The sequence below is a fragment of the Arachis ipaensis genome, chromosome B09, assembly GCF_000816755.2.
Source record: "Arachis ipaensis cultivar K30076 chromosome B09, Araip1.1, whole genome shotgun sequence".
Taxonomy (NCBI): domain Eukaryota; kingdom Viridiplantae; phylum Streptophyta; class Magnoliopsida; order Fabales; family Fabaceae; genus Arachis; species Arachis ipaensis.
Genome location: NC_029793.2, coordinates 104577229 through 104644906, shown reverse-complemented (window position 1 = coordinate 104644906; position 67678 = coordinate 104577229). Strand labels below are relative to the sequence as shown.

Sequence of the window (67678 nt, the reverse complement as noted above, 5' to 3'; positions counted from 1 at the left end):
TAAATAATGGCCTCAATCATATGCAAACATATAAATATAATAAACATTGGACATATAGGATGAAACAAAATATAGATTACAATCATAGAGAAGTAAACACACAAGAATAAAATAATTATGGTTAAATAATGTAACCATTCATAAAGGCTCAAATCTCACAGGTTGTGTGTTCTTTAGCTCAAAAATCATGTTCCAAATACAACTTCAAGCAAATTTAACATACAAGTTTTAATTAAAATTAGTAAAATTTTGTTCCAAAGATAGGGTCTTAGAAGAAACTTATTGTCTTTTCAATCAAGCAGAACATGCATGCAACTAACCTATTACTATGCAATTTATCCTATTCTATAAAAGAAAAATCTAATTAAATATCCTAATTTATTGGTGCTAGGGAAGAGAAATTACCTCCGGAAGTCAGGTACTGACCGACCTCCCCACACTTAAGGCTTTGCACCGTCCTCGGTGCCATCTGTCAAGAACAAAGGTGGGCTGGTAGCAGTATCTCCACAGTCGGGACCATCATGGCTCCCTGTGCTGGTAAAAGAAGTGGAGTCTGGGGTGTCTGAGTCCTTGAATTTTCCCATGATCAGCTCCTTGAGGTATGTGAATCGGCGCTTGTTACGGCGCTCTCTCATCTTAGCTTTGTGTTCTTGCCGATCCAACTTTTTAAGTATCTGCTGGAGCAGTTGGGCTATTGTAGGTGCTTGTGGTGTTGAAGAAGAAATATCTTCAACTGGTTCAGTAGGCTAGCTGGTAGTGGTTACTGGAAGTCTAAAGTACTTCCCGTTGGGGACAAATTGATCATCCCGTGGAAGCATGGCTTTGGTGTCCCCAGCTCTGTAGGAGACTCCGGCTGCTGAGACAAGATCTAAGACCAGGGCTGGAAAAGGTAGGTTGCCAGTGATTTGTACATGTCCCATGGCATTCCGGATATATCTTGGTAGATTCAGAGGTTGGTCTGTAAGAATGCACCATAGTAGAACGGCCATGTCCGCAGTGAAGGAGGATTCGTGAGTGCTCGGAAAGACGTAATGGGACATAATCTGTGCCCATACGTGAGCCTCCAAGGTAAGTGCTGAAGCCGAAATTCCCTTAGGGCGGGTACGATGGTATCCGTAGATGTATCTGCTATCAGGTTGTGCGATAACTCTGAGAATGGCGTCCCAGTCAAATTGGTACATCTGGCGCTTGAGTGCGGCTTCTTGAAAGGCATCCAATCCTTCTGGAATAGGGGGAAGACTTAGAACTTTTTGAATGGCCTCTTCTATAATGGGACTTGCTTCTGACGGACATAGACAGACTGCAGGGTTGGTAGGTGGTAGTTGGAGTAGAACTCGACTACCCAAGAAAGATTGACCTGCCTTGGCTGTCTCTGTAGGAAACCCCATTGTCTTCGGGTAATTTGCGGCTCAACAAAGGTAACAATATTGGGCGGGAGGAGAAGAAGGTATTCGTTGTTGTAACTCATTTCAGCCAGGATGGGGAACATCTGCTCACAGTAGCGATTAGGGAATTGCGCAGTGTCCTTTGCTGGGAAGGCTCTTTCTTTATCATCAACCTTTATGATCCTCTTAATTTTCTTTGTTGAGGGCTTAACCGCAGTTGAAGAAGGCTCTGCCACTAATGCTCTTTTTGTTCCTCTTCTTGCTGGTTGTTTGGGAGTAGCTTTCTCTTTTCCTTTCTTGGTGGCCATCCTGAAAAAGGGAAGAGAAAGTAAATTAAATTTAAAGAGATAGAGCAAGGAAGAGAACGGAAAGGATGGTTATAAATGCACATAAAAAGGTAAATGATATTAACACACGCTCATGAGTACATGTGAAAACTCATTAATGGAAAATAACTAGTGCATATGATGATAAGTGAATGCAAGGTATTTATTGGCATGCCGGCAAAGGGCATGAGTAGCATAGATCAAGCATCACTCGTAACAAACCATCACGTTTGTATTGACAATTAAATTCAATGAATAAAATGGTAAAGGGAATTTGTGAAAAGCAAGCATTGAATATTAGAGTAGAAAAATGTAGAGAAGTTCATAATGCCATATGGGCTTTTTCACAAACACATAGCATGCATGTAGAAGAAGTTTTTGAAAATAAGAATTTGAACATGCAAGTAATCCCTTAAAAAGCAATATATAATTGTCAAACAAATTTACAACAATCCACAAGCATATAATAATAAATAGTGACTCACATAAATTGATAACACCAAGTAAAAAGGAAAAAGAAAGAAAAAGAAAATATGAATAATGAAGGCAAAAAGAAAAGAAAAGAAGATAACATATAAAAATAGTAGAAAAGTAAGGAGGGAAGGAGAACAAGAAGAACCTTGTTGATGGGGGTGAGAGAGAGTAAAAAGTGAGAAAGAAGGAAGAAGGGAAGAAGGGAGGGAGAAGAAATAAGAAGGAAAAAGAGAAAATAGGATTTGGGGACAAAAAGATATGATAATTGGCAAATTAGGAAAACTGTGCAGCGCAAGCGACGCGGTCGCGTGGGGCACGTGGTTGCGCGCCTTGCGCTTAAACTTAATGACGCGATCACATCGGTCACGCGGTCGCGTGACTCGTTTTAGGCTAATGGCGCGAAGGTAGCCTCGCACTCGCACAACTCTCTGTTCAAAATCATATTAGTGCCAAATTTTGGGTGACGCGATCGCATGGGGCATGCGATCGCGTGAGTGGTCAAATATTAGGATGTGACGCGGCCGCGTGAGGCACACGGTCGCGTGAGATGGACTGCGCGTCCAGCGCCAGTCTAGCACCACTCTAGCACAACTTTCGGCTGTGCACCCTTGTTACGTCGAAATCCAGGTCACACGGCCGCATGGGGCACGCGGTCGCGTGGGAGGCCATTATTCCCATATAACGCGGTCGCGTGGGACGGTTTGTGCCATTGGCATGCCTCCAGCCCTGCTCCTGCGTAACTCTCTGTTCATATTATTATTGTCTCCCAGCTCCCTGCGACGCAGACGCGTCAATGAGGCGGTCGCGTCGCGTGATTTTTTTTTAAATATGTGAATGCAGATGCACGAAATGTACTAATGAAGAGAAGAGTTATTGAATAAGAAAATTAAAAATAAGGAAAAGAACGATCATACCATGGTGGGTTGTCTCCCACCTAGCACTTTGCTTTAACGTCCGCAAGTTGGACGCTCCACTAGCTCAATCTTCAGCTATGTGGGGATCTTCCAAGAGGAAGATCTCAAGCTCCTTGTTTTTCTTCAGCTTCTCGCCATGGTACAGCTTTAAACGATGTCCATTAACCTTGATAGGTTCAGAACTTGAAGGATGGCTTAGGTGATAAACTCCGTACGGTTCGGCCTTCTCTACTCTGTATGGACCTTCCCATCTTGATCTCAACTTGCCTGGCATGAGCCTTAGTCGAGATTTATAAAGGAGGACTAAGTTCCTAGGTTGGAACTCTTTCCTCTTGATGTGCTGATCATGTATAGCCTTCATCTTCTCCTTGTATAGTCTTGAGTTCTCATAATCTTCTAGGTGAAGGCTTTCCTGTTCCTGCAGTTGCAACTTTCTTTCAGCTCCAGCTCTCTCAATTCCCATGTTGCATTCCTTTACTGCCCAAAAGGCTTTATGCTCTATTTCAACAGGGAGATGACAATCTTTTCCATAAACTAAGCGGAAAGGACTCATCCCGATGGGTGTTTTGTATGCTGTTCTGTATGCCCAGAGTGCATCTTGTAGCCTAGTGCTCCAGTCTCTTCTATGAGGTTTGACTATCTTCTGCAAGATACGCTTTATCTCTCTATTTGACACCTTGGCTTGCCTATTAGTCTGAGGATGGTAGGCTATTGCAACTTTATGAATTATCCCATGTTTCTTCATTAGTCCTGTTAGTCTCCTGTTACGAAAATGGGTGCCTTGATCGCTCATGATTGCTCATGGTGATCCAAAGCGACAGATAATATGGTTTCTCACAAAGGAAACAACAGTGTTAGCATCATTATTGCGGGTAGGAATTGCTTTTACCCATTTGGAAACATAATCCACAGCTAACAATATATAGAAATAACCATTAGAATTTGGAAATGGACCTATGAAGTCAATGTCCCAAACATAAAAAATTTCACAGAAAAGCATAAATTGTTGAGGCATCTTATCCCTCCTGGATATATTACCAAATTTCTGGCATGGGAAACAAGATCTACAAAATTCAGCAGCGTCTCTAAAAAGAGTAGGCTACCAGAATCCACAGTCTAAGATTTTTCTAGCAGTTCTTTGAGGGTCAAAATGTCCTCCACTCTCAGATGAGTGACAGGCCTCTAAGATGGACTGGAATTCTGATTGAGGCACACACCGTCTAATTATCTGGTCAGCGCCACATCTCCATAAATATGGGTCATCCCATATATAATATTTAGACTCGCTTTTCAGCTTGTCTCTTTGATGCTTAGAAAAGTTTGGAGGAAAGTGCGGCTAACTAGATAATTAGCTACAGGTGCATACCAAGGGACTATCTCAGATACTGCTTGCAGGTTATCAAATGGGAAATTATCAGATATAGGAGTGGAATCATCTGTAATATGTTCAAGGCGACTCAGGTGGTCTGCCACTAAATTTTGGTTACCACTCCTATCCTTAATTTCTAAATCAAATTCTTATAATAGTAGTATCCAACGTATAAGCCTTGGTTTGGACTCCTTTTTAGATAATAAATACTTTAGAGCTGCGTGGTCTGAATACACTACTACTTTAGTACCAAGTAAATAGGCTCGGAATTTATCCAGAGCAAAAACAATAGCAAGAAGCTCTTTCTCAGTAGTAGTGTAATTCAACTGAGCGGCATCTAAGGTTTTAGACGCGTAAGCAATAACAAAAGGATCCTTACCTTCACGTTGAGCCAGTGCTGCTCCTACTGCATGGTTGGAAGCGTCACACATTATTTCAAATGGTTGGCTCCAGTCTGGTCCTCTTACAATTGGAGCTTGAGTCAGTGCGGTCTTCAGCTTATCAAAGGCTTGTTTGCAATTTTCACTGAACTCGAACTCAATATCTTTCTGCAGTAGTCTGGATAAGGGAATTGCTACCTTACTGAAGTCCTTAATGAACCTCTTGTAAAAACCTGCATGGCCAAGGAAAGAACGGACCTCCATCACAGAAGAGGGGTAAGGTAAACTAGAAATAACATCTACCTTTGCTGGATCTACAGAAATGCCAGTATTAGACACAACATGTCCTAGTACAATCCCTTGTTTAACCATAAAGTGGCATTTTTCAAAATTTAATACCAGGTTTGTACTGAGACACCTATCTAAAACTCTAGATAATCCATCTAAGAAAAGGCCAAAGGAATCGCCATAAATACTAAAATCATCCATAAAAACCTCCATACAGTCCTCAATAAGATCAGAGAAAAGACTCATCATGCACCTCTGGAAAGTAGCTGGTTGCATTGCACAAGCCAAAGGGCATTCTCTTGTAAGCGTAAGTCTCAAAAGGACATGTAAAAGTGGTCTTTTCCTGATCCTCAGGAGCTATATGAATCTGGAAATAACCTGTGTAACCGTCTAAAAAACAATAATGCGATTTACCTGACAGGCGATCCAGCATTTGATCAATGAATGGAAGAGGATAGTGATCCTTACGGGTTGCTTGGTTGAGGCGTCTGTAATCAATGCAGACCCTCCAGGCGTTCTGAACTCTGGTTGTCAGGAGCTCTCCATGCTCATTCTTCACTACAGTGACTCCAGACTTCTTTGGCACCACTTGTACTGGGCTTATCCATTCACTGTCTGAGATGGGATAGATGATATCTGCCTCTAGTAGTCTGGTCACTTCCTTTTTGACAACCTCTAGTATAGTGGGGTTCAGTCTTCTCTGGGGTTGACGGACAGGTCTTGCTCCCTCTTCTAAAAATATTATATGCTCACAAACTTGAGGGCTGATGCCTAATATGTCTGCCAAACTTCAACCAATTGCCTTCTTGTGCCTCCTCAGCACACCAAGTAGCTGAGGTAAGCATATTTGAGGTGTGGAGGAAGGGGTTTTAGTGCTAACTTCTGATCATGTTCAGGCTCTGGGTTGTCTGGAGCTGGTAACAGTGGTAAGGCACTGTCATTGTCCTCTGATAATGTCCCCACACTTGGACCTTGTCCTATGTGCTTCTCTTCAAATTCCTCCTGGTGAACTTCAGCCACGGTTTCATCTATAATGTCACACTTGAGGATAGAGTGATCCTCTGGAGGATGCTTCATGACTCCATTCAGATTGAAGATCACTACTCGGCCATCTATTTCAAAAGAGTATGTTCCTGAGAAAGAATCTAATTTAAACTTTGAGGTCTTCAAGAATGGCCTTCCGAGTAGGATTGATGATGGCTTGTTTGAGTCATTTTGGGGCATTTCCAGGATATAAAAATCAGTGGGGAACGTGAGTCCCTTAATGCCTACTAGTAAATCTTCAGCAACTCCAACTACTGTAATAATGCTTTTATCTGCTAACACAAAATGAGCTGCCGACCTTTTTAAGGGAGGGAGCCTCAAAACATCATATATAGACAAAGGCATTATACTCACACATGCTCCTAAATCACACATGCATTCAGAAATTATCACACCACCAATAGTACAATTAACTATACAAGGACCTGGGTCACTACACTTTTCAGGTAAACCTCCCATTAAAGCAGATATGGAACTTCCTAAAGGAATAGTTTCTAATTCATTAATTGTGTCTTTATGTATACATAAATCTTTTAGAAACTTTGCATATTTAGGTACCTGTTGAATAACATCAAAAAGGGGAACAGTTACCTCGACCTTTTTGAATATCTTTACCATTTTTGGATCAGGTTCCAGCTGCTTCCTGGGCTTCCTTGCAAGTTGTGGAAACAGAATAGGAGTGGTGTCTTTTGCAGTGTCTGCGCCTTTTAGTGCTTCCTTCTGTGGTTGCACTTTTTCTTCTTCAGCCACGTCCTGTATGTCCTCTTCCTCTTCAACATCTTCTATTTCCACTACCTCTTCAGCTGAGGCGTGTTCTGGTGGGTTTGGCTCCTCCTGGTTCCTCTCTTGCAGTGTGGTTCCGGATCTCAGGGTGATGGCATTAATACCACCCTTGGGATTGGGTAATGGTTGAGAGGGAATTCCACTGGAGCTCAAAGGTTGGTTATTGGAGTTATTCATTGACCCTATCTGAGAGACAAGAGCCTGCAAAGTAGCAGTCAGACCATTTAGAGTGGCATTAATGTTGTTTTCCATGGTCTGCTGTCTCCGATCAATAGATTGTAGTAAGTCATCATTGGCAGATGCAGAAGGATGGGTAAACTGAGAGGTCTGCTGTTGGGTATTCTGTGGTCCTTGGGATTGCCTTAGGTGAGGTGCTCTGTAAGGCTGATTCTGATTCTGCTGCCTGTTGTTCTTGTTATTCCACCTCTGATTTCCCTGATTATCTCTGCCTCCTCTGTTGTTGTTGTTGTCCCTCCAATTCTGGTTAGAATTGTCTTGCCATCCGTGGTTGTAATTGCCACCTTGATTGTACCCTTGGTTGGGGCGATCATAGAATTTATGTGTGACTGCCACGGTGTTGTCTTCCTGCTGGAGCTGCGGACATTCGTCAGTATAATGACTATAATCAGTGCAAATTCCGCAAACTCTCTGTGGGACTAACTGTTGGTTTTGCTGTGGTGGAGAAGGTTGAGCTTGCTGAACTTATTGTTGATTCAATTGCATCTGCTTCAGCAAGTTGGTCATTTCACAGATACTCTGAGTTAAAGCAGTAGTCTCTCTGCTAGAGGATACTTCTGCAACGGCTTTTGAGTGGCCTTGTTTCTGCCTGTGATTCCTAGTAGATTCAGCTAAGTCACTGATCAATTGCCATGCCTCATCAGTGGTCTTGTACTTTTTCATAGAACCATTGCTAGCACTTTCCAATGTGGTCTTATCTTGGGGCCTCATGCCCTATGTGACATAACCGAGTAACACTATCTTGTCAATCATATGCTGGGGGCAAGCTTCCAGAAGATTATTGAAGCGCTCCCAATATTCATAAAGCGTCTCAGAGTCATCCTGAACAATCATGAAAATATATTTCCTCAGTTTATCAGTAACTTCAGCTGGAAAGAACTTTTCCAAGAATTCTCTTCTTAGTGTATACCAGTTTGATACAATTGCTGCTGGTTGAGTGTAGTACCACTCTCTTGCCTTTCCCTCAAGAGAAAATGGGAAAGCTTTCAGCAAAATTGAAGTTTCATCTGCACCATCACGCTTGACAGTAGAACAGGCTGCCTGAAAATCTCTCAGGTGCTTGATAGGCTCTTGAGAAGGTAAGCCATGAAACTTGGGCATCAAATTGAGCAGTGCGGTCTTTATCTCAAAGTCTGTAGCTACCGCTGGGTGATGCGCTTGAAATGGTTACATTGTAAAATCAGGGGCTCCAGCCTCCTGGATAGTAACTCTCCTGGCTGCTGCCATGTTACCTGCACGTGAAACAACCAAATCAGTAGAACGGGGGCTGGTTTCTTTCTCAAATGACGTTTCAGATCCGCCCTCAGAGAGGACTAACCGACGCCGAGCTTGCCTTATTCGTGAAATAGTTCTTTCAATCTCAGGATCGAATATTAGCAAGCTTGGATCAGGAAGCGAACGTGTCATCTAACGAAAGAAACAAGCAGCTCATAGAAGCAAAATAAAATAAAATGCAAATAAATAAATTCCAATTAATAACTTTAGCACTCTATTGCAACTCCCCGGTAACGGTGCTAAAAATTGATGGGAGCGGAAATCGGCGAGTTAAGAATGATTATAAAATATGCGTTGCAAGTATAGTTCTCAACCAACCAGAAATCCGCTCATCAATTTAGAAGGGTGTCATAGAAATTAAAATCAAAATAATGGGAGTATGAATCCCAGGTCGTCTCCCAACGAGTTGCAGAAAAGTGTGCTATTTTATTAATCAGATGTTTTCAAAAAGGTTTGAGTTGAATGGCAGAAAATTAAATTAGAGAATTTATATAAATTTAAATAAAAGCCTTGACTGGGAGTTGATTAGCTGGAAGCCCTATTCTTGTTGCAGTACTCTCAAGATTAATTGATAATTGGGGGTTATTCTGTTTAGTTGTCCCTTACTAAGTAAGGGGAAAGTCAAACAAGTTGGAATGCTGTTCTATCCACAAGTTCCAATCCGCTCTTGGGAGGATTGGTGTTAGTGACTAGAGAGCAATCCAACAATAAACCCAATTACAATCTTTCTCTTGAACATCCCAACTCAAGGGTTTCTTTCAATCAACTCCCCATCAAGTTAGGGAACTACTCGCTCATTGTAAATGAAGAGTTCATAACATAAGAAAGGGAATTAAAGAAAGACATGATAAATAATGATCAAAGGATTAATTGAAAATAAAAAGTAATTCTTGTATTTAATAAATGCTAAAATAATCCAATAGTAAAATTAAGTAAATTAAAGAACATGGAAGAGTAAGAGACAAGTAAAGAAAATGAACTAGAATGTCGAAGTCTTGATGAGGCAATAACTCTTCTCAATATGCCAATGCAAAACAATGAACATAACAAATCCTAAAAACTATGAATGTGTAGAGAGAAAACCTAGAGGAGTGGAAAACTAGATCTAAAAACTAAAACTATGCGGAATGAATGTTGTTGTTGGTTTCTACATGTTCTCTGGCTCTAGTCTGCTTTTCTGGACCAAAAACTGGGTCAAAATAAGGCCCGAAATCGCCCCCAGCGATTCTGCAGATTATGCAGATCGCACATGTCACGCGGTCGCGTCATCCATGCGGCCGCGTCATTCGGCTTTCTGCTTTGCCACGCGGTTGCGTCATCCATGCAGCCGCGTCGCTTGTGCTATTCCATGCCGCGCGGTCGCGTCATCCATGCAGCCGCGTCGCTTGTGCTATTCCATGCCGCGTGGTCGCGTCATCCATGCGGCCGCTTCGCTGCGATTTCCTTTCTTTCGCGCGGTCGCGTGATCCATGCGGCCGCGTCGCTTCTCGCTGGTCATCTCCTCAATTTCTTGTGTTCCTTCTATTTTTGCAAGCTTCTTCTCAAATCTCCAACTCATTCATGCCCTATAAAGCCTGAAACACTTAACACACAGATCACGGCATCGAATGGAATAAAGGAGAAATAAAATACATAATTAAAAGTCTCTAGGAAGCAAGTTTTCAATCATGCAATAACTTTAGGAAGGAATTATAAATGCATGCTTATTTAATGAATAAGTGGGTAGAGATCATGAGAAAACCACATAAATAAACACAATATAAACCATAAAATAGTGGTTTATCAATCTCCTCTGCTTCAGATCAAACACTGGGTCAGCAGTCATCCAATCTGAACGGGGGTGAAGCTCCTGTAGTCCATTCCCTTGGTGATCCTACTCAAAGTGCCACAGACAAGGTCGAATCTTCTGGATTAGAGAATACTGCGTCTTGGTTCTAGCCTATACCACAAAGGCCCTAATCACGCCGTACCTTGTAACACCCTAATATTCAAATCCTTATGCTTGATTCATAAGTCAATGATATTACGGTGGTACGACTCTCAGGTGGATTTTTATTACATAATTATAAGTATAATTAAAAGGAGTATTAATCGAGAAGCCTGAAAGGAGTAAAAATAAAATCGCGAAGTTGTATCACTCACGCATCGACAACTAAAAGATAAAGCGTGAAGTCGAAAATGATATACAGATAAAGGCATGAAGGAGAGTAAGAGAAGGACATTATATAGATATATGACATAAGTAAATAGCCACTAGTTGCGACCCACGAAGTTTAGGCCGGCTAGGGTACAGTATGAAAGTAGTTGACAATAGAATCTCCTAATCTCTCCCAAAAGAAACATGAAAGCCTCTATAGGCAAGTCCAAAAGAGTTCAATACATAATATAAGCTTTTCAAAATAAAGGTGGAGAGATCCTAGGAAAAATATAAATTAGATAATATAAAGATCTTTGCCATCTCTCAGATGAACCATGATGTGTGGAAAACGATCCAACACAAAACCCACCGGCAAGTGTACCGGGTCGCATTAAGTAATAATAACTCACGTGAGTGAGGTCGATCCCACAGGGATTGAAGGATTGAGCAATTTTAGTTAGGTGGTTGATTTAGTTAAGCAAACAAGTGTTGATTTGAGTGATTTATATTCAACAGAAGCTAAATTGCATGAAATTCAAAGGGAGAGGGGTAATTGACAACAAATTAAAGAGCAAAAGAAGTAAAAGAGTTGAATCTTAAAGTGCAAGTAATGTAAATTGCAGAACTTAGATTGCAAGAAATGTAAATAACTGAAGCTTAAAGTACAAGAAATATAAATTGCTTGAATTATAAAAGGATTTGGGAGCTGGGATCACAGAAATTAAACAGAAAAAAAAAAGTAAATGACAATCAGCAGAGAAGTAGAAGATAAATTGAGATGTAGCAGATCTAAACAAGAGAAGAAGAATTACTTGAGAAACCAAACAGAAAGTAAAATGTAGCTTAATTGCAATAGCTAAAGGAAAGTTGAAGATCTCAGGGGTGGAGGAGACTAGAAAACAAGTCTAGATCTCAAGTCCTTCTTTGATCCAACAAGAGAATAATTGCAGAGAAGTAAAAGACAGATTATTGCAGAAGAAGTAAAGATGAAAACCAGTAGAGGAAAATTTAGATTCAATTCTCAATTCTTTGAAATTTTGCAGAAAGTAACAAGAGAGATCTTAGATCAAGAATGAAATAGAATTCTTTAAATTCTTAATCCAAGATTCAAAACAAAGATAAAGAGAGTAGAGGCAAGAACAGAGAAGAAGAGAGATCAATTCTCCTTCCCAATTCCCAAAAGAAAAATAAGCTCAGAGATCCAAAGTAAAAATTCACAAGAAAGTAAAAATGAACAATTCTAAAAGAAGGTCAAAAGTTCTTCTCTAAATCAAACTAGCTTCTATTTATACACTTCCTATTTTTGGATTTTAGAATTTGGAGTGGGCTTTTTAATTTGGTGAAGGATTGAATTAAATTGGAATTTTAGTTGAATTTTGGGCTATGGGTCACACTCCCAGGATCAAGCTTGGTTCATGGGGAGAGCGCAGCACTCGTGACTTGTGTCCTTGGCCCTTTGTAGCGTGCCAAGCTTGTGTGCAGCATCAGGGTAGCGCTAAGCTCTCCTTGAGAGTGCAGCATCCCTTGCTTGTGTTGCCTTGTGTGCGCACCAAGGTTTCCTGGACCGTGTCGAATTGCTCCCCACTTTGTCAATGTTGTGCTCGGCTCTCCTTGAGAGCGCAGCATCCATGCTTCAAGGGTGAGGCTCCAGGTTCGAATCCTTGGGGAAGCATTGCTGACCTTTTTTCTTTGTGAAGCCTTGTTGTAGCGCTTCCTTCCTTTCCTTAGGTGCTTGGTTCAATCCTTGGGGAGTGCATTTCAGCCAATTTTGGCTCATTTTCTTGCAAGGGTAGCGCTCCATTCTTCCCTAGGCACATGGGTTCGAACCTTGTGGAAAGCATTGGCAAGCTTTTCTCTTTGAATTTATTTTGGAGTGCTCCCGATAAAGCTCTTGGCAAGAGCTGAGCATTGTGCTTCTTCCCTTGCTTCCTTGGTTCATTATAGTGCTCAGCTCACAAGGAGAGCGTAGCTTTCCCTTTGCTTGGCCTTGGCCCCTTGAGTAGCGCTCCTTGTGAGAGCGCTGAGCTCTTGGTAAGAGCTCTATGGCTCTTGCTCCATGATGTTGCGCTACACTTCTCTCTTCCGTGGGCCACACTTCTCTTCCTTTGGCTATGCTTCCTAAGCCACGCTTTCTTATTTTCTTTTTTCTTCACCTACAAGTAATCAAAACAACCAATCAAAGTATCACCAAATTCACAAGGTTTATAAATCATTCAAAAACCAATTAAATTTAGCTTAAACCTCATGATTTAGTATCAATTAAAGGGTGGTTAATTAATTCAATGAAACCATGTAATTCCACTCCAAACCACTTACTTACAATGCAAGAAAGTGCATAAACCCTAATGAAACAAGTGAAAAAATGCTTGCAAAGTTAGCATAAGATGACTTGTCATCAAACCATATCTCACTTCTGAGCACCTGGACTTGTAGCTGAAAAACAAGAGATATATATGGAATGAGAACCCCTGACCCATGGGTTCCCAGTACGGTAAAAGTGCCAAATAAATACAATGCATTGCAATAAAAACTCACTAAGCATCCTAAACTTCCTTTCACCAAATATTCACCCTATGTTCTCACTAGTCCATAAATAGGCAACTGTCATAAGAGAATGCTAGATCTAATTCATATCTTTCATTCTTCCTGGCTTTCTAACTCTCCAACAAATCAGAATCAGGATCATAAGCCAAACTATCACCAATTATTTTATCTCAGCAATTCTATAGCATTACCTCTTATCCTCACCTGGAACAAGTGAAATCACATCACTGCGTCTACCCAAGGAGCTCAAATTATCTCATTATCAACCTGGAGTAGTGAAATCACTTCACTGCGTCTACCCAGGGAGCTCAATTTCCTCATTCAATAATCATCATTATTATTCAATTATATCATCACTTCATCTCATCAAGAACAGCCCTCAGCATCCACTGACACCAGCATGAGGGACCTCTAAATTGTACAAACACAAGCAATACAGGCAAGTAATACATAATTAAAGTACAAGTAGAACAAGTAGCACATAATCAGGTAACATAGCATATATGATATAGCAATCCAAAACAAATAGGCAAACCCAAACAATTCAAACATATGCATATGATGTATGAATTCCCTATGGTTGATGAGTCTCATCTGTCAGTTATAAAGCCAACCCGACAAGTCCTGGTAGCTAACTGATGAGCGGATAATTTATACGCTTTTTGGCATTGTTTTTAGGTAGTTTTTAGTATGTTTTAGTTACTTTTTATTATATCTTTATTAGTTTTTATGCAAAAATCACATTTCTGGACTTTACTATAAGTTTGTGTGTTTTTTTGTAACTTCAAGTATTTTCTGGCTGAAATTGAGGGACCTGAGCAAAAATCTGATTCAGAGGCTGAGAAAGGACTGCAGATGCTGTTGGATTCTGACCTCCCTGCACTCAAACACAATTTTCTGGAGCTACAGAAGTCCAATTGCCGCGTTCTCAATTGGGATGGAAAGCTAACATCTTGGGCTTTCCAGCAATATATAATAGTCTATACTTTGCCTGAGATTTGATGGCTCAAACTGGCGTTAAACGCCAACCAGAGATCCTTTTCTAGCGTAAAACGCCGGAACTGGCACCAGAACTGGAGTTAAACGCCCAAACTCGCATCCAAGCTGGCGTTTAACTCTAGAAAAGGCCTACACACGTGTAAAACTCAATGCTCAGCCCAAGCACACACCAAGTGGGTCCCAGAAGTGGATTTCTGCACTCTCTGCACTTAGTTACTCAATTTCTGTAATCCTTAGTAACTAGTTTAGTATAAATACTAGTCTTTCCTATTGTTTTAGAGAACTTTGGTAAAGAATCTTATGCCATTTTTCACATTTGGGAGGTGTAACAACCCCGATTTTTGATTACGCGAGATCTTTTCTGAAAATACTGATATCTCCGAAAGATCGGTAAAGGGAGAACCTCTACTATATCATCAAGCATCTCAATCTTCATTATCATTATGTTATCTTTAACTCAGGACCTTAGTTGAGACAAGCCCGCCAATGTAATCACGAAAAACCTAGTTTTGAACCGTATCGGTTAGGAGTTTTGATTCTAATTTTCGTAAATAGACTCTGTTTGACAAACTAGACTCGATTAATGAGAGAAGAGAGATAATAGTATAATATTATCATTACATTAGTATTAGAAGATGCTTGAATGATATTATAAGGTTACCTGGTCTGTTTTAGTTAAAAACAGGAAATCGGTTTAACTGGGTTCACAGTTTACTGGTGCAGCTTTGCACCAGCACTCTCTGATGACTTTAGCAATGCTAAGGCCTCATAATACATGTTCTATTCTCATATTAAATATGTTACTAGTGTCATTTATGCTAGTATCTCAGAAAATAATTTTTAGAGATGTTTTTACAAGTGTTTCGATACATCTAGTTTTAGTAGTTATACACCTGAGATATTTTAATATTATTTTAACCCACCTCCAAGCCAACCAATCACAACTCACCCTACATCCCCAAGACCTCCAAGGCTGTCTCATTTCATCAATTTGGCCGAAAATAACAGGAGAGAAAAGAGAGAAACTTTCATGAACACTTCATCTTCAAAGCTTGATTTCTTCTGAACTAGAACTCAAATCAAAACTCCGATTTCACCAAAATGATCCTCTCTTCTTCCTCTACATAACCATATTATATATAAAGGCTAGAAATAAGGTGAGATGGCTGTCTCGCTCCCTCTTCAATTCGGTTTTCAAGGAAATATGCTTAAACATGTGTTTTCTTGATGTTCTTCCTTAGATCTCTTGCTTAGCTTGACTTGTGGGCCAAAGATCTTTGATTTCCTACAAATTTAAGGTGAGGATAACCTTCCTAAGATGCTGCTTCAGTTCTTTTAGTTGATGGTTTAGAGTTTTAAAGTTGTTCTTGATGTGTTTTAGGAGGAAAAAGTGCTTTAAGAACACTTCAAAGAGTAACCAAATTTGGAGCAGCAAATCAAGGTAGGGTTTGACGAATTTAATCTTGATTGATTGTGTTTGAGTTGTGTGATTATGATATGGTTTGGCTGTAGTTGAAATTGATGATTTATATGAGTGATTCTTGTTGAAAATTTGATGAAAATTTGATGAAATTTAATGAAATTCAAGCTATGAATTTATGTTCTTGAGTGCAGCTGGAAACTGAAACCCTAGAGCTTAAATTCGGGTTCAATTTGTGTTAAAATCATGTGGAAAAGATGGGGTTTTAATGGCTGGGAATTTATTATGAATTATGGTAAAAATCGGTTGCTGAAAAGATTGAAAAACGGGTAAAAACAGAGAAAGAATCTGAAGAATTTATGAAGAACATGAAGAACACTTTGAGTGTGATGAAGAACATTGAAGAACACCTTTTAGATCTTAAAAAGGGCAAGGTTGTAATTATTTTGGTGTTTGAGGAGTTATTTGATAATTTCTGAAAGGTAGGGTAGCTAAAGTAGAAATATTAAAAGTTACGGGTGGTAAAAAGTAAATTTTAAAGGTTAAAAGTTAAAGTGGGGTAATTTTCTAAAATTTAATGATAAAATAATAAATAATAATAAAATATTAAATAATAATATTTAATTAAAAATAATATTTTAATAAAAATAATAAAATAATACGGAAAATGCAGTTTTCTGTAAAAGGTTTAGAAAGACAACTTTAAGCGTAGAATCTCATAATTATCTTCATAAAACACTTAGGGAGTGGTAATAACATGTTAGTGAGGCAAAGATAAAGGAAACATATAAAGTTTAAAGAAAAGATAAAAACTAAAGAAAATTCTGTAAAGTTTTAATAACAGAAAATCAGACAGAGATTAGTGAACGAACTAGGGCAACATAGTTAGTCCTTGAATTGCGACTAGGGTTAGGTATAATATGAAAAGTTAAACTATTTCAGTATAGACTTAATGAACCTATACTTGAGACAGGCTAACTATTCATACCGAAATTTACATAAGCTTTAAATACATATGTTAAGCAGAGAAATCAGAGCAGAGTAGAGAAACACAGAAAACAGAATAACCAGAGCAGAGTAAAGAGGTAAAGAGAAAAGAGTAATATAGATATAGGGAAAAGAGTAATCAGAGCAGAGTAAAGAGACAGAGAGAGAAGAGTAGTAGTACCCACGAACTGAATGATCATTGGTCTCGGGGAAACCCACGAACTGAGGATCTTTGTTTTGTTTGTGTGTTGATCTCGGGGATGCCCACGAACTGAGGATCACTATTTCCCCTTGTGCATATATTATGGGGTCGAGCTTTGTGCCGACTACTGGTAGTCACGAAGGAGTGGTATTCTTACCAGCGACATATATGCACTAAGGACACAATAGGAAGCCATATCTGGGACTTGTTCCTAGGTAATGTCGGGCTGCAGGGTGTAAACCGACACGTGAGCTCATGGCCTGCATAGGACAGACATGCATCATATTTGGTTGTGCATTTCCTCTGTTATGATTTTTGAATGAATGTATGCTTTGTTTGTTTGTATTCTATTCTTTGTATATGTGTTTTATTTTCTTGTATTCTTTTGTTTGTGTTCTGCTTTCAGTTTTCTATATTTTCTCTATTTATTTGTATCTTCTGTTCACTACTTCTCGGTATTTTGCTATTCGTCTGCTAAACAACATGGAATTAATGAACTTAACTAATAACCCCGGCCCTACTAAGAACTCCCCAGTTCTTACCCCTTCTCTCTCCCTTCCCCCTTCAGATGGAAGTAAGAGTACCTTACCGTAGTTCGTTGATGATGGTTCTGCAAAGAGGATTCCGCTCTAGATAGTCTTCTGAGTCTAGGGTGAATCTCATTCTCTGTTTATATGTATATACTGTGAGACTAGCCATCATCTGCACCCCGTTTGTATGCGAACTCTAACCTAAATCCCGTGTACGAGACTTCTGTTATGTGGCTACTTGATGAGGTACCAGAGAGTCATCATGTGGCAATGCCTGACCGTGCAGAGGAGTAGTAGAAGATGTCCCACCTTTTGATGACGTTCCACATGACTTGATTTTTGAAGACTTAGAACGTACTTTCCCTCGCTTTAGTAGTTTAGAGGGACTAGGTGAGTATAGAGTCTAGGCTAGCCTAGGTGCCAGCTTAGGGACTTCTTGAATAGGTCAGGGCCTGGGATGTTGCATGTATATATATGTATATAGATATTATCTAGCTATATCTAGGGGTGTTCTAACTAAAAGTCTATACTCTAACAAAGGCTAAATCACCGAATGTTGTCAACAACTTGTGATGTATGTATGTGTGGTTATTTATAACTGTTTTATCTGTTATTATTTGTGGATTGATTATAAATGATTCTGTTTATTAATCCAAACCTTTTCAAAGAAAAAAATATCTCGCAAAATAACTACGTTTTTAACAACAAATCAGGCTCATATAATAAATAATAGATAATAATTAGGATGACAAATTGGTAGCACTCAGTTTCTGGTATGTCCTAGGTGTATTGAAAATTGGGTCGTTACAGGAGGCTGGCCATTCGGCCATACCTAGACCTTTTTCTCTTATGTATTTTCCAACGGTGGAGTTTCTACACCTCATAGATTAAGGTGCGGAGCTCTGCTGTTCTTCATGAATTAATGCAAGTACTATTGTTTCTCTTTCAATTCACACTTACTTCTTCTCCAAGATATAATCTCGTACTTAATTCAGTTAAGTCAGAATGAAGGGGTGACCCATGACGATCTCCCACTATCTTCGTTACTCGCTTAGCCAAGATCCGCGTGCCTGACAACCACAAGCGGTCTACATGATGTTCAACGTAGTCATTGGACGACAGCCAGAGTATAGTCTCTTGGGTCTCTGATCCATGGATTTGACCTGCCTCTCCTGACAACAGAGAATTCAAATCCATGAGATTAGAACCTTCGTGGTAGAGGCTAGAACCAATTGGCAGCATTCTTGAGATCTGAAAAGTCTAAACCTTATCTGTGGTATTCCGAGTAGGATCTGGGATAGGATGACTATGACGAGCTTCAAACTCACGAATGTTGGGTGCAGTGACAGTGTGCAAAAGGATAGAGAGATCCTATTCCGACACAAGTAACAACCGACAGATGATTAGCCTTGCGGTAGCTATGCCTAGTATTTTTCATCCGAGACGAGAGATCCGACAGTTGATTAGCCGTACAGAAACCGTACCTGGACCATTTTCACTGAGAAGACGGATGGTAGCCATTGACAACGGTGATCCACCAACATACAGCTTGCCATGGAAGGGAGCACGCATGATTGGATGAAGACAATAGGAAAGCAGAGGTTCAGAAACAACAAAGCATCTCCAAACACTTATCTGAAATTCCCACCAATAAATTACATAAGTATCTTTATTTTAATTTACGTTTTATTTATCTTTCAATTATTAAAACTCGTAACCAATTGAAACCGCCTGACTAAGATTTACAGGATGACCATAGCTTGCTTCAAGCCGGCAATCTCTATGGGATCGATCCTTTCTCGCGTAAGGTTTTATTACTTGGACGACCCAGTGCACTTGCTGGTTAGTTGTACCGGAGTTGTGAAAAGTGTGATCATAATTCCGTGCACCAAGTTTTTGGCGCCGTTGCCAAGAATTGTTCGAGTTTGGACAACTGACGGTTCATCTTGTTGCTTAGATTAGGTAACCTTCTTTCTTGTTTCAACCTTTGTTTTCTTTTAAAAAAGTTTTTAAAAATATTTCAAAAAAAAAAAAACGTTTTCGAAAAAAATGTTCTTCAAAATTTTTAAGAATGAATTCCACCTTAGAGCTCCATGATGATATGTTGAAGCTTGGCTGGCTATTAGGCCATGTCTAATCTTTTGGACTAAAACTTCCAGTTATCATTGCAGCTATTGGAGGAGCCTTTGGATTCTCATTTATAATTCTGTGCTAAAGCTTGGCTGGCCATTTGGCCATGTCTAATTCTTTTGGACCGAAGCTTTAGACTAACATTGCATGAATCCTGGAATTCTTATTAAAAATTTTGAATTTCTTTATTTTCTTTTTCCAAAATAATTTCAAAAAAGATACAAAAAGTTTAATAAAATCATAAAAACCAAAAAATTTTGTGTTTCTTGTTTAAGTCTTGTGTCAAATTTTAAGTTTGGTGTCAAGTGCATTTTTTTTAATTTAAATTTTTTAAAAAAATTTTCGAAAATTCATGCATTATTTACTTCATGATCTTCAAGTTGTTCTTGATGATTTTCTTGTTTTGTGTCTTTTCTTGTTTTTCATATGCATTTTCAAATTGTTAGTGTCCCTAGTACAAAAGTTCTTAAGTTTGGTGGCTTGCATGTCTTTCTTTTCTTAAAAATTTTCAAAAATATGTTCTTGATGTTCATCATGATCTTCAAAGTGTTTTTGGTGTTCATTTTGACATTCAAAGTGTTCTTGCATGTATTATTTGTTTTGATCTTAAATTTTTATGTTTTGTTTCATTTTGTTGTTTTTCTCTCTCCTTATTAAAAATTCAAAAGTAAAAAAAATATCTTTTCCTTATTCTTCCCATAATTTTTGAAATTTTGAGTTGACTTGGTCAAAAATTTTTAAAATTTAGTTGTTTCTTGTTAGTCAAGTCAAAATTTCAATTTAAAAACTTTATCTTTTCAAATCTTTTTCAAAATCAATTCTTTTTCACTTTTTTTATGATTTTCGAATTTCATTCTTAAAACTTTTCAAAATCTTTTTCATTTTTCTTTTAAATTTTTCAAAAATTTTAAAACTAATTTTTCAAAATCTTTTTCTTAATTTTATTTCATATTTTCGAAAACTTTACTAACAATTAATGTTTTGATTCAAAAATTTTAAGTTTGTTACTTTCTTGTTAAGAAAGGTTCAATCTTTAAGTTCTAGAATCATACCTTTTAGTTTCTTGTTAGTCAATTCATCAACTTTAATTTAAAAAAAAATCAAATCTTTTTAATTTCTTTTTCAAAATAAATTTCAATCATATCTTTTTAAAATATTAATTTCAAAATCTTTTTCTAACTTCGTATCTTTTCAAAATTTATTTTCAAATCTTTTTCAACTAACTACTTGACTTGTTTGTTTTAATTTTAAAAACTTTACTATTTCTTATCTTTTTCAAAACCACCTAACTACTTTTCCACTTCTAATTTTCGAAAAGCACTAACCACTTCTTCAAAATTCTTTTTAATTAACTAATTGTTTTAAATTCTAATTTTATTTTATTTCTTTTAATATTTTTGAAACTAACTTAATTAATTAAATAAAAATAAAAATATTTTTCTTTTCCCTCTTCTTAAAATTCGAATACTCTCTCTCTCATCACTTTCTATTTATTTATTTAATTACTAACACTTTCCTTCTACTCATAATTCGAACCCTTCTCTTTTCTCTCTGTTCGAATTACTCATCTCCACTCTCTTCTCATTCTTCTATTCTTCTATTCTTATACTCACATAAAAGAATCTCTATACTTGACATAGAGGATTCCACTATTCTCTTTGTTCTCTTCTTTTTCAGATAAGCAGGAACAAGGATAAGGACATTCTTGTTGAAGCTGATCCTGAACCTGAAAGGACTCTGAAAAGGAAGCTAAGAGAAGCTATAGCACAACACTCCAGAGAGGACCTTATAGAAAATTTCAAAAAAGAAGCAGATATGGCAGCCAAAACCAACAACAATGGTGGAGATGCAAGGAAGATGCTTGGTGACTTTACTGCACCAACTTCCAACTTCTATGGAAGAAGCATCTCAATTCCTGCAATTGGAGGAAACAACTTTGAGCTTAAGCCTCAATTAGTTTCTCTAATGCAGCAGAATTGCAAGTTTCATGGACTTCCATTGGAAGATCCTCATCAGTTCTTAGCTGAATTCTTACAAATCTGTGACACTGTTAAGACCAATGGGGTTAATCCCGAGGTCTACAGACTTCTGCTTTTCCCTTTTGCTGTAAGAGACAGAGCTAGGATATGGTTGGACTCACAACCTAAAGAAAGCCTGAACTCTTGGAAAAAGTTGGTCAATACTTTCTTGGCCAAATTCTTTCCACCTCAAAAGATGAGCAAGCTTAGAGTGGAAGTCCAAACCTTCAGACAGAAGGAAGGTGAATCCCTCTACGAAGCTTGGGAAAGATACAAGCAATTGATCAGAAGGTGTCCTTCTGACATGCTTTCAGAATGGAGCATCTTATGTATATTCTATGATGGTCTGTCTGAATTGTCCAAGATGTCATTAGACCATTCTGCTGGTGGATCTCTTCATCTGAAAAAAACACTTGCAGAAGCCCATGAACTCATTAAAATGGTTGCAAATAACCAGTTCATGTATACTTCTGAAAGAAATTCTGTGAATAATGGGATGACTCAGAAGAAAGGAGTTCTTGAGATTGATACTCTAAATGCCATATTGGCTCAGAATAAAATATTGACTCAGCAAGTCAATATGATTTCTCAGAATCTGACTGGAATGCAAGCTGCATCCGGCAGTACTAAAGAAGCTTCCTCTGAAGGAGAAGCTTATGACCCTGAAAATCCTGCAATGGAAGAGGTGAATTACATGGGAGAATCCTATGGAAACACCTATAATCCTTCATGGAGAAATCATCCAAATTTCTCATGGAAGGATCAACAGAAGCCTCAACAAGGCTTCAATAATAACAATAATGATGGGAGAAATAGGTTTGGCAGTAGCAAGCCTTTTCCATCATCTTCTCAGCAATAGACAGAGAATTTTAAGCAGAGCCACTCTGACTTAGCAACCATAGTCTCTGATCTATCTAAGACCACTCTCAATTTCATGACTGAAACAAGGTGCTCCATCAGAAATTTGGAGGCACAAGTGGGTCAGCTGAGTAAAAGAGTTACTGAAACTCCTACTAGTACTCTCGCAAGCAGTACAGAAGAGAATTCCAAAAGAGAGTGCAAGGCCATAACTATATCTAAAGTGGCAGAACCTCACAACTAGAAAATAGATTAATACAGACAGATTTAGTCTTTATTACAGACTGATTTTTGGTTATCGGCGAAATTACCGACGGATTTTGTCCCTCTATAAAAGCCTCGTCAGAAATTATTTACCGACGGATTTTTCCTCTGTAAATTCTCCATCCATTTCCCGAAGACGATGAACTTTCCGACGGATTTTCCGTCGGTAATTACAGACAGATTTTCCGTCTATAATTACAGACGAATTTTTCGACGAATTTTCCGTCTATAATTACAGACAGATTTTTCGACGAATTTTCTGTTTGTAAATACAGACAAATTTTCCGACGGATTTTCTATCCGTAATTTGAACCTTGAAAAATCATTTCACTCTGATTACAGACAGAAAATCCGTCTGTAAATTCGTCAGTAAGGTAAAATAATTTTTTTTAGATTTTTCTATTGCAAAATAAACTTGTTTTCATACAAAATAAATATAAGTTTAATACAAATTTTTATCTAATTTGTATTCGAATATTTATAATATTTCAAAAAATAAACAATCGTATTATCAAACTAAGAGAAAAGTACTATAAATAAGAAGTTAATATAATTCAAAACATAAACAAAGTGTATTGATACATTAACTATAATAATAAGTAACAACCATACATCAAAGTGTGTTGATACATCAATTATAATTCAAAACATAAACTCAAAGTGTCTTGTTCAACTATACCACTGATTGACCCACATGAATATCAAGAGACTCATATGTGTCCTGTAATGTGTGAGCACCTTCAACTTCAATCAGTTTCAATGAGTGGCCTTGAATCCTGAAGTTGATTGATGTTGTTAACCCAACATTGGACACTCTGAATTTGTAAGTCTTCCCTGCAAATAAATATAGTTGATTTAATTTTTATTTAGTTTCAAATAGTGAATATTAATGGAGATGGAGAGATGGTTAATTAATAATTAGTTATTACCTGCTTGTCCGGTAAAGACAGCAGAATCTCTTTGCCAATTGATGAGAAGAGCATCAGGAGAAGGAAGTTTCTTGCCAAAGTCCAATAGTCTCCTTAGTACCTGCAAATCAAAATTCTTTAGCCCATCTATGTTTTGATCATCAATAGTTCTTTGATTTCTATGTTACTCATTCAGCATCAGGAGCAGGTTAGGGAATAAAAATAACAGATCTTTGGGCAATGTTAAGTGCTCCAAAACCAATAATAAGTACAAAAAGCTTAAATAATAAAGGTAATAATAATAACAATCAATAGTGTAAATCATAAAGAATATTCAATAGCTTAGAAACCTACCAGGTGGAGAATTGGCCCAGTGGTGGAGAATTGGCATGAAAACAAGCACAATTGGATCCCAACAAGAAGTAAAACCAAGGGTATGTGAACCTGTCAAGTCCACTTGTAGGTTCATCAAGGAAGAGCAATCTAGGCCTCATCAAGATCTCCAAGGCAATGCTAACCCTTCTCTTTTCTCCACCACTTATCCCTCTCAAGTGTCGGTTCCTAATCACAGTGTCTGCACAATCTTGAAGCCCCATTAAATAAAGTATTTGTATCATTAAATAATACGATTTCTTAAAACTTGAGGCCAAAAAGAAAATGCAAAAAATTTCTCAGCAAGAAATGTTGGTAGCAGCAGAAAAGCTATATTCAAAAATTCATTTTATCTTTTACCAATTTGGAGGGTTTGGGGTTCGGGAATGGTATGGTCCAAGGTGATAGATATCAAAGTTTAAGAAATTGAACTTGTTTTTCTTTTTTTCATGGTGCATGCCTCCTTCTATGAATAGTTGCTCTTCCTCTCTTCATCAATACCTGAAAAAGGAAAAACCCACTCACACACTCACATTCACCAGAAAAAATACATATAAGAAATTAAAATTGTATCAAAATTATAATGAGAAAGAGAGAGATAGGGATAGAAATTAAATGATAAGATGAAACTCTTGTATTATTATTTGAACCATTCTCGAATGTGATACCGTTAGCTTGTGTTAAAGTTGTAATTAATTAGTCCAAGGGGTTTCTACCTTTTTCATTGCATGACACTATTCATCTTTTGCTTTTCCTTTTTTTTAATCTTATCTAAAAGTCTAAAACATTATTTTCTTCAATCAATAATGTGTAATAATCACTAACCACATTAATAACCAACCACCCCAAAATTCAAAATCCCTGAAAAAGTATTCTGGCCTGTAGATCAGAGTAAAGGCTATAGCATATTATATATAGAAAATAACTATCGTGTGTTGCTTTCAAAAACTCCTTTTATATGAAATGGGGAATTATTTATTTTCATAGATTAGGTTGTTAGCCCTTGAAGAAAGGATCGGATAATGTTTACAATACAAGAAGAATCATAGAGATCAGAGGGAAGGTCCCTAAAAAGTTTATGAACCTATAAATATAAGAGTAAAATAATAAAAGGATAGGTCAACCTTTGTGTTTTTCTTCTACGACTGGAATGCACTATAATAATATATATAGATATGTAAAATATTTTATGACAGAGTTAATAATAAATAAATAAATATGTTCTAGTTGTATGTACAAAAAGAATATCTATGAATCTATCTATCTATCTTTTCCTTTCCCATTAAATAAATAGCAAATCATGTTTCAATTCAAGCTGAGATTATTTTTTAATTACTTGTTCAACTTAACGATAACTATAAATGATGAAGCCTTGTCAATTTGTGTCTTGTGCTTTTGAAATTGCTTCCTCTAGATAAGCCTATTTAGCGTGGAAACAAGATTTGGACATATTAAAGTCTTTGTCATGCCTTATCTACCAAATTCAAAAATCTAGCGAACAACCAGGTCCAAGGGAGTACCAACATGGAAAAGACAAAGAAGACTTATATGTATTTACTTATATATATAAGAACAACTGAATTGTTAAAGAAAAGAAAAGAGACATTGGAAAGCTTATTACCTGATTGAAGTCCTTGTTTATAGCTTTTAGCATATGATCTGAGGGATTTTGAAGAGCAGGATAAGGAAACCATTGGAAGCAAAAAACTACATACAAGATGATGTTCTTATGATAGTATTATAGAAATGATGGGCATTGAAAATATGAACTAGTTAGTTAGTTGGTTCTTAGTTGTATATTAACCTGAATTGCAGCAGAAGCAGGTCCAAAGTAATCTGTTTTGCCAGTAAAGAGCAAACAGAGATTATCAAAGAATTGAAAAACTTCAGCACTAGGCTGATGGATTGATGCAATAACTGTCCTTTGAATGGCATCTTTATGATCAAAGGATTTAATTCTTTTCATGACATAGTAAGAGGCAGCACTGTCAAGTCCACTTGTTGGTTCATCAAGAAATAAGAGTGTTGAGGAGTCTTTTAAATACAAAGCAATTGTGATATCAAAAATGCTTTGCAAATCAGAATTTAACACATGCAAGCAATGAAAACAAATCTAATAAGCATTGACATTAATGAAAGACAAGAACTGATGGGAAGAGGAATTAGAAAGAACGTAGCGGTAAAACCTACCTTTAACTTTGTAAGAAAGCTCTTCGGAAATGAGGGCGCCAAGTAGTGGAAACAGAGTATATCTTCTTCTTAGCCTCTTCCTCACTACATAGTTAGCAGAAAAATCAAAAATCAAAATAGGAGGAAAGAAAAAAGAAGCAAATTAGGCATTGAGATTGAGAAAGAAGGACCTTCCAAGAACTTGAGCTAGTTGTTTCATATGTTATTTATATAAGCTTTCTCTTGATCCGATCTTGAATAATTCCATTAACCATATGAAATGAATAGTTTGATGAGGAAATAATTTTGCTACACTTGACCACCATTTTCCCACACACCAGGCCTGAAAAACAGCACATTACTGCATATGAAAATCATGTAAATATTTTAAAGCTCATACCTTCCAAGAAGAACCTCTGAATTTACAGCACCTAGAGCAAACTGAAACAAAGAACACAGTTTATTAACATCAACTGATATTTGCCAGAGTAATCAGATTTATGAGATTGTTTACGATATTGATAGGGCACAAAATTATTGATGTTAATCTCATTTTAATCAGTCATAGAGTAATTTCAATCTATGTACTTAGCAGATTACATTTCATGAACTGGTATTTATAGTTCCTTCAAATGTAAAATTCAAACAACAAATCTTCCAATTCCTTTTTCTAATCTAAGACTATGGTAATTTCTCCATCTTATCTCAGAAGCAGAACTGCAGAAGGCATAATACATTATCTTCAACGCAAAACATTTAGCCATAACAATTAATGGAGCTACTTTCAAAACCAAATTCGAACCTTGAAGAAGATTCAAGAACAAAAATCTAAACCATAAAACAAAAGTGGAACAGATCGAGTTTTAGATGCAACAATAACATATGAACATTTGAATTCAACAAAAAATATAGATTAATAGCAATTCCAGAATCTAAAATAGATAAAGACGTACATGTAGGTTTCAGATCTGGTGACACGATGACTCGACGAGGCTGTGATCGGCGAGGATGGATGGCGCGAGACAAAGAGAGACATAAGCTGAGAGGCGGCAGAGGGAGCTCGTGCAACGCGAGCAGCAGAGGAGGGAGCTCATGCGAACGAGCAGCGGTGGAGGGAGCTCGTGCAAGCGAGCAGTGACAGAGGGAGCTCGTGCGACGCGTGTGGCGACAAAGCTGAAGCGACGGAGAAGTCACACTTGCCCTATTTTCAACTCGAATCAAAGAGAGAGGAGAAGAGAGCAAGCTTAAAGGAAGGATCGGAGAAGATGAATGGTGATTTGTGTTGAATGAAGTTTCATCATGGTGTGTTTCATCAGGGTTTAACATATTTTAAATTTGCGAGGGATTTATTAGATGTTACAGAGGGATTTTGTTATCGGTAATAGTTTCAAATTTCAATTTCAACTTTATCGACAAAGTTACCGAGGGATATTAAAATCTGTCGGTAAATTTTGTGAAAATTTTTTTATTTTTTACCGACAGAAAATCTGTCTAAAATCTGTCAGTATTTTTGACAGTAAAATTCTGTCGAAAAAATCTATCTGTAATCTGCTGTTTTCTAGTAGTGCCTGGAGAGAGTAAAAAGACAGTGATTTCCAGTGAGGAAGACCTTGCTGGACGTCCACTAACCAATAAGGAGTTCCCTAATGAGGAACCAAAGGAATCTGAGACTCATACAGAGACCATAGAGATTCCACTGAACTTACTGTTGCCATTCATGAGCTCTGATGAGTATTCTTCCTCTGAAAAGGATGAAGATATTGTTGAAGAGCAAGTTGCTCGATATCTAGGAGCAATCATGAAGCTGAATGCCAAGCTATTTGGTAATGAGACTTGGAAGGATGAACCTCCATTGCTCATCAATGAACTGAATGCCTTGGTTCAGCAACCATAGGCACCATGACCTTTGAGAAGGCTTTGTGTGACCTGGGGTCAGGTATATATAAACCTCATGCCACTCTCTGTAATGGAGAAACTAGGGATCTTTGAGGTACAAGCTGCAAGAATCTCACTAGAGATGGCAGACAAATCAATGAAACAGGCTTATGGACTTGTAGAGGATGTCTTAGTGAAGGTTGAAGGCTTTACATCCCTGCTGACTTCATAATCCTGGACACTGGGAAGGATGAGGATGAATCCATCATCCTTGGAAGGCCCTTCCTAGCCATAGCAAGAGCTGTGATTGATGTGGACAGAAGAGAGTTAGTCCTACAACTGAATGAGGACTACCTTGTGTTTAAGGCTCAAGGATCTTCCTCTGTAACCATGGAGAGGAAGCATGAAAAGATTCTCTCAATACAGAGTCAAGCAGAGCCCCCACATTCAAACTCTAAGTTTGGTGTTGGGAGGCTACCATCATGCTCTGAGTGTCTGTGAAGCTCTATAAGAGCTCACTGTCAAGCTATTGACATTAAAGAAGCGCTTATTGGGAGGCAACCCAATCTTATTTATCTATGTTAATTAATTTTTTATTTCATTTTCCATTGTTAGTTTAGTTTTTCTTTAGGTTGATGATCATGTGGAGTCACAAAAACAGCTGCAAAATTAAAGCGAAATAAAAAACAGCATAAAAAATAGCATACCCTGGAGGACAAGCTTACTGGCGTTTAAACGCCAGTAAGGATAGTAGAATGGGCGTTTAACGCCCAGTCTGGTAGCATTCTGGGCATTAAACACCAGAATTGGTAGACAGACTGGCGTTTAACGCCAGAAAAGGGTGTCTGGCTGATGTTAAACCCCAGAAAGGGTATCAGCCTGGCGTTTAACGCCAGGAAAGGAAGCAGACTGGTGTTTAAACGCCAGAAAGGGCTGTCCAGGGGCGTTTAAACGCCAGAAAGGTGCAGGGAGCAGAATTCCTTGAAACCTCAGGATCTGTGGATCCCCACCTATCCCAACTCTTTTTCTCTCCTTTTCACACCTTTCCATAACACTCTTCCCCAAAATAACCTCCACCAATCACCTCCATTTCTCCTCCAAAACCATCATACAACCCACCTACCCCCACCCCTTCAAATTCAAACCATCTCCCTCCCAAACCCAACCCCTATTACAAGAATTCCCTCTCCACTCCACTCCTATATAAGCCCTTCATCACTCCTTCATTTTCACACATCATAACCACCTAAAACCCCCCTTGGCCGAACCATTCACACACCTCCATCTCCTCCATCTCTTCTTCCTCTAATCCTTTCTTTCTTCTTTTTCTCGAGGACAAGCAAACCTTTTAAGTTTGGTGTGGAAAAAAGATCTGCTTTTTGTTTTTCCATAACCAGTAATGGCACCTAAGGCCGGAGAAACCTCTAGGAAGAGGAAAGGGAAGGCAGTTGCTTCCAACTCCGAGCCATGAGAGATGGAGAGATTCATCTCAAAAGCCCATCACTAGAAAGAGGATGGAGCAAACAAGAGAGCCCACTCATGGACCTCAACAAGAGCATGAGGAAGTCCCTCATCAAGAAATCCCTGAGATGCCTCAAGGGATGCATTTCCCTCCACACAACTATTGGGAGCAACTCAACACCTCTTTAGGAGAATTGAGTTCCAACATGGAGCAACTAAGAGTGGAGCACCAAGAGCACTCCATCATCCTCCATGAAATCAGAGAGGACCAAAAGGCCATGAGAGAGGAGCAACAAAGGCAAGGAAGAGACATAGAGGAGCTCAAGAACTCCATTGGTTCTTCAAGAGGAAGAAGAAGCCACCATCACTAAGGTGGACCCGTTCTTTAATCTCCTTGTTTATTTTCTTTTCTGTTTTCAGTTTTTATGCTTTATATTTTGACTATGTTTGTGTCTTCATTACATGATCATTAGTGTTTAGTGTCTATGTCTTAAAGCTATGAATGTTCCATGAATCTTTCACATTTCTTAAATGAAAAATGTTTTCTGAAAAAGAAAAAGAAGTACATGAATTTCGAATTCTATCTTGAAAATAGTTTAATTATTTTGATGTGGTGGCAATACTTTTTATTTTCTGAATGAATGCTTGAACAGTGCATATTTTTTATAGTGAAGTTTATGAATGTTAAAATTGTTGGCCCTTGAAAGAATAATGAAAAAAAAGAGAAATATTATTGATAATCTAAAAAATCATAAAATTGATTCTTGAAGCAAGAAAAAGCAGTGAAAAACACAAAGCTTGCGAAAAAAAATAATGGCAAAAAATAAAGAAAAAGAAAAAAAAAAGAAAAAGCAAGCAGAAAAAGCCAATAGCTCTTTAAACCAAAAGGCAAGGGTAAAAAAGGATCCAAGGCTTTGAGCATTAATGGATAGGAGGGCCCAAAGGAATAAAATTCTGGCCTAAGCGGCTAAATCAAGCTGTCCCTAACCATGTGCTTGTGTCATGAAGGTCCAAGTGAAAAGCTTGAGACTGAGTGGTTAAAGTCGTGATCCAAAGCAAAAAGAGTGTGCTTAAGAACTCTGGGCACCTCTAACTGGGGACTCTAGCAAAGCTGAGTCACAATCTGAAAAGGTTCACCTAGTTATGTGTCTGTGGCATTTATGTATCCGGTGGTAATACTGGAAAACAAAATGCTTAGGGTCACGGCCAAGACTCATAAAGTAGCTGTGTTCAAGAAATAACATACTAAACTAGGAGAATCAATAACACTATCTGAATTTTGAGTTCTTATGGATGCCAATCATTCTGAACTTCAAATGATAAAGTGAGATGCCAAAACTGTTCAGAAGCAAAAAGCTACTAGTCCCGCTCATCTAATTGGAACTAAGATTTATTGATATTTTGAAATTTATTGTATTTTCTCTTCTTTTTATCCTATTTTGTTTTAAGTTTCTTGGGGACAAGCAACAATTTAAGTTTGGTGTTGTAATGAGCGGATAATTTATACGCTTTTTGGCATTGTTTTTAGGTAGTTTTTAGTATGTTTTAGTTACTTTTTATTATATTTTTATTAGTTTTTATGCAAAAATCACATTTATGGACTTTACTATAAGTTTGTGTATTTTTCTATAATTTCAGGTATTTTCTGGCTGAAATTGAGGGACCTGAGCAAAAATCTGATTCAGAGGCTAAAAAAGGATTGCAGATGTTGTTGGATTCTGACCTCTCTGCACTCAAACGCAATTTTCTGGAGCTACAGAATTTCAATAGGCGCGTTCTCAACTGAGATGGAAAGCTAACATCTTGGACTTTCCAGAAATATATAATAGTTCATACTTTGCCCGAGATTTGATGGCCCAAACTGGCATTAAACGCCAGCCAGAGACCCTTTTTTTGGCGTAAAACACCGGAACTAGCACCAGAACTGGAGTAAAACGCCCAAACTAGCATCCAAGCTGACATTTAACTCTAGAAAAGGCCCATGCACGTGTAAATCTCAATGCTCAGCCCACGCACATACCAAGTGGGCCCCGGAAGTGGATTTCTGCACTCTCTGCACTTAGTTACTCAATTTTTGTAATCCTTAGTAACTAGTTTAGTATAAATACTAGTCTTTCCTATTGTTTTAGAGAACTTTGGTGAAGAATATTATGCCATTTTTCACATTTTGGAGGCTGGCCATTCGGCCATGCCTAGACCATTTTCTCTTATGTATTTTCTAACGGTGGAGTTTCTACACCTCATAGATTAAGGTGCGGAGCTCTGCTGTTCTTCATGAATTAATGCAAGTACTATTGTTTCTCTTTCAATTCACGCTTACTTCTTCTCCAAGATATAATCTCATACTTAATTCAGTTAAGTCATAATGAAGGGGTGACTCGTGACAATCACCCACTATCTTCGTTACTCGCTTAGCCAAGATCCGCGTGCCTAACAACCACAAGCGGTCTACATAATGTTCAACGTAGTCATTGGACGACAGCCGGAGTATAGTCTCTTGGGTCTCTGATCCACGAATTTGACCTGCCTCTCCTGACAATAGAGCATTCGAATCTGTAAGATTAGAACCTTCGTGGTAGAGGCTAAAACCAATTGGTAGCATTCCTGAGATCCGGAAAGTCTAAACCTTGTCCGTGGTATTCTGAGTAGGATCTGGGACAGGATGACTGTGACGAGCTTCAAACTCACGAATGTTGGGCGCAGTGATAGTATGCAAAAGGATAGAGAGGTCCTATTCTGACACAAGTGAGAACCTGATGATTAGCCGTGCGGTAGCTGTGCCTGGTATTTTTCATCCGAGATGAGAGATCCGACAGTTGATTAGCCGTACAAAAACCGTACCTAGACCATTTTCACTGAGAGGACGGATGGTAGCCATTGACAATGGTGATCCACCAACATACAGCTTGCCATGGAAGGGAGCATGCATGATTGGATGAAGACAATAGGAAAGCAGAGGTTCAGAAGCAACAAAACATCTCCAAACGCTTATCTGAAATTCCCACCAATAAATTACATAAGTATTTTTATTTTAATTTACATTTTATTTATCTTTCAATTATCAAAACTCATAACCAATTGAATCCTCCTGACTAAGATTTACAAAATGACCATAGCTTGCTTCAAGCCGGCAATCTCCATGGGATCGACCCTTACTCACGTAAGGTTTTATTACTTGGATGACCCAGTGCACTTGCTGGTTAGTTGTACCGGAGTTGTCAAAAGTGTGATCACAATTTCGTGCACCACTAACCATTGGACTGTCCTTCTGTCATGCATCCCCAACTCGAGTTATTCACAATCATAATCATAATCACACAACACCCACACTGGTGTTTATTCACGGGGGCGAGCTCATCCGAAACTTTCACAGTGTCCGGCCACACTGACGACATAAGGTCAACAGAATCTCGGATCTCAACCTGGAGCAAGTGGAGCCGACCCACTGCATCTACCCAAGGAAATCTGAAACTCAGATAATTTCACAAATCTCAAACCATACTCGACTGGGAGCAAGTGGGGGCTAACCATTGCATCTACCCCAGGAGTCTCAAAACCAAACCCAGAGCAAGTGGAATCACTCCACTACATCTACCCAGGCAAGTATGTCTCACCACGTCCCGGAGCAAGTGGATCAATGCCACTGCATCTACCCAGGCAGGTGTCTAAAAGTTTATCCTGGAGCGAGTGGAGTCACCTCTACTACCGCTACTACCCAGGCATCACAATCTCTGACCCGAAGCAAGTGGGATGAACCACAACCCTTGTGTCCACCCGGGGAGCCTCTATACTAACCAACCTGGAGCAAGTGGGGCGCAATCACAACCCTTGCATCTACCCAGGAGGTACGTTCTCATATGCCCAGGAGGAACCAAGGAGGGGATCCTAACCTCCCACCATCTCGCTGGGGGCGATTTTACAATACCAGGAGGAACAAGGAAGGGGATCCTCACCTTCCTTCATCTCTCTGGGGTCGCACTTTCGAGAAAAAGAGCTCAAGATAAAACAATCATTCAAAGCCATATTTTTATTTCCAGCCAAAATCAATATTTATCATAGCCATCCGGCTCATAACATAACCCATAACCAACCAATAATCATTATTAAATACAGCCCTTTGGCTCATGGCATATGCCGCACTTCCATCATCACCCTCAACAACTCATACAATCATCATTACTCATCATTCGTCATTGATTCTCACTTTACTTCCTCCATAAGTTACCACATGTCCTAGCTTCTTTTCATTACTAGGCATACTATAAGGCCTTAAGACTTAAAGGGTGATAATGGGGGTTTAAAAGTCTGAAATTCAGCTTTAAAAACTCAAAATCAACTTTTCCTGAAAACAGGATCACGCATGTGCGTCGCCCACGCGCACGCGTGGAAGGCTGAAAAGTAGAGTGACACGTGAGCGTCGCCCATGCATACGCGTGGAAAGTAGGGAGATCAAGTGACGCGTACGCGTCAGTCACGCGTACACGTGGGTGCGTTTTGTGCTCCTCGCATAAAACCAACACAACACCCGCACAACTCTCTAAATTTTCTACGAGGCATTCGCATCCGTGCAGCGACGCGTACGCGTCAGCCAGGCACACGTGTGGGTGAGTAAAAATCGAGATTGACGCATCCGCGTCGGCCACGCGTGCGCGTGGAAACACGATTTTCCAAAATTTTTACTAAGTTAAAAAGCTACAGAAATACACTTTTAAACCCCCAAACTCCCAACACACATAACTTCTTCTACAAAATTCCTTTTTCAACCATTTCTAAACCGTTGGAAAGATCGTTGAATAAACTTTTATAAAAGTTCAATTTTGAAGAATTTCAAACTCCGTGGAACAAGTTACGGACCGCTAAAGTTGGTCAAAAATCAGTTTTTACCCAAAAATAGAAATCACCAATTTTTTCAATGTTCATAAGCCAAATTCATTCCACTCATCCAAATGACCACAACCCAACCACATTCACATAATTACACTCAACCAAACCAAACCTACCTCATCTACACAATTTTACCCAAAACTATCAAATTCTACACATCAATTCCTCAAACCTTATTATTCAATAACCAAACCAATTATTCACACATTCAATATCTAAAATCCATCCAATCTTTTATATCATCACACAATACACACATGAACTTACCTTCCTTATCTCTTTCTAGCCGGCACAATTTAATTGCATATTCCACAAACCAATATTCATTATCCAATTCATCAAATTCTCAACACACCAAACATACAAATCCACACAATTCTCAACTCAATCATTAATTCACATGACATATCAACTATGCATATTAGTACCAACCATATACACAATCCAAACTTAATCCTAGGGGCATCTAGCCTAGGAATTCTCATCACACCACACGGTACTTAAATAAAACTTAAACCGTACCTCTTGTAGCCAAATTAATTGAGCTTTTCCTTGAGAGTCTCCACCAAACCTTAGCTCCAAGCCTCACCAAAGCTCCACAAGCAACACCAACCTCCCAATTGTGCACCAAATCACCAAATACACTAACATAACCAATTTCACATATACACATTAACCTAGCGTTCATAAAAATGATAAATCACAAGGGTTAGAGGGTTCCTTACCTTAACCCACAAAATTAGTTGATGGAACTCACCAACGACTCATACTAGAGCACTCCTAAATAACCAAAATCACAAGATTTCCTCAAAACCCAAATCAAATTTGAAATACAAGGGAAAAAACAAAACTGGGCAGAGGAGAGTTAAATACTCACCACAAAACTTAGATAGACTCAAAGAGGAGGAAAAGAGCGACGCGTGGCTGCAAACGGCTCGTCAATCGGAGTTCCAGAGAGAAAGTTATGGTGATTTGAAGATTGAAATTAAAGTTGGAACCCTCACCTCTCACCTCTCTCCCATTTCAGCGCCCCAAGTTCCTTTCTTTAGGGTAAATGAGCTAAAATGCTCATAACTAATGTTTATATATGGTGGGTCTTGGGTCCACTTGGGCCCGGTTCACTTGGTTTAGTCCGTTGGCCCAATTTTGGGCCAAAACCTTTAAGATTAGAGTTTTAAATCACATTTTAAATATTTCTACCTTCTCTAATTATAAACCTTAATTTCTTAGCATTATTTACTTATAATCAATTTTCTCAGCTGCAGTACCAGACAGATCTCAGCTGGTACTGCCAGTCAAAATTTCAATACGCATTTTTATTATGTTTTCTGACTCAGAAAAATCCACTAAGTCCAAATATCATATTTCAATTATCAAATTTCAATTGCTAAATTTTCTAACCATATTCGCTCCTATTTAATTTATTATTTAATTAAATTACGGTTTGACCAGGTTTTACATACCTCAGCTGTACTGATGTCTCCAAGTACCTAACGAAGTCGTGGAATAGCCATCTAAGAGATGTATAATCAAGCTTGTGGTTCAGTACTATCCCGTCAAGGACTCACAGAACCCATGTAAAAGAGGGATGATGGTCAAGTTACACTCCCAATTCATTAAGATGAAGAATGAAGATACATCTTAGAATGGAATCAAGCATAGATTAAAATAGAATAGTGATATTATTAATACATAAGAATCAGCAGAGCTCCTAACCTTAACCTAGGAGGTTGGTGACTCATACTGTACAGAAAGTAGTGAAAGGTTCGAAAATAGTGTGTAAGATTCCGGTTAAAAGTCCTGAACAAGGGTGATCCTTGTTCTATATATACTAATCAGATAACTAAGAATTACAAGAAATAAGATAAAGTAGTCTTGTAGTGCGAAAATCCACTTTCTGGGCCCACTTGGTGAGTGTTTGGGCTGAGCTTGAGTAAAGCCACGAGTTGGTACTCCCTCTAGGGCGTTGGACACCAGCTTTGGACTCCTGAATGGGAGTTGGACGCCAGCTGCTCCCTTTTGGGTGTTGGACACCAGGAATGGGGTTGGTGGCTGGCGTTGAATGCAAGTTTTGGGTCTTTATTTCCAAAGCAAGGTATAAACTATTATATATTTTCTGGAAAGCCCTGGATGTTAACTTTTCATAGCCGTTGAGAGCACACCATTTGGACTTCTTTAGCTCCAAAAATGCTCCTTTGAGTGCATGGAGGTTAGAATCTGACAGCATCTGCAATCTTTTCTCTGTCTCTGAATCAGACTTTGCCAAAACTCCTCAATTTCAGCCAGAAAATACCTAAAATCATCATAAAACACACAAACTCAAAGTAGAATCCAAAAATATGAATTTTTCACTAAAACCTATGAAAATATAATAAAACTTAAACAAAGCATAATAAAAACTATGTGAAAATGATGCCAAAAAGCATATAAAATATCCGCTCATCACTCCACATCCTCATTCTTTCCATAACATACATCACATCATTTCAACCACTCTAATCCAAAAATCCATATCCAAAGTAATGTTAAACATCAATGAAACAACAATAATAAATCATGTTCATAAACTCTTACCACAACATTATCAACTACAAGCAATAGCCATCAATCCATTCTCATACTCATTCAACATCCTTCACAAATTTTACTAAGCATTAAGCACAATCAAGCATTCCAACCTATCCTATGGTCATCTAGCCTAAGTTTTCACAGAACATTATATATTAAATACGTGAAACCTAAACCATACCTTGGCCAATTTCCACGTATTTTCCAAGGCAACCCACGTATTTCCCATGGACCAAACGAACCAAGCCCAACAATTCTCGCTATCTAAATCGAACCTAAAGTACCAAAATGAATAAAATCTCAACATAGATACTCACAATTTTGAAAATTCAAGGGGGTAGAGAAACTGGAGTGAGAGTGTGGCTTACCTATGAAATTGTTCCGATAGATTCGTAGAGTTCGACGCCACAAACGGTGCGGCAATCGTAGCTCGGAATGGAGAGATATGGTGGTTTAAATTTGGAACAAGGGTTTGGGAATCTATCTTCTTTCCCCTTGTATGCTTCAGTGTTCTTGGATGAATGGGGAAGAAGAGGGGCTTCTCTTTAAGTTATTTGGGCTGAAGGGTTGGGCCTTGGGCCCTTTTTGGGCTCGATTCAACCGGTTCGACCTGTTTGTCCCAATCTTGGGCCAAATTCTTTAAAATTAGTGTCAAAATTCTTGTTTTAATTGGCTCTATCCTATTTTACTATAACATTTGGATTTCTAATTTCTTTTATTAAAAATTAATTTATTGGTTAATTATTCGCTAATTTTACGGGGTTTACAGTATAACCGACAAATGATATCATCAGCTGTAAGACAGGCATGCATCATATGAATTTGCATATTTTGTTTGAGTTTGAAGTTATTTTGGTTTGCCTAATTCCTTATCTGTTATTAACTGATAATTGTAATACTTGCTGTAACTGCTCATTAAATGTGTTTGTCTTGTATTATTTGTGTCTGTGTTTGGTTCTGTTTTGAGATTGAGTATTGGTAAATGAATTGATGCCTTAGATGATAGTGTCGTTAATTATGTTTGGGCCGGAGGCCAATGTTGATTATGTTTGGGCCGAAGGCTGTGACTTGATTCTGTTTTGGGTTAGGGGGCTATATTTGATTATATTATGCGTATTATTGAATTTTAGAATTTTTTTTATAATTTAAAGAAAAGAACTTTGAATTTGGATAAGTAAACGTCAGATTTTTTTTAAAATATTCATAAAATAACGATAATCACTGAACTTGAAAATAATTTCTTATTAAATATCTTCTTATAACAAATTCTGAAAATGCATGGTGAGACCACGTGGGTAGGTTCTCACCCCCCTACAGACTTCTCTTTTCAGGAAACGGACGAAGAAGCTTATGAAGAGTTGTTGAGTTTAGCTTATGCGATGTAGATGTATTAGTTTAGTTATTATTATTCTTCCCTCACCATTAACATTATAATTTTGAGAGAGATAGGAGTTGTATGATTTATATGTATATAATATATATAAGTTACTTGAGTAATAAGTTATGTATATTGGTATATGCTTGTTTGTTTCATGATAAAGTAATTTTTTCAATTTTTCAAAGGAAACAGCAGTACAGTTTGGAGTTAAACGCTCCTATTATATTATTAAGTATGTGAAGTCGTCATAATACTTCTTGCTATTAGAGTGGCGCAGCCAGAAGCGTGACATTTTGATAGTGAGGGTGTTACATTATGGTATCAAAGTAGTTTGTTCCTATTAGAGCCTGGGAATGGACTGACTATGCTTCACTGCATACTCTGAGTGTCTGTCATGCAGTAAGACTTGTCCTAATGACAAGAGTTTGAGTTTCAGATGCATGATTGTCTATGGATTAATGCTGTTAGTCGATTGTTGCATCTCTCACGGTATTAGGTTTGACCAACTTAATACTGATGATTTGTGTATACGAGAACACTAATAGATTATCATAGACGAAATAGAAATAATAGGTTATGCGAATCACGAGGTTTGGGAACATTAGGAGTTATTTTTCAAAGGTCCGTTCAGTTTTGACTTACGATTCTTGTTGTAGGAGTTGGCACATCGTTTCTTGTTTTACAATCTTCATTGGAGTTCTTTGTTTTGGATACCTTTCCTAAACCATGCTTTGATACCTTTTTTTATCATATTCCATCATTTGCATATATCTTTGCTTGACCATGTTCCTAACTATCGACTTGAACCTTTTGGAACATCCATCTTTGTCATAGATTGCTGTCAGTATGACTTTGATTTTCCTCATATTTGAAAATTGAACATGTCGAATCTTTTAGTTTTTCTTTGACATGTTTGAAAAGGGAGGTTACTATGAATCTTTTTCATCTTATATCAATTTTCGAGGGCGAAAATTTTTTAAGGTGGGTAGATTGTAACACCCCATATTTTTTAAATTTTAATTATTATCAATTTATTTTAAGTTATGATTTATTTATTAAATTAAACTCATTATTTTTAGATATTATTTTATTAAAAATAATTAAATTAATTTTATAATTATTTGAGTTCAATTAAATTCAGATTCTTATGTATATTTTTTCTGTTATGATGAAATATTTTATATAACTGAAACTATAATTTTGGAAATTTATAAATAATGAAATATATATATAAAGACAGAGTTTAATTAATGATATTATTATCGAACTCGATATCCACCGATATGAGTTAATATTAGTACTCTTCAGTGAATTTAGCTTTGCTAATGCTTCATCATATATCTTTTATCATTATGTTACTGATGTCATTTATATTAGTAACTCATATATATTATTACCTGTGTTTTAATATATCCAACTTTCATAATTATCTGTTTAAGATATTTATAACTTGAACCGCTGACTAAGTAGCTCAGAACCTTGACACGTGGCCACTTAGTGACACCTGCCCCTTTTAATCAAATGCATAATCTTGATCACCGAAAATCACAAGAAAAAGAAAGAGAAATGTCGTGAGAGAGAGAGAATGAGAAACCATGGAACCTCCAACCTTCGGCGTTCGATTTCTTGAGCTTCGTAACTCCAATAAAAATCTAATCTGATTAAAGTGTTCGTATCTTCCTCCTCTTCACGTTGACACCATTTTGTTCGGGAGAAGTCACCGGAGGGAGGCGCTGAACCTTCCATCAGAGCCGCTATCATTTTATTCCTCTGTTACTTTCTAAATGCAAGTTGTCGTTGTCGCTGCGAAGGTGTAATGGAGCGGCGATTGTGGCTGCCGTTGTTGGGGGCCGAAAAAATGGATTTTGTAAGACCCAGAACCTTTGAAAAGTCTTATTATGATCAAGTCTCAATCCTATGGTTATTTATAGCCTTAATTTCAGAAACTGTTTTATTAAAGATAATTAAGGCAAGTTTTGATTTATCGAATTTGAGACGAGTTATGATTATTATCCAATTTTATAATTATTGGATTATTTTCTATATTTAAAGTATAAGGTTGATAGTTATGAAATAATAAGGATTTTATATGATTTGGATTAGATAAGTAATATTTTAAATATTAATATTGTTATTTTGGAAAATAAAGAAATTAAGTATATTATTTCTAATTATTTGGTTGGGACATTTTATTGAAAATAATTTGTAAAAATGAGGAGCAAATAGTATTTTCTATATACAATTAGTGTTGGATTTAATTGGGGTTTCAATTACTATATTATCCCTATTTTTAAGTGAAATTACTAAAATGTCCCTAACCCTAATTTTACTCAAAAACCCTAACCCAGTTACCCGGTTCCCCTGAGCCCAGCAGCAGCAACACTTCCCCTTTCCCAAATCAAAGCGCAGCCACACCTCCACCCCTGCTTTATCCCCTTCGGTGTAACGCACCCTCAGTCCCTATTTTAGCGCCGCAACCCTCCTTACAGCCGCCACCCTTTCTTCTTCCTTTTAGCAAACCTGCAACACGACAACTTCAGAGAAGAAATGGAAATAAAAAAGGGGGAAACTGAGCCAGAATGAGGGAAGGAGAGGAAAGAATGGCGTCGCCGGCGTGTCGGGCTTCACCACCGCCGTCGCATCGCTGTCGTCAGCCCTGCGAGTTGTCACCCGCACCGCTGCCGTCGAATCTCCGCAATGCTGTCGCCACTGTTCGCGCAGAAGAGGGTTGAGGAAATAGCTGCCGTATGCGAGCTAGAGGAGCTCTTCCTCGCCGATCTGCTGCCGTTGGGATCACGTACAGGGAACACGCGAGATGGGTGGTGCGCCATTGGAGCCACATCGTCGTGTCCCTCACTGTCGCCGCCGCGATGGAGAGCGAGAGGCAGAGAGCTCGCGGTGGGGGAAGGGTCAAGCGCCGTCGTGCCGTGCAAAGGTATCCCCGCCGTTCCTGCCACCGTCAATGCCACCGAGGCTCCGACCGTTATCGTTGTTGAGGGAGCTCGCCGGAGTTGCTGGAGGCTGCCACTGCTCTATCTGGTCCTGTGTTGAGTTGCGCCGGTAAGCCTCTGCCGCCAGAAAACGTCCCTGCTGTTGCGATGCCGGAGTTCTGACAGCCGGAAAACCTCGCTGCCGCTGTGGTTGTAGTACACTGTATAGCCGCCGGAGAAAACCGCCTTGGCTGCTGAAACCACCGCCGGTAAGGGTCCTTGCAGTCGGTTCTCATTCTTTCTGTTCTTAGGTTTTTATGGTTATGACGTTGTCGTGCAGTCGCGGTTGTCATGGTCGGAATTCGTCTCCACTGCTGCTTGAGGTGGCTGCCGGGCTGCCGCTGAACCGGTTTGAAGACCGCCATTGTTCCGGTTCAGCCGTTCCTCCTTCGATTCGGTAAGCGTTTCGATTTGAAAGCTTTTTCGTTATTATTCTGTTATCTCACGCTGAGGTTTGTGGGGTGCTGTTATATTATGAGCCGGAATGGCTATGTATGATTATGAATATTGACTGGTTCTGGATTGAACCGTGAGCCGGAATGGCTGTGTGTGATTATCAATATTGGCTGGTTCTAGACTGTACCGTAAGCCGGATGGCTGAGATGGATGTTGATCCATGGATGAGAATGAATGCATGTATATGCTGAATTATTGATAATTGTGATTTTTGCACTTTCACTATTGGAGATGAGGGTTTCCCTAGGTAGTAGCAATGGCTAGCCACCATGTGCTCCAGGTTGAGACTCGAAGCTCTGTTAACCCAATGTCGTAAGTGTGGCCGGGCAGTGTGAAAGGCCCGGATGAGCTCGCCCCCATAAATATTCACCAGTGATGGTGATGGATAAATATTCAGCAGTGAGGGTGATGGATATGGATCATGATTATGATCAAGTTTATGATGAGTATAACTCGAGTTGGGGATGCACGACAGAGGGACAGTCCAATGGTTAGCTACCAGGACTTGTCGGGTTGGCTCTATAACCGACAGATGATATCATCAGCCACTAGGAACAGGCATGCATCATATGCATTTGTGTGACAATGCGAGTTTTGTCTTGGGTTTGAAATATTCTCTTCTGTAAACCTCATGCTTTCTCGACTCAGCTTGAGTTTGTTTCAAACTGATGCGCTGGTTTTCTTCTTATTGATCCTATTGAGCTTCTTTGATCTAAGGGTTATCTTTGAAGTTGTCAATTGAATTGTGTCTAGCAAACTTTATTGCTTGAACATCCTTGTTATTCTGGAACTGGATACATTCTCTCAACTCTTTGAGTATTATCCTTGACATTTGACTCTCCTCTTTAAATCTTGTATCCTTCTGAGTAGACTCGAGAATTGTTTTGATATCACGTGCGACTTGTAGACGTAGTAACGCGATACGTTAGTTCTTTAAAACGTGATGTGTATACGGAAGTTTACTATATTATCCCTATTTTTATGTGAAATTACTAAAATGTCCCTAACCCTAATTTTACTCAAAAACCCTAACCCAGTTACCCGGTTCCCCTGAGCCCAGCAGCAGCAACACTTCCCCTTTCCCAAATCAAAGCGCAGCCACACCTCCACCCCTGCTTCATCCCCTTCGGTGTAACGCACCCTCAGTCCCTATTTTAGCGCCGTAACCCTCCTTACAGCCGCCACCCTTTCTTCTTCCTTTTAGCAAACCTGCAACACGACAACTTCAGAGAAGAAACGGAAATCAAAAAGGGGGAAACTGAGCCAGAATGAGGGAAGGAGAGGAAAGAATGGCATCGCCAGCGTGTCGGGCTTCACCACCGCCGTCGCATCGCTGTCGTCAGCCCTGCGAGTTGTCACCCGCACCGCTGCCGTCGAATCTCCACAATGCTGTCGCCACTATTCGCGCAGAAGAGGGTTGAGGAAATAGCTGCCGTATGCGAGCTAGAGGAGCTCGTCCTCGCCGATCTGCTGCCGTTGGGATCACGTACAGGGAACACGCGAGATGGGTGGTGCGCCGTTGGAGCCACATCGTCGTGTCCCTCACTGTCGCTGCCGCGATGGAGAGCGAGAGGTAGAGAGCTCGCGGTGGGGGAAGGGTCAAGCGCCGTCGTGCCGTGCGAAGCTATCCCCACCGTTCCTGCCACCGTCAATGCCACCGAGGCTCCGACCGTTATCGTTGTTGAGGGAGCTCGCCGGAGTTGCTGGAGGCTACCACCGCTCTATCTGGTCCTGTGTTGAGTTGCGCCGGTAAGCCTCTGCCGCCAGAAAACGTCCCTGCTGTTGCGTTGCCGGAGTTCTGACAGCCGGAAAACCTCGCTGCCGCTGTGGTTGTAGTCCACTGTATGGCCGCTGGAGAAAACCGCCTTGGCCGCTGAAACCACCGCCGGTAAGGGTCCTTGCAGTCGGTTCTCATTCTTTCTGTTCCTAGGTTTTTATGGTTATGACGTTGTCATGCAGTCGCGGTTGTCATGGTCGGAATTCGTCTCCACTGCTGCTTGAGGTGGCTGCCGGGCTACCGCTGAACCGGTTTGAAGACCGCCATTATTCCGGTTCAGCCGTTCCTCCTTCGATTCGGTAAGCGTTTCGATTTGAAAGCTTTTTCGTTATTATTCTGTTATCTCACGCTGAGGTTTGTGGCGTTAATCGCTATAAGATTGAGTTCGGTTGTTGTATGTTGCGATTAGAGTTGTTGAGACTGTTGCGAAAGTGGCTTGGAGCTGAGGTTTTGGTTGCCATCAGTTCGATTTGAGGCGGAAAGGACTCCATGAGGCGTTTGGGTTATGGAGTTGTGTTTTGAGGTAGGGGCGCTTTCCAAAAACTACAGTTTATTATTGGAATTATTACATATGGGTACTGATGTGAGATATTGTGTATTTGGTGATTGTATCTGCCTTATGTATTATTTGATTGACTCGAATGACTATGGATGTTGATTTGGCTGAATTATTGTGCGACTTGTGAAATGTAATGTTTGAAGTTGACTCTTTAAAGATTTGAAATGAGTTTAATCCGTTGAGGATCGGTTTGAATTGAGTCAATTATTTCGATGATGTGAAAGATAGAATACTTTTAAAATTCAGCCTGGGTTGCTTTAATTGATTTGGTTTTGATAAATGACTTATCGCTGAACTGATTCTTTAAAGCTTTGGAAATGAGTTAATTCGGTTGATATTGGTGTGATTTTGAAACGGTTTCTTTGAGATATGCCAATGAGGCGACTGTTGGATTTAGTTTAATTTTGAATTGATTTTGGATTAATTTATGGCTTAAATGCCGATTTCATAAATCTGATGATTTTGAATGGTGGAAGTGCTGTTTTATTATGAGCCGGAATGGCTATGTATGATTATGAATATTGACTGGTTCTGGATTGAACCGTGAGCCGGAATGGCTGTGTGTGATTATCAATATTGGCTGGTTCTAGACTGTACCGTAAGCCGGATGGCTGAGATGGATGTTGATCCATGGATGAGAATGAATGCATGTATATGCTGAATTATTGATAATTGTGATTTTTGCACTTCCACTATTGGAGATGAGGGTTTCCCTAGGTAGTAGCAATGGCTAGCCACCATGTGCTCCAGGTTGAGACTCGAAGCTCTGTTAACCCAATGTCGTAAGTGTGGCCGAGCAGTGTGAAAGGCCCGGATGAGCTCGCCCCCATAAATATTCACCAGTGATGGTGATGGATAAATATTCACCAGTGAGGGTGATGGATATGGATCATGATTATGATCAAGTTTATGATGAGTATAACTCGAGTTGGGGATGCACGACAGAGCGACAGTCCAATGGTTAGCTACCAGGACTTGTCGGATTGGCTCTATAATCGACAGATGATATCATCAGCCACTAGGGACAGGCATGCATCATATGCATTTGTGTGACATTGGTTGGGTGTGCATATTATACTTGGTTTGCCTATGTGATTAATTGCTAACTGTTCTACATGTAATAACTGTTTGTTTGTGCTTGAACTTCCTATTTGTGTTTGCATTTGGGACTCTGTTGGATTGTGGTGATTGGTTGTTGGTTGGATTGTTTGGGCCTAGGGCCGTGGTTGGAAAGAGATAAACTGATGGTTGATTTCGATTTGTGTTTCTGGTTTGGAATAAAATTATGAAAGGCTATTTTGGTTCCGCATAGAGAAACTGGTTTGTTCTAATGCACCACTTATTTCCTTTACCAAATTGTAAGCAAATTTTTATTTCGAAATTTCTTTTCTAAAAAGAGTTTGACTTCCTCTTTCACCCTTGCTATGAATGTTATACACGCTTGTTTGAATATGAACTTTGGGAATTTTTGAACAAGCATTTGATTTCTCTTCCGAGTTTTATGATTACTTTTGGTTAGGTTGTGCACCTAACTATCCTTTTAAAATGTTTGAGGAAATATTTTAGCTATTAGTCAAACTTGTGTGCATTTTGTTTTAGAACTCTACAAAGTCTACTTCAACGTGAATTTGCATTAAAGCAAAAACACGATTATGCTTTTGTTACTCTCTTGAAGGATATTGTTACTTAACCTTCTATTTCAGACTGCGAAGTGGTTTTTTTTTCGCAAGTTTTCAATTCTTTTATGAACAATGTATTTGGAAGTATTTTATAATCATGCTCTTAAGTTCTGCGAGTTTTGTCTTGGGTTTGAAATATTCTCTTCTGTAAACCTCATGCTTTCTCGACTCAGCTTGAGTTTGTTTCAAACTGATGCGCTGGTTTTCTTCTTATTGATCCTATTGAGCTTCTTTGATCTAAGGGTTATCTTTGAAGTTGTCAATTGAATTGTGTCTAGCAAACTTCATTGCTTGAACATCCTTGTTATTCCGGAACTGGATACATTCTCTCAACTCTTTGAGTATTATCCTTGACATTTGACTATCCTCTTTAAATCTTGTATCCTTCTGAGTAGACTCGAGAATTGTTTTGATATCACGTGCGACTTGTAGACGTAGTAACGCGATACGTTAGTTCTTTAAAACGTGATGTGTATACGAAAGTTGAAGCGGTAGGTGTGCAACGTACGAGTTGTGCGCGTTTTGTTCCTTGCGAACGGGTTTGTGGTTGTCAGGCTTGTGATCAAATTTGGGGTTTGTAAAGCGCTTGATGGAGTTGGAAAGTTGAAACTTTGAGGTTGATATGAGATTAGTGTTGTCCCTATTTTAGCGTCGTAACCCTCCTTACAGCCGCCACCCTTTCTTCTTCCTTTTAGCAAACCTGCAACACGACAACTTCAGAGAAGAAACGGAAATCAAAAAGGGGGAAACTGAGCCAGAATGAGGGAAGGAGAGGAAAGAATGGCATCGCCAGCGTGTCGGGCTTCACCACCGCCGTCGCATCGCTGTCGTCAGCCCTGCGAGTTGTCACCCGCACCGCTGCCGTCGAATCTCCGCAATGCTGTCGACACTATTCGCGCAGAAGAGGGTTGAGGAAATAGCTGCCGTATGCGAGCTAGAGGAGCTCGTCCTCGCCGATCTACTGCCGTTGGGATCACGTACAGGGAACACGCGAGATGGGTGGTGCGTCGTTGGAGCCACATCGTCGTGTCCCTCACTGTCGCCGCCGCGATGGAGAGCGAGAGGCAGAGAGCTCGCGGTGGGGGAAGGGTCAAGCGCCGTCGTGCCGTGCGAAGCTATCCCCACCGTTCCTGCCACCGTCAATGCCACCGAGGCTCCGACCGTTATCGTTGTTGAGGGAGCTCGCCGGAGTTGCTGGAGGCTGCCCGAGGATGATGTTCTCACCCCCCTACATTTTTCCCCTTTCAGGATATGGGCGCAGAAGTTACGAAGAGCTTATTTAGTTGTTGTTGTGATGCTCAGTATTGTTTTAGTTATGGTTTATTGTACCCTCGCCTTTATCTTTATATATTCTGTAAGAGGGATAGGAATTGTATTGGATTATGCTTGTAATAATATTTATATATATGTATGTATATATATATGTATGTACTCTTTATGAGTTTCTGTAAGTTGTATGATATGTATGGATGTACGTTGTATAGCAAAAGTATTTTTGGGAGCGGTATTGCGGTTTAAAGTTTCAAACAGGCTCATATTTTAGTATTAAATAGTATAAATGTCGTCGTAATATCCGAGCTGTCAGAGTTGCGCAGCCGGAAGCGTTGCCTTTGGTAGTCAGGGTGTTACAGATTTTGACGCGTTTAGTTTTGTGAGTTTCGACGAGTTGAGGTAGGACCATTTTCTTAAATTCATTTTACTTTCAAGAGTTGTTATAAGTCGATAATAATATGAAAAATATATTTTTATAATTACATAAGTCTTATGAATTGAATTAAACTTTTTAAATGGCTGTGATTATTTATTTGATTGATTTATTGAATTATTGAGGAAGCTGGTTATTTTGATTTGCTATTTTGGTTTGTTAAGTTGGTCATTGTTGAATTGATTTTCCTTGAATTACTGGAAGAGGTTTAATGTTAGAATTTAGTTTAATTTTGGAAATTTTTTATTTTAGAAAATATGCAAAACTGGAATTTGGCTTGATTTTGGAAAGGATTTGATATTTGAAGCTAGTTGAGAACGAGTTGGAAAATGTGGTTTTGATGGGACCCGTAAGGGTGGCGTAGTCCGAATTTTAGAGGAGATGCTACCCAAATTTTTATAAAAATTGGAGACTTCATTTAAAATGGTTATTTAGAAAGATTTAGATTTTTAAGGATTTTATAATTTAATTTTTGGAGTTATTAAGAAAAGGGTTACATTTTAGAGTTTGATTTATTTAGAAAAGAATGAATTATGATTTGAATCTGAATTATCGAAAAAAGTAATAAGAGGTATGATAAGAATGAGAGAGAATGAAGATTGATTTTTGAGTATGATTTTTTGAATAATTGAATGATAATAAGAATGGATGTAAAAATGAAATTGAATTTGATTGAGATACTTGGGTAGTAGCAAGGATTGTAGTTCGTCCCGCTTGCTCCAGGTCAGTGAATGTGACGCCTGGGTAGTAGCAGTAGTAATAGATTATTCCACTTGCTCCAGGTTGAGTCTTTAAACACCCGCTTGGGTAGTAGCAGCAATAGCGGTTTATTGCACTTTCTCTGGATTAAGCAGGTAGTAGCAAAAGGATTGTGGCTCAGGCCCACTTGCTTCGTAATGGGTGTTTCTGTCCATGGTTAGCTACCAAGACATGTCGAGTTGGCTGTATAATCGACAGATGATATCATCAGCCATAGGACATGCATGCATCATATGTATTTGCATATTTTGTTTGAGTTTGAATTTGTTTTGGTTTGCCTAATTGCTTATCTGTTATTAACTGGTAATTGTAATACTTGTTGTAACTGCTCCTTAAATGTGTTTGTCTTGTATTATTTGTGTCTGTGTTTAGTTCTGTTTTGAGATTGAGTATTGGTAAATGAATTGATGCCTTAGATAATAGTGTGGTTAATTATGTTCGGGCCAGAGGCCGAGGTTGATTATGTTTGGGTCAGAGGCCGTGACTTGATTCTGTTCTGGGTCAGGGGGCTGTATTTGATTATATTATGGCGTATTATTGAATTTTGGAATTTTTTTATAATTTAAAGGAAATAACTTTGAATTTGGATAAGTAAACATCAGTTTTTTTTTTTAAATATTCATAAGATAACGATAATCACTGAACTTGAAAATAGTTTCTTACTAAATATTTTCTTATAACAAATTCTGAAAATACGTGGTGAGACCATGTGGTTAGCTTCTCACCCCCTACAGACTTCTCTTTTCAGGAAATGGACGAAGAAGATTATGAAGAGTTGTTGAGTTTAGCTTATGCTATGTGGATGTATTAGTTTAGTTATTATTATTCTTCCCTCGCCATTAACATTATAATTTTGTAAGAGGGATAGGAGTTGTATGATTTGTATGTATATAATATGTATAACTTACTTGAGACCGGAAAGTATTGAATCTGAAATGAGACCATTACCCACACCTCTTTTCAGGTAACTAAATCTGAATTTTGAGGGCAAAATTCTTAATTAGGTAGGTAGGATGTAAACCCCGTAAATTTAGCAAATAATTTATCAATAAATTAATTTTTAATAAAAAATTAGAAATATGAATTTTATAGTTTTATGTGATAGAACAAATTAAAATAAGAATTTTGACACTAATTTTAAAGAATTTGGCTCAAGATTGGGCCGAACGGGTCAAACTGGGCAAACCGGGCCCGTATTAGGCCCAAGGCGCAACCCGCACTCCATAACTCAATGAGCTTTAGCTTGTTTCATCCCATAAGCAAAGGAAACACGTTCCTGGGAGGGAGATTAAGGGAAGAGAGCTCAAACCTTTGTTCCACTTCAAATCACCATATCTTGCTACTCCAAGCTCCGATCGCCGCACCGTTTGCAGCCATGTGTCAGCAACGTCGAGCTCTACAAAGCCCGGTGACTAATTTTGGTAAGGAACCTCAATTTCATCTCATATTTCCTTTTCCCCCTAATTTTCGAAAACCTTAAAGTTGGATTCTTGAAACTTGATATCTTGGTGTTTAGGCTCAAATTAAACTCGATGGATTAGCGTGTTTTTCTCATTTGAGGCACGGGTACGGTAAGGGCTCTCTAAACCTTGTGGATTCTTCGATTATTGTGTGGTAGACATTGAAAATTGGTATATGGATGTGGTAATATGTATAGGTAGTGTGTAATTGTGTTTTAGAGCACCATTGAGGAGATGGAAACTTGATTTGGGTCATTGGATTGCTGAATTCGGTGGTGAAGCTTGATACTTTGCCTAATTATGTTGCCTTGGGTCATACGAGGAAATTAGCCAAGGTATGGTTTTGGTTTCTCGTATTTAATATATAATGTCTTTTAAAAACTTAGGCTAGATGACCTAGGATAAGTTGGATTGAGAATGTTGAACTTGATTGATAGTTAGTTGACAATGTATGTGTATGATTTGATGAGGCATGATAAATTCATTATTTTGGTTGTATGAATATAGTTGATATGGTAAGAAGGTTAATGAATGATGACTTTGATTATGGTAAATGAGAATGTTGATGGTGGATATGTTAAGGTTAATGATTTTGATGTTATTATTGGAAATGTTGAAAGAATTTCTATGCAAGATTGAGGTATGATTGATTTTGGTAGAATGTGGAGTTGCGATGCTAAATTGGTATGTTGTGGTGTTGTTTATGTGTATAGAAAGTTGATATTGAGTTTGATTTTGGTGAAAATAGAGGTTTATGAACTTTTGTGAAAATATGATTTTTGGCCAAACTTCGGCGAGCCATAACTTGGCTTCCGGACTCCCAAATTATTTCAAACTTGTTTCATATAAAAATTGGGTCCGTGAAGTTTACACTGTTCGAAGAACGGATGAAAAATATTTTAAAATGAGAAACTTATGCGCGTCGAAAGTACGGTATGTAAAATTGAAATTTTGCAGACTTAACCATTTTTGACTAATCTGCATTGCATGTGTACGCAAATCCCTCCATATGCGGATGGGTGATGGTATTTTTGTGGAAAAACGAATTTCCAAAACACCTAAAACTCACCGGCAAGTATACCGGGTTGCATCAAGTAGTAAAACTCACGTGAGTGAGGTCGATCCCACAGGGATTGATGGATCAAGCAACTTTAGTGGGTGATTAGTTTAGTCAAGCTAACATTGAAGTGAATTGTGTGAAATTGTAACAGAAAGTAAATGACAATGAATTTAAAATTGCAGAAAGTAAATTGGACAGAAACTTAAAGAGCAAGCAATGTAAATTGCAGAAACTTAAATGACAAGAAATGTAACTTGCATGAAAAGTAAAGGGGGGCTGGGTGCTGGAAATTAAAGAAAGCAATGGATCCAAGGCAAGAAAAGTAAATTCAGATTTGCAGCAAGCTCAAAGTTAAAGTGTAGAATGTAAATGTGTAGGAAATGTAAATTGGAAGCAATGCAGTAGAAAGTAAAAATTGCAGAGAAGGAAATTGTAGCAGAGAAGTAAATCAGCAAGAAAACTCAAATCAATTGTGAAATCTAGAAAGACAAGTGAAGATCTCAGGGGCTCAATGAGACTAGAAAACAAGTCTAGATCTCAAGTCCTTCTTTGATCCAATAAAGAACAATTTGCAAAAGAAACGAAGAAGAAAGCAGTAAACAGAGTGTTGATTCAGATCCTTAATTCACTGAAATTTTGTAGAAGAAGAACAAGAGAAATCTCAAAGTGAGAATGAAACAGAATTCCTTCAATTCTCAACCTAAGATTCAAAACAAAGAGAAAAACTAAAGAGAGAGAGTTCTCTATTCCTAATGCTCCCTTGTGGAGCCAGCCTCCAATGCTCTCTATCAGAGCCAACCTCCCCTAGTGAAATGAAACTAATGCCTTTATATAGGCTTTTACAAAATGAAAATGAAAAATAAAAATAATATTTACAAAATGAAATTCCTAATCTAACTTCTCTGTGTGCCTTTGAGTCATGTGGGCTTTGCTTGCTTTGGAGTGGAATTGGGTTGAAGATGGATCCGGATGGTTGCTCTTGGACTTGGGAAGAAATCCACTTGTGAACCGGGCCATGAACCATTAAAGCTTGAGTAAAAGTTTGAGGCAAACTTTTACTCAAGCTTTTCATATAAGCTAGCCTTCCTTGCTGTCATCCACGTTTGAGCTAAAGTTTGAGGTCAAACTTTGAGCCAAACGTGGATCCCTCTTGTATACCTCTTGGGGTGCTACTTTTTCCTCTTGTCAACATTGCCAATTTTATGCCCACTATAGACTATTATATATGGTTGGAAAGCTCTGAATGTCAGCTTTCTAACCCAATTGGAATCACCTCAATTGGACATCTACAACTCAAGTTATTCTTGTTGGAAGTATACCCCTTCAGGCTGTTGTAGTGCCAACGTTTGCCTAAAAGCTTGAGGTCAAACGTTGGCGCAAGCTTTTGCTCCCTCCAAGATGTGTTTGTTGTGGCGCCAACGTTTGCCTAAAAACTTGAGGTCAAACGTTGGCGCAAGCTTTTGCTCCCTGGGTGTGTTTGTTGTGGCATCCAACTTCAATCCTGGCTTAATGTACCGCTGATGCCAATTGCATGCTTTAATAATGCCAATACATTCATTCATTCTTTTACTTGGCCTTGGCATTAATTAAATGATTCATGCATGCAAGCGTTATTAATTAATAATGCCGTGTTCAATCATAATTGGCATTTGATTAATTAACGTTCCATGCATCATTTCATGCATGCTTTCATTGCTTTATTAATTACTAATGCCAATGCTTTCATTTAATGAATATGGCATAATACTAACGTGAATAAGCCCAGGTAGCATGCATTCATTTTCATTGGCATTAGTAATTAAGTTTCATGCATGTATAAGCATTAATAATCATATGCATGCATGCTTTAGCTATTGATTCATGATAATGCATGCATGAACATTAATGCATGATAATAAGGCCCAGGCTTCATGGTCATGGGCCACGCTTTTAAAAGCGTGGCCTAAGGCTCCAAAGTGTGCTCCAACTTCAAAGTGTGCCTCAAAATTTCTCTTTTCTTCTTTTAAGCTTATTTTGTGCTATTTTGCTTCTTTTTCAACTTATTTTCTGCAAAAGAATATACCATTTAAGCACAAAAGAATGCAATATTTAAGCACTAATTATCAATTACTTGTATGAAAAAGCATAGAAAAATATGACATGGTGACATGTCATCAATGGGCGTTTCTGTTTAGAATGCATGCACACGTGAGCATGTGCTGCGTATGCATCATGGTCAAAAAGAGACCCTTGCGTACGCGAGCATGGGGCTTCATACGCGGACGAGGTAATGCATACGCATGATGGGTAAATTGCACTCCCACGCGTGGCCCCTGTTTCAGCAAACATGGATTTTGTGTTTTAAGCTTAATTTCAAACCTCTAAACCTCTATTTTCATTCTTTTAGCCCTAGATCTTAATAGTATGCCTAGTAATGAGATGAAGCTACGAATAGGTGATAACTTGGGGGTGAAGTAAGACTTTAAATGATGAATTATGTACAAAAATACAAAGATATGAGGTATATGTGTGATGCCATGGCTATATTGAATGAATGTAAAGGAATGATGATGATGAATTTTGAGAATAAATGGAAATATATGATGATATTGAGGTGTTGGATGCGAGGAAGATCCCTCGATCTTTTTCTCCCGCATTCCTTGTGATTGTGTTTTGTGAGATGTGGGGAAGGCAGTAAGGTGCTAATCCTTCGATTCATTCCCCCACATTTATTGTGATTGTGTTTGTGGGATGTGAGGAAGGTGGTAGGAAACTAATCCCCGACGTATTCCCTCACATTCTTTCTCTCTCTATCTGTAAGGTGGTAGGGCACTAATCCCTCGACCATTATGGCACAGCCTCACTAGGGAAAGGTGGTAGGGCACTAATCTCCCGATTTATTCCCCCTGGTGTATGTCTCTAGGAGAAGGTGGTAGGGCACTAATCCTCTGATTTTTATGCCTCCTGGAGATGCGCAGTCGAGAGACATTATCCGAGTTAGCTACCAAATGTGTCAGGTTCTGGCAGTTAACCGACACTTAAGCTCACGGCTAGTAGGAAAGGCATGTATCATGTGCATTTGTATGTTTTGTTTGAGTGTGCATTGTCTTGGATTGCTTAATTGTTTATTCATGTTAATTGTTAATTTCCTACTTGTAATATATGCTTTTTGTATGTGCTTGACCTGTCTGTTTTACTTGTCTGTGCACCGGAGTTGGAGGATTGGAGGAAAGGCGGAGGATTTGAGGGTTAAAGTACAATTTAGGTTAAGTTTAGAACCTTAGAGGACCATCCTATTTATGGTTTCAATTTTAAATCTTTAAGTTTTATAATTTGGATGTCGGAGTTCTAGGATTGCCTCTGGCTTTTCCAGGACCTTATATCTTATGTATGTGGCACCTCTACCATGCTGAGAACCTCCGGTTCTCATTCCATGCGGATATTTGGGGTTTTCAGATGCAGGTCGAGAGGCACCTCGCTAGGCGTCTGGAGTTTTCTGCAGTGAAGTGGGCATTTAGGAGTTTACATTTTCTTATCTATATATGTACAGACTCTCCTTATGTATATAGACCTTACTATTACACCTCATAGAGGTGTATGGAGAACTAGGGCTACTTTTATATATTTTAGGTTATGGATATCTATATGTATGTACATAAATATTCTCCGGCCGGCCCTAGCTTCGCAGACTGAGTTAGGAGCTTGCTTAAGTTGTACCCTTGACCTTCTACTCTCTTTTTATATACATATGTATGTGTGCTTTAGTTTTCTTTACACGCAAGTAAACGTTATTTCTGAGCGTTGCGCTTTTAATTTTACGTTTTTGCTTTAACTATCCTTCAAGGCTCCTCGTATATTACATTCTTTCTATTATTTTAGAGGTCGTAATACCTCGCCACCTCTGTTTTACAGCTCAAGTGTAAGGTTGTGTGGTAGGGTTTTATATGCTGAGGTGTTAGTGCGCAACAGAGAGATAATGCTCGGGTCAGCTATCGGATATGTCGGGTTTGGCTGTATAATTAACAGATGATGTCATCAGTCATAGGGTAGGCATACATCATTTGCATTTGATTGAATTGTTTGGGCTTGCTATTCTTGTCTTGGCTTGTTTTATTGTGCATAATTAAATGTCTATGTGCTAAATGCCTTACTTGAATCTACTTGTGTTTTATTTGTTTGCATTGCTTGTACTTTGCATATCTGAGAGGTCCCTCGTACTGGTATTGGTTGACGCTGAGGGCTGTTCTATTTGGAGTTTTAAGGATAGTGAAAAACTTTGAGAGAAATGATTGTGGAAACTTTAATAATAGTGACTTAGACTAGCATTCCCTAGGAGAGTTACCTGACTACGGATTACTGAGAACCTAGGATGAAAATGTTAATGTATGAATTTTAAGATTGCTTAGTGAGTTTTCTGTTACTTTATATTGTATCTATTTGGCACTTTTACCGTACTGGAAACCCATGGGTTGGGGACTTCTCATTTCGTATATATTCTTTGTTTTTTCAGATGTAAGTCCTGGTGCTTCGCAGTGAGCTGGAGCTCGTCTGGAAGTCATCGAAGCTTATTTTGAATTCTATTTAGTACTTTGTTTAGAATTTCTCTCCCTCATATTTTGAAAGACTTAAGGATGTGTGTGTGTGTGTGTGCGCACTACAAGAAAAAGCAATATTTGTAACAAAAAAAATTGTTACAAAAAATCAAAATTTTGAAACAAAAAAAGGGCCGTTGCAGTATGTCCCGTTACAAAAAGTTTTTGTTCAAAAAATAGAATTGTTACAATTCAAGGTAATATTTTGTAACAAATTTTTCTGATACAAAAAACCAAAAGTCATTACAAAAGTGATAACAAATTTTGATCTTTAAAATATTTTTTGTGACAATATATTTTTTTCTATCAAACAATTTTGTTACAAAATATAACTTAATTTTGTAACATTTTTTTTCTTTAGTTACAAAACACTATTTATTTTGTAATATTTTTTTTAGTACAAATTACACGCATAATTTGCCAAATTATATTTTTTTAATTAATTAATATATTAACTAATTTACTTAACAAGTCAACATTTATATAATATATAATAACATAAATAGTTCAAATATCTTTTATTTAACTAAGATTGCTTTATAAATCTTCAACATATAAACTTTAAAGTACAAACTAACAAGACATATTGAAGAACCCTAATGAACTAGATAGATGCATAGGACAAGAAAAATAAGGAATTATAAATCTCCAAAATATAAACTACAAATTACAAACTCCATCATGTTCATACATCTCTTTTCTTGTGGAGAAGCTTCTAATAAATGACACACACCTAAAAAGACGACCAACCAAAAAACACTAGCTTAAGAAACAAGATTTGTTTTTCCTTTAAAAATGCACAGGAAAAACAAAAAACTATAACCTTGGTGATTGTAGAGCAAGCCTCTCAACATCTCTAATGTATAAAATGATGGGAACAGTTTCTGAGATAGAAACCAAGTCCTGCACAAAGAAAATGTTCTTAAAAATTCTTTTTCCAAAATCTATGTAACAGAGTAGGTTGTTATCAAATATGAGATAATAGAAGTTTAAGAAAATTAAATCACCTTGTAAAGTGACAGAACAAATAGCTTTTAACTGAAACAGAAGCTACTCATGCGCTTTAAAGGAGCTACAAACAAAATCTGAAATAGTAAGCATAATATTGCAACATAATAAGAAGTAACACTACTTATATTAGATGCAGCAGAGCCATTCTTCCTAAGCTTTAAAACAGTTTTCAAACCTTCAGCACCAACACTTTGTTGATATAAAGTACCTATAAGATCAAAAGATAGTTATAAAATGAAATTAGCAATTAATATCTAGGATAAGATCAATAACAATATGATGTCAATTAATGCAATTCTAAAAAATTGTCTAGAAAATTTGAGCTTTACTTTCTCTAGTACCTATAGTTTCAAATTGTTTAGTTGGCAAAGGAACAAAAAAATTTACAGCAATAAAAGATTTAGCTAAGTGATTTTTTAAGCAACACAACAATAAATTCAACTATTCAAGCATTAAACTCAACCCAGTGATGTATCCAGCAACAAAATTCAACCCAGTGATGTTATCCAGCAACAAAATTCAACTCAATAATGTTTAACAGCAACAAAAAAATTTGCTCGGGTTCAGCAATAAATCTAAAATACCAAATACTACAACAATAATAAAATTCTAATTTCAAACCCTAAGATACACCAAAATTGACAGTGAAAGTCTGAAAGAACTGGGTCGAAGGGAGCTCACCTAGGAAGCTAACCAACTGAACTAATGGCCGAAACAAGAAGACCACCACCACCACTCAAGGGAGCATATGCTGGTTCCGTCTGCTTCTGCAATTCATAATAATGGTATAAAAATAGCAATAAATCAACCCTAAACACTAATAATCAGAAAAACAAAAGCATTAATCAACCACTAAACCTACATATATTACAATGTATCAACAAAATTTGAATGATCAGCCAATAAAATTTAGGAGGATGGTGTTTCTGATGGTATATTTGATGAAGCCATCTAGAACAACAATAATATAAAACAACAATATATTACACTATTGAATAATTTGCCTGAATCAACAAAATTACAATCAACCAAATATAATTAACAACAATATAGAATCTGTTAGTACACGGCAGAATTGCTTGACTCCAAAACAAGAAAAGTAAGGTTGATAAGTAGAAATTAGTTAGAACTTGATTTGATAAGTTACAGGTCTGGTTAGTTCTCATCTCAACGTTTCTTATTATACATTGTAAAACCCTTACAGAATCGACAGATTAATCAGTTCATCAGTTAATCAAATTATAACCCAATGAGGCAATAAGTCAATAACTGAATAAATTAAAAAAATTAAAAAAATACCTGAGAAGAGGGAGACCAAGCACAACAAAGCAGAGTCTGGCAAGGGGAAGGCAGCAGCGACGGTGAGCCACCCCGGATGAGGGCGCGACGACAACGACGATGACGCGAGACGCTGTCACGCAGAGGAGGCGATGAGCCAGGAAAGAGATGCACAGGGGCCGACGCGAGAGTCACGAGACGAAGCAGAGTAACCCAACAACAACGTATCAATGGTGATGGAACAGTAATCTCCAATAGCGAGCTTGGTAGCGACCAGGCGCGACGGAGCTGGCAGCGTCCTCTCCTCCATCGCGTTTCTCGCAACAGCAGCTCTCTGTCTCAACGTCTCACTCTCTCCTCTCTTCGTCAACATCGACGGCGACGCGTGGGACAGCGGCTCCACGGCGGTGAGGCGTGACGCCAGCGCGGTCTTCTTCTTCTCCTTCTCTTCTTCTCTGTTTCGTGTGTCTGTGTGTAAGGGTATGTTGTGTGTGTGTTTCTTATGTTGAAGGAGGGTGAGGCTGCGGCTGTTAGGGTTAGAACTTGGGGAAATTAGGGTTTTGAATTAATTTAGGAATTAGGGTTAGAAATTAGGATTTTATAAAAGAATAAGGATAGATATGAATAGATATTTTGATAAAATTAGAGGGTAGAGTAATTTTAACACCAAATATACTCCATTCAAAATATTTAAGAATATTATTTATCAACATATTGCTAAATTCAATTAATTATTTTTAATTTAAAATATAAAATGAACCTATTAATCACATTCTTATAAAATATTGTTATAATTTTTTTAGTTACAAAAATTCTTGTATTTTGTGACAAATAAATAACTTGTTACAAACAATATTAAATTTTGTGACAAATTAATTTTTGGTTACAAAATAATTAGAATTTTTGAAATAAATGGATATTTTGTTACAAAATATTTTAAACTTTTGCAACAAGTTCTTCTTTTGTTACAAAATATTTTAAAATTTTCCAACAAAACACTGGTTCGTTACAAAAGCCAATATAATTTGTAACAAAAAAATCAAGTCATTACAAAATATCAAAACGTTTTGTAACAAATTGTATTGTTGTTACAAAACATTATTATTATGTAACAATTACTAATTTTTGTTCTAAAAAAATAATTTTTTGTAACAATTTTAAATTTGTTACAAAGTTTTTGTTACAAATGTTTCATTTTGGAAACTTTGCCTAACAGGCTTCTATCGCGATTTTCTTTTACTCTTTTCAAGCTTCTCGTTTAATAATAATTTCTTCTAAATATATATGTATTAATAACTCCACCTTGAGTCGTACCACCTTAGTATCATTGAATTATGACTTGAGCATAAGGATTTGGTTGTTAGGGTGTTACATAACGACCCAACTTCTAGTACGTCATGATCGTACTAAAAGTAAGGTGTTACTGATCATTTTTCCTTTATCCCAAGTTGCAAACATATTATATGCTCCTGCAGCTTCGCAATAAGCCTTCGTACCTATAGCTAAAAAAGGGTGAAAATAGGGGATAAAAACTAGAAAGTCCTTAGTAAGGACTGGGTTAAAAGTTAGTTCATTTTACTCTTTATTATACTTAGCCAATAGCAACAAACTCTGGCATATAAAGAACTATTAACAAACTAAAGATACCAGGAGAAATTATCTCAAAAAGAATTCTATTGCAAGCATAATTCCAAATCGACGAATGACTCTAAATCAAAGTTTAATTTGTTTTTCACAATGCAAACCAATTAAAATTGAGAGTTTTAAGTCTCGGGTCGTCTCTCAAAGGAATTGCAATGAGGGTGTGTATCATTGGCTATGAGGAATTGGGGGTGAGATAGCAAATGACACAAAATTAAATAGCAAGAAAGTAAATGACAATTAACTAATGAAGTAAAGGAAATTTAAATGCTAAAAGACCTCTTGACAATGGTTGAGAGTTAAGGTTTTCCATCCTAGTCATTGACCACAAAGATGGCAATTATGAAGACTTAATCCCACTTAGTCAACCCTAACATCGAGGATAAGTCAAATAGGCATAATTGATCTCAATCCACAAATCCTAGCCAACTCACTAATTAACTTAGTGAAAGACTAGTGTTAGAAAAAACCAAATCAACTAACAACCCTAAATTACCAATCAATATTGGACATCAATGACTCAAGGTCACCTAAGTCCTCAATCCCAAGCCAAGAGTGTGAAAAACTACAGTAAAACTAAAAGAGGCATTTTATCAAACACTTGGCATGCATAAAAGGAAAAACATGCTAAATTGCATGAATAGTAAAATTTATAACTACCATTTGCAAGAAGACAGTAATAACAACTCAATTAAGCAATAATAAACATAAAAACATCAAATTGTATTAAATGGAATCAAAATTAACAAGAGTTCATGAACATAAAAGCAACAAAATAGAGGAAATTAACAAGTAAACTAAGAGAATTAAGATGCTAGAACAAAAAATTGTAAATGAAACTAAATCAAAGAAAGTTCAAAACCTAAATCTATAGAGAGAAATAAACCTAAAATCCTAAATTCTAGAGAGAAGAGAGAGCTTCTCTATCTAGAAATCTAACCTAAAACATAATAAAAACCTATCCTAATTGCTTTCCCATTCATCCTCCTTGAGTTTGGCTTGAAATACTTTAGAAATGAGTTGGATTGGGCCCAAGAAAGCCCTGAAATCATGACCCATATATTCACTTAAGTGAAGTCACATGCTGGCAGTCATGCGTAAGCATGAAGCATCCATACGCAAGAATTCGCGAATTTCCCAAAACGTGCGTACGCATGAGTCATGCGTACGCATGACCCTGAAATGCTCCAAACTCTATTTCTTCATGAATTTTCCACTTTTGCATGCTTTCTCTTCACTTCTTTAATCCATCCTTGTCTTTTAAGCCAGAAATCACTCAATACACACATAAGAGATCAAATGGGATTAAAGTGATTTAAATTTAGCAAATTAAGAGCTTAAAAATCATGTTTTAATCTTAAGCACAATTTAGGAAAAATCACAAAACCATACTATTTCAATGAATAAATGTAGGATAAGTTGATAAAATTCACTCATTTCAATAAAAAATAAACCATCAAATTGTTGTTTATCATAAACCTTGAATATAGAAACCATCGTGTACATGGGGCCTACAAACATGCCCTACTCAATACTCGCTGCAGCACAATCGCCAACACATGATGACACGGATAATGCAGAGATTGAAATAGGCAACAGTTATAGGTATGCGAGTTGAGCCAAATGTGATAGGAAGTCTAACTCCACTGTTCGAGTGGCTCCATCTTCTCCACGTTGAACATTAACGCATGGCGATTACAATACTCACTCTAACAATGCATCACTTTACCAGTCGCTATTGTGCATGTACTTCGCGCCTTTTTCTCACAAGTTGTTGTGACCTTACATAAGTGGCCCTCACGATAGTAGCTATAGGTAGATATCGCGTTTTTAGGACAACATTGATGCATTCTAACAAATTCGTGGTCATGTGACCATACCTACAACCGTCATCACAATGTTGAAGCCAAAGGTCCTTCCTGAACCTCATGGGTCTACTCCAACATATCTCTTAATAAACCCTTCAAGGTATTCATGTACCACTCACATCCTCCTTGTTTGGACTAACTACTAAAAAAGGAATTAAAATGGCATTTATATTACGGTAGTTTTAAAAAATTGTTGTAATATTTGGATATTGTGGCATTTTATAGTGTTGCCATAATTAATTTGTATAAAATGGTAGTTTTTAATGATTCTGGCGGTTTTAAACCACCATTATCGGGACCTATTATTAAAAATAAGACCAAAATTCTTCTCCTACAACAGGAACCCTAAGACACAGCGACACTACTATTACTAAAACCAAAAAACCCAGATCTGGTGAAACTAACACTGCTAGCCTGCCACCATTGAAACCCAAAAATGACGATCTATGCTCTGCTCCGGTGATAATCTACTCCAATGACTGCTCCGGCAATAAACCCTAATCTCTTGCCACCATTCATCTCCTGCCACTGTCATTTATCTCTTCGCTACTGCTTATCCCCTCGTCATAGCTCATATCCTTGCTGTTGCAAGAAACGTCATTGCTGTTGCCTTCAGCAAGTTACTAATCTAGTTCATGATCTGGTTTCAATATGAAGGTTTGTCGCTGATGCTTATTTCACCACCGTTGTTCATCTTTTCGCCACATCAAGCAACATCGTGTTGCTGCCTTCAATGAGCTTCTGCAATTTAGTACTGACTTTGATCTGAAGGTTAGCACCGCCACTCATTTTCTTGCTGCCTTTGTTTATCACCTCTCTGCCACAAGCAATGCTGCTGCTATTGCCTTTAGCGAGCTTCTACGACGTGGTTCTGCTTTCTTTGTCACTTTTAATAGGTAATCTACTTCATCTTCTTCTTTTGAGTTTTTCTTCCTCTTCATACTTTTAGATCAAATTCATGATCTAGTCGGAAGAAACAGAGAATGCTTGTTCCATGGAAGGAAGCTTCGTGAAAATAATCGATCGAGATCTCGAGCACAGTTCATTGAGAACAACTTGAATGAAGGTTTTAGATTTAATTATAGTTTTTCTTTCTCCAAAATTCTTAGCTCTTAGGTTGTGAACTGGCAAAATGAATTGTGGACTTGTGTAGAGCATATAATTGGGAAATAGTATGGCTGTCGTCGTAAATGTTCTTAGTTTTATCTCGAATGGATCAAGAAAAACATTGTAGGAGTATTTAAAATATCATAATAACTTGCAACACCAAGTTACTAAACCAGTTAATCCAAAATTCTAAAATATTTTTGAAATTATTTAAAATGTTATAATTAATATCAAACTTCAAAACCTAAAAAGAGAGTAACTGAAACATAATGGTGAACTTTTATAAGGTTTGGTAATCTTGTTTAATGATTCAAAGATGAAGCATGTGCTTATGCTAAGCAAACGGTTTATTTTACTTTTTTGTGGGACCTCCAGATTACTGAGAGAGATGATGAAATGGATCCTTTTATTTCAAATGCAAAACGGAGTTACATATCTGAAAGAATTTGTTTTGTTACAGCACATAAATTTATTCAGATATGCATATATAGCTTCCTACATTTTCACATTTACTGTAGAGGAACATTGTACTTTTTTTTAATGTTTGAAGGTGTATCTTCAGTTTAAATATTTGTGTTATTTCTTTTCATTTCACTGTTGTTTCCCTTAAGCATTTACTAAATGCTTTGCTTCCAAATGTCAACAACTGAACTACTAAACACACGGCAGGAAACCATCACAGATTGCAAAATCAAACAAGGAAAAAGCAAAATGAAATTGTGGAGGAATTTTGTATGGGATTGGTAAGTTGTTTTCTTAGATAATTCACTTTATTATTATAATAATCCAAAAGATTTTTTTCTCTCATTTATATTAAAGAAATTATTACTATGCAAGTCAATATCATTATTGCAATATCCATTCTTTAAGAGGGTTTAGATGTTTAAAGTTGCAATTTAGTTATTAGATTTGACCCATGTCTCACAATTTGTAATTTCATACAATCCCGAGGTCATGCTAGAATGCAAAATTCTGATTATATTCTAATGGTTTGATGGTAATTTTTCTTCTTAGTTTCTATGTTATTCTTCTTCTTTGGTATTAATATCACTCTTTCACTTAGACAAGTTCTTACTAAATTACTCTTTTACTTATTGGAAGTAATTTCTCCAACAGGGTTCCTAATTTCATTCTGAAATTTCAGTGAGGATTCGGCTACACGTTCTCGACTTGAGAAACACCATGCTAACAGGGATATTATGAGGAAGGAGTCTTTCTGTCAATCTTCTCTTCCACGTGATCCATTTGAAAGCCATCAATTTAGTGACAAAGTTTATTGTGTTGAAAGCACTGGCGCATTTGTTAATCTTCACTCTAGTATTGGTTTGTAATACTTTTTTTCTCCTGGCTCCCTGCAGATGGTTAGTTAATTTATCGCTACCTTAGTTACATCTCTATTTACTTCATTTTTCTTTTGTGAACTGATGATATGTGCATTTAGCCTGATTTGGTTGTTCTTGTTTCATTCTTTCAATATTTTTTATTCATTATTGTTTATACCATTTTGTATTCAATGCTCTCAGGTACTTTAAACCAACTCCAAGATGGATGAAAGAAACCAGAACATTGCATCTTCCAAAGAGCTCTCCTCTATAGACTATTTGCATAGAAGGCGACAAATGAATCCAAAGAATCTTGCATGTCTTGAAGTTTGATCATGTGATGTGTCAATTCTTGGGTGCTACTGTTTTCCTTTTTGATTGAGTTGGGAATTCATTTCATTTTAGGCCAATATCAAGAACAATTTGAAAATCGAATGTATATTATTTTTCTTGCTAGATATGCTTATAAGTTTCTCTATCATTTTGTTCAATTACTTGGTTGTGTCTTTTTTTTTTGTTAGGGAAGGTTATTATTTACTTTCACTTTTCATTTGGATATAGATTGATTGAAGGCATTAGTTTTCATGTTTGCTCAAACATTTGTCATTTTTTGTTATTTGGGTTTCAAAATGCTATTCTAGCATTAGATTCTTCATGTAAAGCACATGATTTGGTATTTCTATGAATTGCATCTTAGCTGCAATATCTTCATTTGCTTAATATACTCAATTTCACGTTAAAAATCTTGAACCATATCACTATTACTTGCATAGATGGACTTTCCTATATTTGTTGCATTTAGGCCATATGCATATTTGTGCATTCTCTTAACCTTAGTTCATTTTTTTAGGGTTTTAAAATTCACACTTTGTTTTTGCTTATGGTTAGGTCTCTTTGACAAAATAAAATATGCATGAACAGTTTCAGCTTAAATCTTTTAAGTAAACTGAAAATCCTTCCAATGGAACATCAAAAAACAACAAATTACTCCAACATTGTTACATGATAACATCTGTATGAAAACTAATGATGTGTTCTTCACAAAAAGATTACTGCATGGTGAACAACTAGTTATCATGCATTTTGATAATATTTTTTATGCCTAATTAGATGGCCCATGGAAACCTTGAAAGAGAATCGATTTTAGGGAACTTTAATTGGTCTAAGTATGATTATTCTCTTGCTCAGATGTTGAAGATTTTTCTTAATATTGGAATTGTTGTTGCTGATGCTATAGATGTGCTTCTGATATTGTCCTCACTGATGCTATATATATGCTGTCAGAATTTTAGGTAAGTGAAGAAATAGTTTGAAATTAAAGAAAGACTTTATCCAAGAACAAAAACAAAACACTACCTTAGGAGCTGCTCTATCAAATAGTCTTGAATTTCTCATGTGTTGACTTTTGTAATTTCTGAAATTGACAGGTAGCAACTTTCATAGTAGCATATGCTAACTGGGGATTTGCAAGAATCATGGGAATGGGATGGGGTTGGCTGGTGTAATTTGGCTCTACAGTTTAGTGACATACATTTCTCTTGATTGCTCAAATTTCTGTGGGTTATGACTTTTGATTTTTGATGACAATGTATGAATTATAAAAAGGTTTAATTACTCTGTTAGTCCCTATAGTTTCGCAAAATTTTCAATTAGGTCCCTATACTTTTTTTCCTTTTAATTGAGTTCCTGCACTAAATTTTTTTTTCAATTAGGTCCCTCTTAGCAGTAATTGGCTTAATTTTATAAGGACCTAACTAAAAAAATGGTGCAGGGACCTAAATAAAAGGAAAAAAAGTGTAGGGACCCAATTAAAAAAAAATTTGGTGCAAGAACTCAATTAAAAAGAAAAAAAGTACAGGGACCTAATTAACAATTTCGCAAAACTATAGGAACCAACAGGGTAATTAAACCTTATAAAAATTATATGATATATTTGATGTTTTATTTATGGTTTGCGATTCATTTTAATCAAGTAAAAAAAGACTATTAAAATTGTCATTTTGAATGACATAAAACTGCTATTTTAATTTAGTAAAAACAATGGTTAAAACTACCAATTTAAATGAGCAAATACTGACATTTTAACGGGTAAAAATGATAGTTTTAATTGTCACTTTAAATGAAAAAAATTGCCATTTATCCGGTAAAAATGGGGGGTTTTGACTGCCATTTTAAACATCAAAAATGCCATTTTAATTAGTAAAAAAGGTTTAAACAATTAAAAATTTTTCATTTTATTTGGTTAAAATGAAAGTTTTGACTATTGTTTTAAACATAGAGAAAATCATGATTTTAATGATGGAAATTGTGGCAGTTTTTGAAAAACTGCCGTAATATCCAAAATAATGCTTAGAATTTACAGTGTTTTTTAAAAATAATGGCGGTTAAAACTGTCGTAATTACCTGAAAAAATCGTCGTTTTAACCAAAATTTTTTGTAGTGACTGTAAGCTGCATTTATAAGATACCTCTTGCCATATAAAGATTTGAACCGAGTCATGAAGTTAGATGCCATGTGATGAATACATGAAGCATAGTGAGCCGTAAGAGGATGCCAACCGCTATTAGCTACATTATGGGAACCACGTATGGCTTGAAATTTATCAGATATGATAAGAATAGCCTCTTGTAAAGTCATTTACTGTGTCAAATTTGCCAAAAAAATGGACCATGACTCGGTAGATGCAAACTCAATGATGGCAAATACTAAGATCAGCAACACACCCTTGTATTAACCAACAATATATAACAAAAATTTCACACAAAAGTGTAAAAAATGTCAAACAAAAAATTTACCAATATTTGAAATTTTGTTTGAGTGATACACAAAGACTTCATGGACACACAACTGAAAATTGCTTACAACGATAGTGATATTTCAACTGGTCTAACTCCACAACTCTATATTCCACATTTTGTCAAATGTAATTCTTTACTGCCATATGAACAACCTCTCTACTTCTAAACCTATGTTTCACCCGAAATTCAACCCTGCCATCTGTGTTATATTCTTTCCCTCCTCCAAGGTTGAAAGGATCATCCAGTTGCATGACATCCAAGTCAAGAGTATGATAATGATTTGGAACATTTGAAACTTAAGGAATATCCAATGGCAAAGGAAAAAGAAATCAAGGATCCTACCACTTAGAGTCTCTGGCACTACTCATTTGAAGAACCAATCTTACTAGACGGCCCAGTATCAGCAATGTTCCACATGATCACTCAGTTTGGCATAGTGAATAGGATTCACTGCTAGCAGTGGGCCCTATTGGATTGAGCAAGAAGGCCTACTACCACTATCTTCTACATTACGAATCAATATACCATTCCAATACATGTTATAACATTAACTTTGAATACACGTTGAACACTATCTAAACATAGTTGTCACCTTGGACCCAAAACGTCCTATTTCGAGTCCTCAATTACCCATCGCTGATAGAAAACTGAATTTGATATTATCATCTTCTTGGAACCAATTACGCCCATATTAATCAATATAAGATTCTTCAACGCATCTAAAGAATTCAAACAACAGGTACGCAATATCGTAGGAATATCACTCTATCCTCACCATTTTTATGACTATCTGAGTAGACAACAACAAAAAAAGGCTCACTGTTAGTTATATTTACGAATATAAGGAGAAGAGAATATGGCTCTATTGATATATGGTGCTTGAAACTCCTTATATAGATTACTTTTTTTTTAAATATAGCTATCCAGGATGTAGAGATCTCGAATTAGTTTTATCCATATCTCAAATGCAGTGCACCTGTGAATAACTTTAGTTAGATCTTGGTATCTGTGCATCCATGATACGATTATCTTGGCTAGACCTGTGATCAATGTAATGAAAATCATTTCATATCTAGTATGTAATAATCTGAGATACGTGCATAGTCATTTTTGACAAATTGCATCCGAGATGTACTTGCTTATTTAAATTAGTAAGAGTAAAGTATATATTTTTGTCTTTGAAGTTTGTCAAAAATTTTAAAAATATCTCTACATTCTATTTTGTTCTAATTATGTCCCAATTTTTTTTAATTTGCATCAATTATACCCATTGCAGCTAAATTTCTAAAAGTTTCAGACGAATTTAGGTATAATATTTGACAACTAGGAGCCAACGACAAAATTTTATATTTGGCTTGTTTTTGTTAAAAGTTGTCCCTATGAAATTTCGGTGAATTAATCTTAAGTTTCTTAAAAATAATAGCTACAGATACATTTGATGCAAATCAAAAATTTATA

General features: G+C 37.5%; 4 long non-coding RNA genes across 8 annotated transcripts; 2 read left to right on the top strand and 2 right to left on the bottom strand.

The window, feature by feature from the left end:
- Positions 23115 to 24047, bottom strand: LOC107616756. 2 transcript variants are annotated; one of them, XR_002353452.1, is made up of 3 exons: positions 23917 to 24047; positions 23494 to 23593; positions 23115 to 23398 (listed from the first exon to the last, which is right to left on the bottom strand). It is a non-coding gene; the product is annotated as an uncharacterized LOC107616756 (long non-coding RNA). The 2 variants fall into 2 exon arrangements; XR_001614631.2 differs by having other exon boundaries at positions 23827 to 23931.
- LOC107616755 lies at positions 25706 to 26546 on the bottom strand. The gene is made up of 3 exons (XR_001614630.2): positions 26205 to 26546; positions 26035 to 26118; positions 25706 to 25913 (listed from the first exon to the last, which is right to left on the bottom strand). It is a non-coding gene; the product is annotated as an uncharacterized LOC107616755 (long non-coding RNA).
- On the top strand, positions 42661 to 43859 carry LOC110267082. Its single transcript, XR_002354413.1, has 3 exons — positions 42661 to 43513; positions 43585 to 43701; positions 43812 to 43859. It is a non-coding gene; the product is annotated as an uncharacterized LOC110267082 (long non-coding RNA).
- On the top strand, positions 61155 to 65107 carry LOC110267128. 4 transcript variants are annotated; one of them, XR_002354477.1, is made up of 5 exons: positions 61155 to 61764; positions 61943 to 62843; positions 63245 to 63461; positions 63624 to 64714; positions 64850 to 65107. It is a non-coding gene; the product is annotated as an uncharacterized LOC110267128 (long non-coding RNA). The 4 variants fall into 4 exon arrangements; XR_002354476.1 differs by having other exon boundaries at positions 61155 to 61889; positions 61974 to 62843; XR_002354475.1 differs by having other exon boundaries at positions 61185 to 62059; positions 62770 to 62843.